Here is a 69317-nt window from a genome sequence, read left to right on the forward strand (position 1 = left end):
CTGAATACAGACATACATCTTGTCCCAGTACTACAAGAACACGGATGGCTGCTGACCCCCACCCAGAATATATTCTTTGCACAGGCCTCTGTTTAAGCGCTACTGCAGGCCCTTGGATGGTTCTTTCCCAGCCTCAATGGCCACCCCACAGGGCAGCTACCCCCACCTCTACCCCAGCGGCCCTCACCATAGACCACGAGCACATAGAGTGCCCTCGCATGGCCGTGCTTGTTGGACGCCTCACATGTGTAGGTGCCATTATCTGCAGACACCAGGCCTGGCAGTGTGAGCGTCTCCCCGACGGCCTCAGCCCGCTCTGGTAAAGACTCATTCCCACGGTTCCAGCGGATATGGTTTGGCCTAGGAAAGGGGTAAAGCACAGTGAGAGTCAAGGACTCAGGTCCAGCACCCAGTTGACTTTTGTTTGTTTTGGGGCCACACCCAGAAGTGCTCAGAAGTTACTCCGGGCTCTGCGCTCAAAAATCGCTCCTGTGGGGCCGGCGAGGTGGCACTAGAGGTAAGGTGTCTGCCTTGCAAGCGCTAGCCAAGGAAGGACCGCGGTTCGATCCCCCATGTCCCATATGGTCCCCCCAAGCCGGGGGCAATTTCTGAGTGCTTAGCCAGGAGTAACTCCTGAGCATCAAACGGGTGTGGTCTGAAAAACCAAAAAAAAAAAAAAAAAAAAAAAAAATCGCTCCTGGCAGGCTCAGGAGACCATATGGGATGCCGGCGATCAAACCTGGGTCTTCTATGTGCAAGGCAAAAGCCCTACCATGTGCTATCACTCAGACACTCCAGTTGACATTTTAAAAAATCCAGACTTGTAGCTTTCACCTCCCAGGGATTTCCAAATAAGAGGGTCCCTACCACCCCTTTTCTTTTTCCTTTTTTTGGGAGGTGGGGCACACCCTGCAGTACTCATGGCTATTCCTGACTCTGCATGCATAAATTGCTCCTGGCAAGCTGGGTGGGTGGGGGACCATATGGGATGCTGGGGATTGAACCAGGGTCTGCAACATGTAAGCAAATGCCGTGCCTGCTGTGCTATTGCTCCCTCCCCCACTAGCTCTTTTATTTTTCCTAGAAAAAAAATAACAGTCTTGGACTCAGCGTCCATCCATCGTCATGGGGAATTCCAGCATACTCCAGCCTCAGAATTCAGAAACTTGGAGCTTCACAGCTTCCTTTCCTGGATCTGGTTCTCCTTAAGACTCAGAAGTCAGGGGCCCAGAGAGATAGCACAGCGGCGTTTGCCTCGCAAGCAGCCGATCCAGGACCAAAGGTGGTTGGTTCAAATCCGGGTGTCCCATATGGTCCCCCGTGCCTGCCAGGAGCTATTTTTGAGCAGACAGCCAGGAGTAACCCCTGAGCACTGTCGGGTGTGGCCCAAAAACCAAAAAAAAAAAAAAAAAGACTCAGAAGTCAGGCTGGAGTGAAAGCACAGCGGGGAGAAAACTTGCTGCATATGTACACCTGGGTTTGATCCTCGGCACCCCATATGGTCCCCAGAACTTGCCATGGGTGATCCCTGAGTGCAGAATGGGAGTAAGTCTGGGCTGATGTGATAATACAGTGGGTAAGGTGCTTGCTTTGCACACAGCAGAACCAGATTCGATCCCACACATCCAAAATACCCTCCCCACCCCTGCACCCGAGTTCACAAGGAGTAAATCCTGAGTGCAGAGGCAGAAATAATCCCTGAGCACTGCAGGGTGTGGCACAAAAACCAACAAAATGATTCAGACGTCCAGACCCCAGTCCTTCTCTGTTCACACTTTCCCCTTGGGGGAGTCACAATTACCCTGGACCCCTGTGCTTAGGGCCTAGGAGACTTGAGGTCCCAACACTCACCTGGGGTTCCCTGTTACAGCACATGTCAGCACCAATGTGTCTCCTTCCCTGGCCACCGCTTGGGAGGCATGGATGCGGGCCGTGGGGGAGTCTGTAGGGAGACAAAAGGGACAACAGTGATTTTTCCCATAAGTGGGGTGGGTGGCCATAATTTTGGGGAGCCTTAGGGACCACCAGGGCCCAGCCCTCAGGGCACTTACACTGTACATCCAGAACATACTGCGTCTGCTTGCTGTGTCCGGAGGGCAGGGCCTGGTTCTGCGCCTCGCAGATGACAATGCCGCCGTCGTCCTTGCGGTCCACGCGAAACCTTACAGTGCTCGCCACGCTCCAGACTTTGCCATTTTCCTGGCCGCTGCTCATTCCTGCCCCGCCCACCCCACACGTTAGGCTCCGCCCACCCACCACCACAGCCAATCCCAAAGCAAGCTATCTGCCAAGCCCCGCCCCTTGCCCAAAGAGCCCGCCTCCTGTCACTAAAGCCCCGCCCTGCTCCAGCTCAGCCCTCTGGCCCTTTCTTTCCAAAGATTCTCCCTTTCCCCTTCTCCCGGTTTCACCCTTCTCTTTTTTTCCCTTTTTTCCTTTTTTTGGGGGGAGGGGGGTTTAGGGTCACATCCAGGAGCAGCACTCAGGGGTTACTCCTGGCTCTGCGCTCAGAAATTACTCCAAGCCTGCAGGGGTTCCTATAGGAAACCTGGGATAGTCCCTCCCGGGTCCATCCCTGGTCGGCTGCATGCAAGGCAAACTCTGTACCGCTGTGCTATTTATTGCCTCGGCCCTAAGTCATTCTTTATGATTTTCAGTTTTTAGTTTATTTGCGGCACTGTGATTTACAAATACTGTTAACGATAGGGTTGCATGCTTACCACATTCCAAACCCAAACCCTTCATCAGAACGGCCGTGGGCCTCTACTATTATCTCATTATCTCAGTCTCTCTCAGTTCCCTATTCTATAGCTCCACACTGATTGAGTAGGTTGCTGCAGACCAACCTTGGTTTTCAGTTTTCGAATGCAAGCTCTGCAGACATTAAAATCCCCCTTTCTAAGCCCTTCCCAGGATTTCAGGGGGCCTGCCTGACTCATTCCCTCCCTAGGCACATACCTTTGAGTTCCTTGCGGTCCCGGTACCATCGGAGAACGGCCGCAGGGCGGGACCGTGGGACCAGGCAGCTGAGTTCCACCTCACCACCCTCCACTGCCTGCTCTCGGACCTCCACCACGGGATTTTCCGGGGCCACTGCCGTAGGGAAAAGTGGGTCAGGGAGGATGCTCAAAGCAGCACTTGAGTGGGTTCCAAGTGATCCGGTGGCAGAGTCCCAGGGATCAAAGGGAATAAGGGTCCTGGGTGGCCAGAGCCGAGGTCTGGCCATAAGGTCTGGGATATTTTGTTGCTTTGTTTTGTTTTGTTTTGTTTTGTTTGGGGGCCTCATCCAGTGATGCTCAGGGGTTCCTCCAGGCTCTGTGCTCAGAAATGGCTCCTGGCAAGCTCAGGGACCTTTTGGGATGCTGAGTATAGAACCCAAGCCAATTGCTATGCTATCACTCCCAGGCCATAAGGTCTGACCATAAGAAAGATCAGGGGCAAGAAGTGAGAGCCAGACCTCGGGAGAAAAGCTGAGTAAGGGTGAAGAGGAGGGGATGTGGGTGTGTGTGTGGGGGGGGTGCAGTTACCCAGGACCGTGAGGGTGGCGATCTGGTGGTGGGTATCCTCCGTGTAGAGCTGGCAGAAGTAGCCTCCCTCGTCCTCCAGGCGGGCATCGGAGAGGCGGATCCGCACCCGGCGTGGGGAGAACTCCTCGAGCTGGAAGCGCTCATCTTTCAAGGCTAGAGGGAGTGAGGCAGTGGCTGTGAGAAGGATTGTGGCCCCTGGGGGCCTCAGGGATCCTCTAGGCCTCTGCCTCTGTCTCCTTTGAGCCGAAGGGGAGCTACCCAGAGAGGCCTTTGGGGACGCAAAGCAATCCCGACCTCATGCCCATGAGACCAGGAGTCCAACACTCCAGTTCCTTCCCTACTTGGGCCCTGGAACCTGGAAATCTCTCTTGGGGGATGCTCAAGTTGGGGCTCACCCGTAACCCCCAAACTCACCTCGAGTGCCATTGAAAAAAAGGGTCTGACGGGCAGGGTTCTGAATGACAACGATGGAGCCGTCATACTGGTGCAGTCGGCAGGTGATCTCGGCCACACCGCCCTCGGCCACTGTCACGTTCTCGGTCTGTACTTCCTGTCCTGCCCCTGGGCCAGCAGACAGAGGGACACTCACTCATGATGGCCTGCAGCGCCCTTTCTTCTTTCTCCCCTGCTTCTCTCATTTCCCCCCACTCCAACCCAGCTGCTCTTTCCAAATCTTGTCCCCTCGGTTCCACCCAGCATTTCTGGAGACTCAGATAGAGAAAAATCTGCTTCTGGACACACAGACCAGAGACAGAGAAGCAGGATAGTCGAGGAAAAAGGCTCTAGAAGAAAGCTCTAAGTCTTTCTCTTATTTTATCTTTATTATTATTATTATTATTATTATTCTTTTTTTTTTTTTTTTTTGGTTTTTGGGCCACACCCTGTGACGCTCAGGGGTTACTCCTGGCTATGTGCTCAGAAGTTGCTCCTGGCTTCTTGGGGAACCATATGGAACGCCGGGGGATCGAACCGCGGTCCGTCCTAGACTAGTGCAGGCAAGGCAAGCACCTTACCTCCAGCGCCACCGCCCGGCCCCTATTATTATTATTATTATTATTATTATTATTATTATTATTATTATTTTGGTTCTGGTTTGGGGTCACACCCAGTGGAACTCAAGGCTTACTCCTGCCTTTGTGCTGAGCAATTGCTTCTGGCGATGATCAGGGGACCCTATGTGGTGCCAGGGATCAAACGAGGGTCAGCCATGCTCAAGGTAGCACCTTAACTCTTGTACCAACTCTCTAGCCCACCCCCCAAACTGCGAGTTTGAAAGTGTGATTATGAGGCTGGAATGATAGCGCAGCAGTGGGGCGTTTGCCTTTCACGCAGCTGACCCAGGACGAACCTCGGCTCGATTCCCCGGTGTCCCATATGGTCCCCCAAGCCAGGAATGATTTCTTTTTTGTTAGATTTTGTTTGTTTGTTTGTTTTTTGGGTTTTTTTTGTTCTTGTTTGTTTGTTTTTGGGCCACACCCGGCGGTGCTCAGGGGTTACTCCTGGCTGTCTGCTCAGAAATAGCTCCTGGCAGGCACGGGGGACCATATGGGACACAGGAATTCGAACCAACCAGCTTTGGTCCTGAATCAGCTGCTTGCAAGGCAAACACCACTGTGCTATCTCTCCAGGCCCCAGGAATGATTTCTTTTTTATCTTTTTCTTTTTTTTTTTTTAGGAATGATTTCTTAGTGCAAAGCCAGGAGTAACCCCTGAGCGTCACCATGTGTGGCCCAAAAACCAAAAATGAAAAAAAAGTGTGATTGTGATCTCAGCAAGGAAAGAAAACAGGGCTAAGGTACAAACCATATCTTTCACATCTGGCCCATGTGGTGGCTTGTTTGCAAAGCTGCCCATCCCCGAGCATGCCCTGAATAAAATGTCCTGGCTTCTCCCATGAAGCATGCCCTGTTTAGTTTTGCTGGGGTGGGGGGGCACACCCAGCGATGCTCAGGGCTTGCTCCTGGTTCTGCGCTCAGGGAGACCATATGGGGTGTCAAGGATTAAACTTGGTTTCACCATATGCAAAGCAAACCTCTGTCCACTGTGCTCTCTCTTTGGCCCTGCAGGACTTTACCTGACAACCGTGAAGTCCCCCAATAAATCCATGAGGGAAAGGTAGGGATTATATTTATAGCCTAGAACTAAGCCCAAAGTCTTTGTAGACCAATCAGCCTCAGCATTATTTTCCTGCTGTCCTTGTTCAAATCCTAAAAAGAAAATTCACAATTTCCCTGCACAATTGTTATCAGCACATAATTATTGTGCCTGATTTTTCTTTCTCAGCACAGAAGTTAGTTTATGAGTGGTAGAAACTGTTATAAAGATTGAGGCTCTTATCTTTTTTTTTGGGGGGGGGGCACACCCAGCGGTGCTCAGGGGTTACTCCTGGCTGTCTGCTCAGAAATAGCTCCTGGCAGGCACGGGGGACCATATGGGACACCGGAATTCGAACCAACCACCTTAGGTCCTGGATCGGCTGCTTGCAAGGCAAACACCGCTGTGCTATCTCTCCGGGCCCGAGGCTCTTATCTTAAATGCAGCCAACTTCAGTTCGATCCCCAGCAACACATGGAGCACAGAGCCAGGAGTTACCCAAAGTATGCCAAATGTGACCCAAACACACACCTCTCCAATAACAAAAATTAATTAAAAGTATAAAAGGGGGGGGCCAGAGAGATGGCATGGAGGTAATGTGTTTGCCTTGCATGCAGAAGGTCAGTGGTTTAAATCCCGACATCCCATACGGTCCCCTGAGCCTGCCAGGAGCAATTTCTGAGCATAGAGCCAAGAGTAATCCCTGAGCACTGCCGGGTGTGACCCAAAAGCCAATATATATATAAAAGGGGGTGGAGAGATAGCACAGTGATAGGGCATTTTCCTTGCACACAGCTGACACGGAACAGACCGAGTTTCAATTCCCAGCATCCCATATGGTCCCTCGAGCCAGCCAGGAGCTATTTCTGAGTGCAGAGCCAAGAATAACCCCTGGGCGCTGCTGGTTATGGCCCAAAAACCAAAAACCCCAAAAAACACACACACACACACACACACAAAAAACAGGGCTCTGTGGGGCCGGAGCAGTGATGCAAGCGATAAGAGGTCTGCCTTGCCTGCACTAGCCTAGAAGGAACCACGATCCTCACATGCCATATGGTCCCCCAAGCCAGGAGTGCTTTCTGAGCACATAGCCAGGAGTAACCCCTGAGCACCAAAAACAAACAAAAATAAAACAGGGCTCTGGATCGATATGCTCCCTTGAGTACTACCAAGAATGACCAGTGAGGGCCCGGAGAGATAGCACAGTGGCGTTTGCCTTGCAAGCAGCCGATCCAGGACCTCAGGTGGTTGGTTCAAATCCCGGTGTCCCATATGTTCCCCCGTGCCTGCCAGGAGCTATTCCTGAGCAGACAGCCAGGAGAAACCCCTGAGCACTGCCAGGTGTGGTCCAAAAACCAAAAAAAAAAAAAAAAAAAATGACCAGTGACTGCAGAATCAGGAGTAAGTCCTAAGCATTGCTGGGTATGACCCTCAAACTATCTACACACACACACACACACACACACACACACATTTGCACACTATACCTATTATATATGTATACATATGTATGTATGTATACATATATATATATGCCTTGTACGCAGTCAACCTGGATTTGATCCCTGGCATCCCCTATGGTCCTGCTAGACTGCTGGGAATGATTCCTGGGTGCAGAGCCAGGTCATCCCTCAAAAAATAATAACACAGCTTTACACAGGCTCAAAGAGCTAGGCACATGCTTTGCATGTGGCAGGCCTGGGTTGGATCCTTGGCACCTCAGGCATGTTGTCTGAGCCCCAATGAAGATGACAAACACCTCCCCAAAAGTAAAAATTTAGGGGCCACCCCCCATAAAAGTGTTCAGGGTTTTCTACTGATTGTGCTTAAGGATCACTCCTGGCAGTCTCAGGGGACCATATATGGTGCTGGGGATCAAACCTGGTTGGCCACTTGTGACTAAAATACCTACGATATACTACTCTGAGCCCCCAATTATTTTCTTAATTTTGCATAATGGTCACACACAACACTTACTTTGCCAAAAATAATTTTTTTTCAAGCCATATCCATAGGCACTCAATAGTTACTCCTGGCTCTGCACTGGCAGACTCAGTGGACCATATGGGATGCCGGAGATCAAACCCTCAAACCCCGGGTTAGCAATGTGCAAGGCAAATGCCTTCCCCATTGTGCTATTGCTCCAGCCCTGCCAAAAATTTTTTTAATTGGTTTAATATTGATGTTGGAATAATGTGTATGGGAAACGACCAATAACAGTAATGTAAATCACAGAACCTCAATCAATAAAAGAAAGAAAGAAGGAAGAAAGAAAGAAAGAAAGAAAGAAAAAGAAAGAAAGAAAGAAAGAAAGAAAGAAAGAAAGAAAAGAAGAAAGAAAGAAAAAAGAAAGAAGAAAGAAAGAAAGAAAGAAAGAAAGAAAGAAAGAAAAAAGAAAAAGGAAGGAAGGAAAGACAGAAAGAAAGAAAGAAAGAAAGAAAGAAAGAAAGAAAGAAAGAAAAGAAAGAAATAAAGGAAGTAAAAAGGGAAGAAAGAAAGAAATGAAGGAAGGAAAGACAGAAAGAAAGAAAGAAAGAAAAAGAAAGAAGAAAGAAAGAAAGAAAGAAAGAAAGAAAGAAAGAGAAAGAAGAAAGAAAAGAAAGAAAGAAGGAAGGAAGGAAGGAAGGAAGGAAGGAAGGAAGGAAGGAGAAAGGAAGGAAGGAGAAAGGAAGGAAGAGAAAGAAGGAAGGAAGGAAGGAAGGAAAGAAAGAAAGAAAGAAAGAAAGAAAGAAAGAAAGAAAGAAAGAAAGAAAGAAAGAAAGAAAGAAAGAAAGAAAGAAAGAAAGAAAGAAAAAAGAAAGAAAGAAAGAAAGAAAGAAAGAAAGGAAGAAGAGAGAGAAAAGGAAGGAAGGAAAGACAGAAAGAAAGAAAGAAAGAAAGAAGAAAGAAAGAAAGAAAGAAAGAGAAAGAAAGAAAGAAAGAAAGAAAGAAAGAAAGAAAGAAAGAAAGAAAGAAAGAAAGAAAGGAAGGAAGGAAGGAAGGAAGGAGAAAGGAAGGAAGGAGAAAGGAAGGAAGAGAGAAGGAAGGAAGGAAAGAAAGAAAGAAAGAAAGAAAGAAAGAAAGAAAGAAAGAAAGAAAGAAAGAAAGAAAGAAAGAAAAGAAAGAAAGAGAAAGAAAGAAAGAAAGAGAGAGAGAGAGAGAGAGAAAGAAAGAAAGAAAGAAAGAAAGGAGAGAGAGAGAGAGAGAGAGAGAGAGAGAGAGAGAGAGAGAGAGAGAGAGAGAGAGAGAGAGAATGGAAAGGTGCCCTGACACAGCATGAAGTGGAAAACTGACCCAAAGTCATTCCCATCAAGACCACAAGCTGTGGGGCTGGAGCTATAGCACAGCAGGGTGGGCTCTTGTCTTGCTTACAGTCAACCTGGGTTTGCTGCCCGACATCCCATATGATCCCCAGAGCATTTCCAGGAGTTTTCTGAGTGCAGAGCCAGGAATAACCCCTGAGCATTGCTGGGTTTGGCCCAAAAACAAACACACAAACAAGCAAAAAACAAAACAAAACAAAACAAAAAACCAAAACAGGCTGTGGGCAAAGCCCTCTGTAACTCCCTGGCCAAAACCAGCCAACTAAGTTCACCACGTGACCCCCATCAATGCCATGGGGAGCAGAAGAATCACCAGCTAAATACAATTCCAGTTCCTGATTTTCAGATAATTATGAGATATCACTGAAAGGTTGCTGTTTACGACTAAAACAATAATTGAAATAAAAGGAGCTGGAGAAATAATACAGTGGGTAGGGTGATTGTATTGCAAACGACTAACCTAGGTTCAGTCCCTGGCATCCCAGAGGTCCCCACAGGCAGCCAGGAGTAATTCCTGAATGCAGAGCCAGGAGTTTCCCCCCTCCCCCCCCCAAAAAAAAAACCTGTGACAATTGTGTAACAAAATAGGTTATTAGGTAGGTGCTGAGCCAGAACCATGACAACTTTCATTTCACTATCACAGTATCTAAGTAAACACTGCAGAGGCCAGAGTGATTCAATTCTTGGTTCAATCCCCGGCATCCCATATGGTCCCCCAAGCCTGCCAGGAATAATTTCTGAGAGCAGAGTCTGGAGTAATATCTGAGTACTGCCAAGTGGGGCCCCATAGTCAAAAACCAAAAAACAAATAAATAATATATAAATAATATAATATAATAATAAAGGGTCAAAATAATAAAATGATAAAAGTAAAGCACTGTTATCAGCCTCCATTCCCCAAATTCCACTGTATAGATGAAAAAAATTGGTCCAAAGAAAGACAATGACTTGCACAAGGTCACAGTGTAAGAGTAGCATCCAGCCCTCTAATTTCATTTCTGGGAGAATGTAGGATGACTGTCAAAGGACCCCAAATGTCAAGCACATGGATTTGCTTACTGGGAGGCCCACACAGGTGGTGCTCAGACTCAAATCCAGGGTTCCTGGAAGCACTGTCACCAGGGCTCCCAGGATTCACTTTTGTTTGCTTTGTATTTCAGGGAGCAACACCCAGCTGTGTTCAAGGCTTGCTCTAGGCTTTGCACTCAGAGATCACTCTTAGCAGGCTCAGGGGACTCTATGGGATGCCAGGGGTTGAACCAGGGTCAGCTGCATGCAAGGCAACCACTCTCCTTCCTAGACTATTGCTCTGGCCCCAGGATTCACTTTTATCCTAAAGATCAGTTGAAGTTCCGGAACAGGAAAGGACCTCGAACAAAACTGGCTCTTTACCTTTAAATGCTGCAGAACTATCTTTTTGTGTCCCTTCCAACGTGCCTTCGAGTCTTAGGCATTCCTTTAAGTAGTTCCTGAATAGCAGATGGGTTTTCAGGGCCAGCGTGCTCGTGCCCGGAGATGAGTCAGAGAAGGTCCCTGCCCTGAAATCCTTTGGTATTGATGGGAAGAGAAACTAGCAGAAGCACTGTGTTCTCTGCACATGAACTAGGGAAGCTGATGTGAAGTATGAGGCCCGGCAAAGGCTAATTCTGGGGAATGACATCAGAGACAGTGATTTTTCTCACCCTCCTGACATGCACTTGTGCCTTTTTCCTTAGCAAATGAACCCTGATTGCATTTGAAGGTTGCCCAGTGATCCAGCAGAAAGAACCCCTTTCCAGAAACTCCCATGGAACTTAGTGATATCCTATTCCAAAGTTGTGTCTGGTTTGGTATAAATGCAGGTACATGAGGAGAACTTCCTAAAAGAAAGGTGCCAACTGCTTTTCATTAGATCACCTTTCTGTTTCCTGAAAATAGGATGTGATGATTGACTTCTGGCAGCCATCTTGGACCAAGGACATGAGCGAGTGAGGCTGGACCAAGAGCTGGCAGGTGCTTGAGTGTCTGTTAATGATGGAAAGCTGCCATAAAAGCCCTAGATATCTACTTCTGGACTCTTTTATGTCTGAAAAAAAAATTACTTTGTATACCTAAGCCACTATTAAGGGTTGACCTAACCCCTAATACCAAACCTCCTGGAGAAATTGCACACATTCAATCCAATAGATTCCTCCCTGTATTTTCTCAGTCTCGGTAAATGTCACATTCATCCGCCCAGTGGCTCTGACTCCAAATCTGGAAATTGTCCAAATTCCTCTCCTTTCCCTCATCTCCAGCTTCCATTCCCTCAGCAAGATCTAGCCATTCTGCATCCACAACAGAAACCAAAGCCATTCGCCCCTGTCTGCCTCCTTCACGCCCAATCCAACAGCACCCAGGACAAGGATCCTTTTAGAGTTTCCCCCATTTCCTTGCGGGCCATCAACACCTATTCCAGGTCACCCTCAACACAACAGCCTTGAAGGTTTTTTTTTTTTTTTCCAAAACAACGAAATCATGGGAGAGAAATAATACAGCAGTGAGAGTACCAGGTTTGATTCTTGTCACCACACAGTCCCCTGCACATCATGAGCACTATTGGGGTGACCCAAATCTCCCCAACTTCACCTTCATACCCTCAAGCTCCTGCACTGAACATGCTGGCCTGCTTGGGTAAAAATCATCAGTGAGCCCCCTCACCACTAATCTTAAACACTGCTTGGAAGCACCCCTTCAAAATAAGGCAAGACAGACCAAGTCCCCTACCAAAGGCTGCCTGTTCTGTTCTGAAAAATAACACCTGGACTGCTTCCCCTCACTATACCCCCCCACCCTCAGGCAGTTTTGGGATCCCTCTGAGCACAGCCCTGACCATGGACTCCATCCTAACTCACCTGCCTCCAGGTTCACTGGCCTTGGTGATAACACTCTGGGCCTCAGAACGGCCAGTACACCTACTCTTTCCTCTACCTGGAACATTGTCCCCCATAACCCCCATGATGGTCCCTGGCTCTCCTTTGGGAGATTTGGGGCCCAAAACGGCGGTGGCCCCTCACCTCCCCAGCACTTCCTGCTTCCTCACTGGTGTCTTCTGCCATGGAAATGTCACCAACATCATTTTATTAATCGGCTCTCTTGTTTGTTGTCTGCACACACACACACACACACACACACACACACACACACACACACACACACAAGCGCGCGCCAGGAAGTCAGGGCTGTGATTTCCCCCCCATGGTTACTGTCGCACCCCTGAAAGTGTCCTGATGCTCTGTCTCATTTCCATCTCATTTCCATCCTACCTCACAAAGTCCTTACACTCATTATTGTTTTTCAGTTGGAGAGGTGGAAGAAATGGTGATCTCGGGCCACACCAGGGGTTAAGGAGAGACCCCTGGAGGTGCTTGGGGACTCTCTGCGGTGCTGAAAACAGGGGTCAGCCACACGCCAGGCCAGCACTTCACTTCCTGTCCGTCCCATCTCTCCTGCGACTTCTCCTCCTCTCCCATACAGGGGCCTGACCCCATTCGGACCTTGGGCAGGAGCTATGCCTTTCAGAACCCCAGTGCCCTGGCTGTAAAGTGTGGGTGATGCCGGATTTGCTTCCTAGGGGTCAATCAACCTTAACACAAAACCCTGCTGCCTGCAGCTTCCCAAGACAGGTGCCCACCTGGGCACCTTTCAAGTCCCCCGGAAGCCTGTCCAGGGAAGGGGAGCTCAGGCCTACACCCCCCCCCCATTTTACAGATGTGGAGAATGAGGCCCAGAGGTCTCAGTCGGGCAAATCAGTGGCAAAAATTCCACATCTCTGGGCAATCATCTGGACCTCTGGATCTGTCCCTACACCCCGTGGATCCCCTGTTCCCTGCCCGAGGGTGCACATGGGGTGAGGGTGGGGGGCTTTTGTCTTGCTCCCTCCCCCTCCTGAGGAGTCAGTAACCAACCGTGGCTGTGCCTGGAATATTAATGTCCCATGAGCTTTTGTTTCGGGGACTGGGGGGGTGGTGAGGCGGGACTTTCTGGTCAGAGAGGGGCTGAGCTTTGGGGGACTGGGGCACTGGCCCTTTAAACGGTGTTGACAGTCTGCAGTCGTCATGGGGATGGTGCTGTGGAAGGGGCCAGGGCAGCATCTAGGAGCCAGAGAGGCTGAGCAGGTGATATGGAGAGACCCAGACCCTCCTACTCTCCCCCTCACACCAAGAATGCAAACCTTGAGGCCCACTCGACCTCAGCAGCCCAGATCCGGGGGTGCCCTGGCTCCCAGTACCCTCTTTCAGTGGGACCCAGGCATCTGGGCTCTCATCAGCCTCCTTCCTCGGACCCAGGAACCTGGGGTCCAAAGCACACAGCTGTTGGTTTCCACGGAAACCAAGCCAGGTGGGGGGCACTTCCTGGGTCCTAAAATCAGCGGGGACCCAAAGGAAGCTCAAGGTCACACTTCCGGGAAGGTCACAGCCACCCAGTGTGTGCCCGCTCCCCAGGGGTTCCAGGGTGGCTGCTGCCTCCTCTTACTGCCTCCCCTCGGGAGGTGGTACATCCCTGCATCCTGGTGGAACCCCCCCGCAGCCCCCCATCAATGGCGGAGTCCGAACATCCTCGCACAAAGCATCAATTCTTCCCCAGCACAGCCTTGTGAAGGAGCCTGTATTCCAGGACCTGGGCTTCGGGGTCTCGGCCCCCCTCCTCAGAAACCTGCAGTGGGACCCCCAGCCCCTTCCTCATAGGACTCAGGAGGTCCCTCCACTATGACCCTTCCCTCCTTCAAGACCTCAGGCTCAGGAGTCCAGACCCCCAGTCTCCCCACTCAGACTCCAAAGTCCCAAACGCTCTCCCTCAGGCCTAAGGGTCCAGACCCCCAGTCTCCCCCCTCAGACCTCAAAAATCCAAGTTATTAGCCTCTTCCCTCAGATCCTGAAGTCCAGGTTTCCACCTCCTCCCCCAGACCCTGAAGTCTAGGCTCTCAGCTTCCTCCCTTGGACCCTAAATAAAGTTCAGGACCCCACTTCCTCCCTTAGACCCTCAAATCCAGGTTCCCACCTCCTCCCTCAGACCCTGATGTCCAGGTTCGTGGCCTTCCTTTCCTGGAAAACTCTGGCTTCCAGTTCACAGCCGTGACCCCCATCCTGCCCTCTCTGTCCTCCTCCTACTGGGGCCCCAGGCATGGGATGGGGGCGCTGTGTGAGTCAGCAACCTCACATACAAAGTCCCCCCTGTGGCCCCCACATTCTTGGGATAATCAGAACTCCCCAGATTCTGGGCTTCAGGCCCAGCAAGTGGGGGGGCATGAGGACCTCTAGAGTTTCCCAGGGTGTGGGGTCAAGCTGGCACTGAGCACCACTGTCTTTCTGACACCCCCATGGTTCCAGGCAGCCGCTTCCAAGCAGGGTGCAGGCACTTGACCCCAGAAGTGCAAGCAAGGGATGCACAGGGTGGGGAGCTAGTGGGTGCTGGGGGCCTGGTGCAGCAGGCCTTTGGGCGCTGGCGAGTCTGCCTGTCTTCAGCCCCCCCCCACCGCACCCCGAGAGAAAGCTGCCTTTGTGCTCCCTGAGGGACGAGGGACGGCGACAGGCCAGGCTCGCACGCCATTAACCCACCCGGCCCCCCGGCCACCCTGTGTCCCCGTCTTGGAATCCACTCCTAGACTCCAGGACTCCAGGGTGGGTGAGGTGGGGGTCAGTGACAGCCCCCCCCCAAGAGCAGTCCTTGGGGTGACTCACAGTAGACTCACCCTCAGTTTCTTCAACCTGCCAGAACTTTAACCAGAGAAGTGAGTCTTGGGGGACAGGCAGGACCCTGATGCCCAAGACCAATGACCTCCACCAACACAGCCCCCCACTTCCAGTGCCTCCTTACTCCCAACAGCCCCCTCTCTTTTCCAGGTACAGATCTGCTTTCTCCTCCAGCCGAATCTCAGGTCCTGGGGCCACCATCTGCCCACCACCATACACATATGGACACACACACACACACACACACACACACACACACCCTGATTCTGGGATTCTTGGCAGGAGGGTGAACCCAGAAAGTGGGGATCCGTTTCTGAAAGGGCACAAAGAGATCGCATCCTTCCCTCTGTGCTGGTGGCTGTGCAGGAGAGAAGGGGTGACTCAGAATGAAATGGCAGGGTTCATCTATGGCCCCTAAAACCAGGGGAGGAGAGGCAGAGGGCAGTGCAGACATTCAGGAACCTCTTGTGGAGAGTGAGCCATCACCTGGGAGCTCAAGTGCCCCCATCCTACCATCAGAGGGGAGTGGGAGATGCAAGGAAATGACACCAGGGTAGCCAGTGTCCCAGCTCCCCTAGAAGACCCCTGCCCCAGACACCCAGCACCCTCTCCTGGCCATGTCACCCTGAGAAAATGCACAGGAGGAATGAAGGGGCCAGGAAGCAGTGGCTTTAAAATGAAACAAGAGGCCAGGTTGGACCCACACACACACCTTAGACTGGCACCAGGCAGGAGCACCCTTCGCACGGTGGTTCTAAGCTGCCCAGATCCCAGGCACCAAAGAGGCTTGATCTGGGAGTGTCCCAGGGGCCCTGCTGTCAGCACCTGCATAAAGCCACAAGGCCAGAGCACCAAGGTTCTAGAATTTGCAGGGGTCCGCTTCTAAGGTGGGAGAAGTGTGGACTCCACAGAGCAGTGTGCCTCCTAAAACTCGCTCTTTCTCTGAGCCTCAGGTGCATTGGTTCTAGAGGTTCACAGAGGAAACACCAAAATCTAATAATATGTGTTTTGGGGGGAAACACCAAAAAATAATAATGATGATAAAACTAAAAAAGGAAGAAGAGAAAAAAAGAAAGGAAAGAAGAAGAAAAGGAATAGAAATGTAGTGACAGGGGCCAAGATCCCATCTGGGAAAGGACAGGACAGTAAGTCGGCCTGGGGGAAAGATGGGGAGAATGCAAGTACCCCAGTGAGGTCAGTGGAAAAGGGCTACGGAGAAGGGTCAGTGTGTCTCAAGCCTGGGGTCCCCCTGTAGGCTCTCCCCACTCCCCCCAAAAATCTCTCTGGGCTCAGGGCTAGGAATCCTGCTGCGGGGTCTCTGAGTTTCACAGGGGACAGGCGCTTGGAGGTGATGGTGGCTCTGGCCTTTGCCCCCAAGTCGGGTGTGACTGGCAAGCGGGTAGGAGAGACAGTGGGTGTCAGAGTGACTGTGGGGGACATGTCCTGACCTTGTCCCCTATCTCAGGGTCACCGTCTCTAGGAGGGTGCCGACTTGGCACAGTAGACACCAGACGACTAGGGGTTGCTCCTTGGAGGGCCCCCCCCCCGGAAGTCAGAGCCTGGGTGTGTGCCCTGGAGGGGCAAGGTGCTGGTGTGCATCTGCAGGCCACGGTCCCCCCTATACTCCCACCACCCACATTCGCACGCTTGCATTCCTCCCTTTAGAGGCACCCAGGCAGGCTGCGCACCGGGGGTGCCTGAGATGGGGGTGGGGGGACTGTAAGGAAGGTGGGGAGGAAGAAGACAGAGGGGATGGTGAGACAAGGTGGGGAGGGGAGCCCGAAGACATGAGCGAGCGTGGCACAAAGACAGGACAGAGACAGACAAGGAGATGGGACAGATGGGGGGAACGGTGAAACGGTGGGTGACAGCAAGACGGGAGAAATGGGGGGCAGAAATGGAGGGCGGAGGGGGACAGGATGACCCAATCCAAAGGGACAGGGGAGAGCAAAGGGACAGAGATGGAGAGTGGGTGGGACAAAGACGGGACAGGGAGATGGGGGTCCAGGGAAGCAAGGAGAAAGAAACAGAGAGAGGAGAGGCAGGACTTGGAAGCTGGGGGACAGAGGACAAGGGTAGGGGGACACAGAGGGACATGGGGACAGAGGGGCAGGGGGACACCCTGCTTGGAGAAGAAGGCCTGGAGATGTGAGGGGTCGCTTGCAGGGGGGAGTGAGTGTCTCAGGCCCTTTGTCCCTGCGGGATCGGGGCCTGTGCGGGTATGGGGGGGATGCTGCGGCACGTCGGGCCTCGGGGCCCGCGCCCCCTTTCCTCCAGCCGCGCCGCGCTTTGTCCCCGGGAAGGGGCCCCCAACCCCGACCCACCCCACCCCAGCCCAGCCCGGCCCGGCCCCGCGCGCATTGTTCGGCCTCTGCGGCCCCGCGATCGCCGAGCTGTCACCGCGCCGCGCGCCCCCTCCCCGGCCCGACGCAGCCCCCGGGCCCCGATCCCCCCTACCTGGCCCCGCCGCGGCCGCCCACAGCAGCAGCAGCAGCGGCCCCTGGAAGCGCCGGGCCCGGCCCATGGTGGTGCCGCCGCCGCCGCCGCCGCCGCCGCCGCCGCCGCTCGCTCCGGGCTCGGCACCTGCACCGCCGGCCCCGCCCCCTGCCCGCCTGGGGGCGTGTCCGTGGGCGTGGCTTGCCGCTGGAGGGCGTGGCTTGGTGTGTGGGTGGGGTTTCTCTGGATTGGGGCGTGGCTTTGTCGCGGGGGCGTGGTCTGTCAGGGAGGCCCAGGGACCCGCAGGGCCAACACCGCCTGGTGCAAGAGGTCGCTGGGAAGGGGGAGGACCCCCAAGGGGAGGGGAAGATGGGGTGGTCCCAGGCGGGCTTCCCCTCTGCGATCGGGTCCCCCCACCAGCCCCTGGGAGGGAAAGGAAGGGAAGGGAAGGAAGGGAAAGTCACCTCCCCAGGGGCAGGGGCAGGGCAGGATAGGGCAGAGCAGGGCTGGGCAGGGCCTGGCTGGGCCAGGCCACCCCCACCCGCCCTCCTTCCTGCCCCAACCCGAAACTCCCAGTTTCTGTCATCCCCCTGGAGGGTGCGGCTTCCAGACACGCTCCCAGACGGCGTCGCCTGTCCTCCACCCACTTTCTCTCCCTGTCTCTGTGTCTCTGTCTCTCTCTGTCTTTCTCCCCCCCCCCCCTGTCTCTCTCTCTGGGTCTCTCCTCTGTTTCCCTCTCTCTTTCCCTCTCCCCTCCCTCTCTGTTTCTCTCCCTCTCCCTCTCGGTCTCTCCCCATCCCTCTCTCTTTCTCTGTCTCTCTCTCTATCTCTCTAGTTTATCAGCTGGCTATTCTGTGTGTCTCTGTCTGTCTCTTTCTCTCTCTTCCTCCCTCTCCCTCTCTCTCTCCCCCACCTCTGTCTATCCTCTCCTTCCCCTCTCTGTCCCATTCTCTCCTCCCTCTCTTTCCCTCTTTCTCTGTCCCTCTCTCCTCTTTCTCGGTTTCCTTCCCTCTCTCTGTCTTGCTCTCTATCTCGCTCTCCTCTTTCCTTCTCTCTCTCCCCATCCCTCTCCCTTTCTCTCTTCCCCTCATTCTCTGTCTCTCCTCTTTCCCTCTCACTGGCCCTCTCTTCTCTCTGTCTCCTCTCTGTTTCCCTCCCTCTCTCTCTGTCTCACTCTGTCTCTACCTGTCTTTTTCATCTTTTTTTCCTTCTCTCTCTCTTCCTCTCTCTTTAATTCATCAGCTGGCCACTCTGTGTCCAGGTATCTCTATGTCCTTCCCAATTCCCTTCAAGGGTGCTGACTCACCCCTGAGGCATTTGAGCCTTCTGGAATCTGGGGAGGGTCTGCAAACCTGAAAAGGCTGGAAGACCAACCTCCCTCTCCATATCTGTTTCACGGACAGGGATGTGACTAGCCAGCGATAAAAAACCTTCCGCTTCTTTCTTCCAGCTCTGTGCTCTGGGAATGAGGGGTGGGGGTGGGGGTGCCACACTTGCAGTGCTTGGAGGACGAGGCAGTGCTGGACTTTGAACCCTGACCTCCTGCACTGCTAAACACAAGCCCCCCCCCCCTCCCCGTGAGCTGTCCGTCTCTCCTGCCTCTGGGTCCTTGCTACCCTTGTCACCATCAGTACTCAACATTGTGGGCAGGTGACCCCAGCAAAGCGTTACCCTAATTCTTTTTATCCTCAGTCCCCATTTCCTAGCATCTTCCTGTCACCAGGCCCAAAGATCACAGCTCGGAATCAGTCTTGCCTTTCCACTCTCCACTAACCTTGCATTATCTCTCCTGACCCTTGGTGTATTTTGTCCTTTCCCCACCCGCCTCTCCCTCCCTTTCTTCTTTCTTTCTGTCTTTCTTTTTGGTTTTTGGGCCACACCAGTGGTACTCAGGGGTCACGCCTGGCTCTGTGCCAGAAATTACTCCAGGCAGGCTCAGGGGACCATATGGAATCCTGGGGATCAAACCCGGGTCGGCCACATGCAAGGCAAATGCCCTACCCACTGTGCTACAGCTCTGGTCTCTCTCTTTCTCTTTTTCCCTCCTTTCTTTTTTCTTTCTTTCTTATTCTTCTTTCTTCCATCCTTTCTTTCTTTCCTTCCTTCTTTCCTTTTTTTCTTGGCTTTGCTTATTTCCTTACTATGTCTTTTGATTCTGTTTTGTTTTGTGGACACACCTGGTGAAGCTCAGGGCTTACTCCTGACTTTGCTCTCAAGTATCACTCTGGCTGAACTCTTGGAACTACATGAGGTGCCAGGGCATGAAACCAGATCAACTGTGCCAGGCAAGCGCCCTCTCTGCTGTCCTATGACTCTGGCCCCCTTCATGAGATTTGCAATTTGTCCTCCCTCTTGACTTATTTCACTCAACATCATAGACGCTCCAGCTCCGTTCAAGTTTCAGCAAGATGCAAGATTTCCAAAGCAAACACTGTGTTCTCACTCTGGCTCCTCATCTTTTTGTTGCTATTGTTGTTGTGGGGTCACAGCTAGTCGTGTTCAGGGTTCACTCCTGACTCTGCACTCAGGAATCAAGCCAACCATATAGGGTGCTGGGATCAAACCTTATTGGCCACGTTCAAGGAAGCTGTACCGTCTCTCCAGCCCCCTCATCTTTTCTTATGGTTTCTCTTTCCATAAAAACATTTTTCTTCCAAAAATAAAATAAAACTGAAGTTTGAGAAGAATGTGGGGGACGCATATTCTACCAGAACATCTAGAAAACCAGCTGATTCAAATCATACCTGCAGCCTTTTTTATGTTGTTGGTTGTTTGTTTGTGAGCCACACTCAGAGATGCTCAAGTCTAGTTCCTGGCTGTGTACTCAGGAATCACTCTTTTTTTTTGTTTTGTTTTGTTTTTGTTTTTTTTGGGCCACACCCGTTTGATGCTCAGGGGTTACTCCTGGCTAAGCGCTCAGAAATTGCCCCTGGCTTGGGGGTACCATATGGGACGCCGGGGGATCGAACCGTGGTCCTTCCTTGGCTAGCGCTTGTAAGACAGACACCTTACCTCTAGTGCCACCTTGCCGGCCCCAGGAATCACTCTTGACAATGCCAGGGATCCAACCCAGGTTGGCTGCACACAAGGAAAGAGCCCACTCGCTAGACTTCACACCAGCCCAGGGTTAACCCTTTTTGATTGTTTGTTTTGTGTCACATCCAGTGGTACTTCTTGCTCTGTTCTCAGAAATCACTCCTGGCATGCGAGAGGAACAAGATGGGATGCTGGGGATCAAATGCAGGTCAGCTGTATGTAAGCAAGTGTAAGCTGTATGTAAGCCTGCTGTACTATCATCTCTCTGGCCTCAGTTAACCCTTTTTGACTTTTTGGAAACTATGAGATAGTGAATACCACAGACAGGAAGTTTGACCTGTGGTGAGTATGTGTGAGAACTGTGGTCAGTATAGGATTCCCACAACCTGTGTGTGACCACAGCCTGATAACTAGAGGTCACACAGCCATGCAAAGGGAAGAGGTGTGTGTAAAGAAATGAAGAAAGAGGGCCGGGAAGGTGGCGCTAGAGGTAAGGTGTCTGCCTTGCAAGTGTTACCGTAGGACGGACTGTGGTTCGATCCCCCGGCATCCCATATGGTCCCCCCAAGCCAGGGGCGATTTTTGAGTGCATAGCCAGGAGTAATCCCTGAGCATCAAACGGGTTTGGCCCAAAAGCAAAACAAAACAAAACAAAACAAAAAAAAATGAAGAAAGAAGCAAATAAGTAAAATGGAAGGGTAACTGGGGCTGGAGCAATATTACAGCAGGTAGGGTGCTTGCCTTGCATGCGGCAGAACTGGGTTCGATTCCAGGCACCACAAATGGTCCCCTGAGTACAGCTAGGAGTAACTCCTGAGTGCAGGAATAACTCCTGAGCATTGCTGGGTATAGCCCCCCAAACAAAAACTCATAAAATGGGAGAGTAAGTCAGCTCTCGAGTTTTGGGCTAAGATTTCATTATTTGGGGCAACTCTATTCCTGTGTTTCTGCTTCATAGCTAGTAGCTCATAATTTCTCTTTACTTTATAGGACTCTCTGTCTCCTTTTCTTCCTCTCATGCCTTGCATATTTACTAAATAAAACTGTTTACTTCACTTAAAAAAAAAAAAAAGCTTTGTTTTAAAAATAGACCCAAGAAGAGATGGGTCTTTGTAATCATCTCTGAATGTGGATGTGATGTCCGGATGGCAGCATCCATCTTGAAGCCATGAGGTGGACAAGCCTGAATGGATTCTTTCGGCCATGGTGGAAACAGTGACTGCGTCCATCCAGGAACTGCCCTCACTCACACCCTCTTCTTTTGTGAGATAATCAATGTCCTCTCTGTCTTCACCATTTGGCGTTGGGTGTCCCACAAGAATCTTACACCACCACCACCCCCTCCACCTCATAGTTCCCCATGATTTGCTTAGACTCCAGGGAAGCAGTCTCACTTGCAGAAGAAAACATCCTAAGTGATGTGTTTCCTTTTCATTTGCTCCCCCATTCTCGTGGGAGGACTTCTCTCCCAGAGATGTGTTCTTGACTCTGAGGGGGGTGTCAACTCAGGCTAGGGGCGGGTGTGAGCCAGTCAGAACTGCATAAGTGCTTTACAGCCTGAGCCACCATCTGTGGTGGCTTTCTTAAAACTTCCTAGGGCCACAGCACAAGGGGCCATAGAGGCAGAGCTCTGCCCTGGGTTGAACCCAGCAGTGCTGGTTGGCTAAACTCTTAGGCCCCAGATGTAATGGTTCTTGGGCATGTGCCATTACTAGGGCTTATGTAGATAGAGACTGTGCAAAGCAGAAGGTAGTCTGCGGAGAACCCGCACACTTAAGTAGAAGATGCGGAGGAAATGAAACCCCACATTCAGAGAAAGACAGAAATTTGGCAAGAGGGAGACATCCTTTATTTTATGGAGCTTTTCAATTCTGTTTCCTGTCCCTGGTGAGGCCCAGAGTCCTAGTTCTTGCTTAGACTCTAAACTCCCAATAATGCTGTCGCTTTTGCTTAAGTCAGCGTAAATAGATTTTATTTCCTGCCACCAGGATCCCTGAACCAGAACTAGAGAGCCAGTTGAGGAGGAAGAACTGATCCCTAGCCCTGGTGTAGAACTCCAGGAGAAATCTGTCTCCAGCCTGGAGAACTGAGGATCGCTTCTCGAGAGATGTTAGCCCTGGTATCTGACCTCTACCATGGGGTCTCCCCAGAGATAGTTGTGGCCTCAGTTGCTGCCTTAAGGCCTCCTGGGAAATGTAGTCCGAGACTCTGAGCTCTCCTGGAGGCTATCATAGTAGATAAAATTCTTGCCTACAATAGAGATTGTATAAGGAGATCTCTGAGAAGGCCCAAGCCTTGCCTGCCCCTAAATATTATGGAATATTTTCTCTTTTTTCCTTCATTTGTCAAAGGGCCTGAGGGGAATGTTATTTGGGGGGTTTGGGGCCACACTCAGCAGGGTTTGGGGTTTACTCATTTAGGGATCACTCCTGGTGGGGCTCTGGGGACCATATGGGGTTCAGGGATTGAATGCAGGTCAGCGGCGTTTAAAGCAAGAGCCCTATCTACTGTGCTATCCTTCTGGGCCCAGGAAATGTAATTTTTGTCTCCACATATTGCCTCAACCAACGATTGCGATAAGAGTCTTTCATGACCATGCTCCAAGTGCCATTCACATGACAGACAGATGTTTCCTTTCTTAGCTGGTCCTAGGCTACTTTGGGAAACCAAGCCTCGCCTCTGTCTTCTGTCCCCAAAGCATCAGAACCAATGTAGTCCTGTCTGTGTTGTAGTCACCTTGTCACCACAGTGCAGTGCATCAAGGCATTCTGGCTGAATTTGAGGATCACTATAGCGCCTATCTCAGAACCCCAGAGGAAGTGCACACACATCTCCTGAGTACAACAGTCACCTTGACATCTGGGGTTAGGGAGAAGCAATGGGAATGAAGTGTTTGAATGAGTGAGTTGTAAGATTGCAACTAGAATTCAGAAATCGATGCAGAGGGTCAGAGAGAGGGAGAAGAGTGGGCAGGGCACTTGCCTTGCATCCGGCTGACCTGGGTTCGACCCCCAGCATCCCATATAGTCCCCCAAGCCTGTAACTTCTTTTTTTTTTTTTTTTTTTGGTTTTTTTGGGCCACACCCGGTAACGCTCAGGGGTTACTCCTGGCTATGCGCTCAGAAGTTGCTCCTGGCTTGGGGGACCATATGGGATGCCGGGGGATCGAACCGCGGTCCGTCCAAGGCTAGTGCAGGCAAGGCAGGCACCTTACCTCTAGCGCCACCGCCCGGTCCCAGGAGTAACTTCTGAGTGCAGAGCCAGGAGTAACCTCTGAGTGCTGCCTGGTCTGTCCAAAACCAAAAAAGAAAAGAAAAATCTATGTAGAGGGACCTGAAAGAGCAGACAGGACATGGCCAACCTAGGATCAATTTCCAGAACCCCATACGGTCCCTTGAGCACCACCAGGAAGCCCTGAGCATAGCCGGATGTGACCCAAAGGCAAAAGACACACATACAAAAAAACCCCAAAACCAACCCCTTAAACCCAAACAGATGCCGTGAAGAAGGGACAGTTTCCTGATATAAAAAAACCTTTAATTATGTATAAAATATTAAATAATACAAATATTAATTAATAATAACAACAGCGACAGCAGCAACAATAATAAAGGCTCTCCTGCCTGCCTGCAACCGTTCTCCTGGCTTTCTGATTCTCAAACTTGGCAAAGTGATGGTTTTGATAACGGAAGTCCAGAGACAGTAGCACACTGGCTTGAGGTCACACAGCAAGCTCTGCTACTGCAGGAGAGGGAAGAGCAGAAGGGTCCTCTGGGTCCAGCCAGGGCAGGTGGCTGAGGGGCTCAGGTCCGTAAGGGAGTGTCTCCCCACAGGAACACAATCACAAGCAGGGTGACAGCAAGGCTGAGGTGGCAGGAAGTAAACCGAGGGGTCCCCCCAGTGCGGGGCTGGATGTCCCAGGCTAAGTTGTTGCAGGCGTTGCCCGTACAGCAAGAGACATTGACATGAGTCAGGCTGAAGACTTCAGCTACGTGGGAGCCTTGGCACCATGAGGAGGTCGCACACCCTCTGACCGTGTAGTTTGGCGTCCCCAGCTCTGAAGGGAGAGAAGACACCATGAAACTTCACACTCTCTGGTCCAGGCCTAAAATGCTTGCTCTAGTGACCTGCCACCTTATAGGAGGTGTCACTAGGAGAAAGTGACTGTCCTGAGTGTGATCCAGGGACCTCTGGAGTCCTTGAGTCCCTTCCAGGGAATCTGCAAAGTCAACACTAATATTCAGCTAATGCTAAAACCAGGGGCCAGAGAGATTCAGAATGGGTAGAGCTCTTGCCTTGCACGTGGCTGAGCAGTGTTTGATCCCCAGCATAAAGTCTTTCATAAAGTCCTTTCATAAACTTTCATAAAGTGCCCTGAGTCTTGCCAAGAGTAATTCCTGAGCACAGAGCCAGAAATAAGCCAAAAGCACCCCCTGGGTGTGGCCTAAAAACCCAAAAAGATAAAAGCTCACCCCTCATACAGCATTTTTCTGTTTTTGTTTTGTTTTGGAGGCCAGACCTAGTACCACTCAGGGATCACTCCTGGCTCAGTGCTCAGAAATCACTCCTGGCAGGCTCGGGGGACCATATGGATCAAATTCACGCCTGCAGCATGCAAGGCAAATACTCTATCCACTGTGCTTATCACTCCAGCCCTGGAATTTTTTCTCCCTTAAATCTACAGTGGAAATTTCCAGAACTCGCATGACACATGATGTTGCGACAGACCAAAAAAACAGAAACAGTTATAAAAAGAACCAACGAACTGTCTTCTATTAAGCTACACAGTAGAGAGATTTGCAAAATGGTAGAACAATGTCAGTCTTGTTAGATTTTTCATTTTGGAAAATATACTCTTTTCTTGGCTAAAATATTTTTTGGTGTTTGAACCACACACAGTAGTAACGCAATACTTTTCCGGGTGGTATTTGGGAATCATGTAATGCTGGGGGATCAAACCTAGGATTTCTGGAATCCACTTTGCTAGAATGCTCTGAGCCATCTATCCAGGCTCCAAATAGAGTCATCTTTCCATTAAAATGTTATGTTTAAGGATTGCAGAGATAATACAGGAGTTGGGACTCTTGCCTCACATGTAGCTGATGTGGGTTCAATCCCTCATACAGTCTCCTGAGTACTACCAGGGTGATCCCTGAGCACAGAATCAGGAATAACCCCTGAGCACAGCTGGATGTGGCTCAAACTCCCTCTGATCCTTACAAAAATAAAAAATAATGAGGGTCCTGATAGTTCAGCAGGAAAAGTGCTTGCCCTACACACGTTTGACCCTAAGTTGAATACTCAACATCCCAAACGGTCTCCCCAATATCTGTGATCCCTGAACAGAGAGCCAGGAGTCAGCCTTGAGTACTATGTGTGACCTCCCCCAAAACCAAAAATTATGTTCAGGTCTGAGATTATGCCTCATAGACTAATAAAGCACATAGCTTCCAGAATTGACGACAGCAGAGGCCTGCAGGCTTCCTCCACACTGACCCCAACACAAGAACACAAATATGTTTGCATGTAATGCAGGATTTTTTTATTTGTTTGTTTTGTTTGGGGGACACACCCAGCGATGCTCAGCAGTTAGTTACTCCTGGCTCTGCACCCAGGAATTACTCCTGGTAGTGTTCAGGGGACCCTATGGGATGCTGGGATTGAACCCCAAGCAGTAGAGAGCAAGGCAAGTGCCCTCATGGCTGTGCCATCACTCCATCTTCTTTAAGAGGGATTTTAATTTAATTTTAATTAATTAATTAATTAATTTATTTTGTGGTTTTTGGGTCACACCCGGCAGTGCTCAGGGGTTTTTCCTGGCTCCATGCTCAGAAATTGCTCCTGGCAGGCACGGGGGACCATATGGGATGCTGGGATTCGAACCGATGACCTTCTGCATGAAAGGTAAATGCCTTACCTCCATGCTATCTCTCCAGTCCCTATTTTATTTTATTTTATTTTATTTTTTGGTTTTTGGGCCACACCCAGCAGTGCTCAGGGGTTACTCCTGGCTGTCTGCTCAGAAATAGCTCCTGGCAGGCACGGGGGACCATATGGGACACCGGGATTCGAACCAACCACCTTTGGTCCTGGATCGGCTGCTTGCAAGGCAAACGCTGCTGTGCTATCTCTCCGGGCCCCAGTCCCTATTTTATTTTTAAAGATTTTTTTTTGGGGCCACACCCGGCAGTGCTCAGGGGTTACTCCTGGCTATCTGCTCAGAAATAGCTCCTGGCAGGCACAGGGGACCATATGGGACACCGGGATTTGAACCAACCACCTTTGCTCCTGGATCGGCTGCTTGCAAGGCAAACGCTGCTGTGCTATCTCTCTGGGCCCTATTCTTAAAGATTTTTAAAGAACCTTCCCAGGACATCACCAGAAGTCCCACCTCTCAGAAGGTCCATGACCAGAATAGCCCAAAATGTCAATTTGCTGCAGGGCAAGTTCTACTCACTTCTGACAGCTCATACCCTCCTCAGGACATTCCTCGGCTTCAGAATGAGGCCCCCTCTGTGGAAGTGAGTTCCCCAATAGCCCACAGCCCCTCTCCCTGCCTGCCCTGGGCCTTACCATGTGTGCCAGAAGCTTCCAGACACTGGTCCATGGGTCCCCGGCAGGTGATAAGGCTGGCCTGCTCCCGGGAGCACCCATCGCTGCTGTTACCCTCGCAGCTGTAGCACTTGATTTCATTCGGTGGCAGGTTCTGGAGCTCAGTGACTTGGGAGAAGACAAAACACACAGATCAGAACCATGATGAGCCCAGGGACCTCTTTGCCCCTTTCTCTGGAACCCCAAGTCATGGGTTGAAGAATCCATGGATCACCCTGGTGGCCATATTTTCCTCCACATATATTATTTTTGTCAGGTTCTTAGGGCTAGTGAAAAAAATTCCAACTTTGAGCTCTTCATCAAGTCTAGTCATCAGGCACTAGGGGAGGAACTGAGTAAAAGAAAACTGTGCCCACGATCACTGAACTTATAATTTATGACTGAATTAAATTTATTTATAGAGAAGCCACATCCGGTGGTACTTAGGGGCCCCAAGGATTTGGGGCATTTCAAAGTACTGACCAGATGAAAAAAGAGAAACAGAAAGGTGAGTCTAGCTTATAGTGCAGGGCTGGGTCAAGGGAAAAGGGCCTGAGGACCAGCCTTAAAAACAAAGACCAGGGGCTGGAGTCAAAGTATAGCAGCTAAGGAGATTGTCTTGCCATGGCCAACCCCAGTTCGATCCCCTGCACCCCATATGGTCCCTTAAGCACTGCCAGGAGTAATTCCTGAGTGCAGAGCAGATGTAAACCATGAGCATCACTAGGTCTGGTCCAAACACTAAAAAGAAAATTATTTTCAAAACTATTCAAACCCTTGAGGTACGAGAGTGACATGATTGGATTTACATTAAAACTAAAATCACTCTTGGGCCAGAGACATAGAATATTTGCCTTGCACACAGCTGAACTGAGTTCAAGTCCCTGCATCGTATAGGGTCCCCTGAGCCCTGCCAGGACCCCTGAGAACACAGAGTTAGGAGTAAACCCTAAAAGCCACCAGGTGTACACCCCCCTCAAAAAAAAATCACTTTTGCTTCTGGGCTGGACACAGACAGTTGAGCAGCAAGAAGGAGACCAGTGCGAATATGATTGCTGCCTGGCCCAGGGTGATGGCCGTGGATATGGGGGTATGGGAAGACGCAGAGAATAGCACCGAGCTCGGGCCATGCAGAGGGTTGGCTAGTCTTTTTTTTTTTTTTTTTTTTTTTGTGGTTTTTGGGTCACACCCGGCAGTGCTCAGGGGTTATTCCTGGCTCCACGCTCAGAAATTGCTCCTGGCAGGCACGGGGGACCATATGGGACGCCGGGATTCGAACCGATGACCTCCTGCATGAAAGGCAAATGCCTTACCTCCATGCTATCTCTCCGGCCCCGGGTTGGCTAGTCTTAACCCCCTTCATAATATAATTAACATTAAGGGGATCCCCTCAGTACATGGGCCGGAGAGATGGCTCTGTTGACTGAGCACAAGCTTTGCAAGAGATCTGGGTTCAATCTCCATCCAGAGCTGCTGAGGGCGACCAAGAGCACTGAACCAGGGGTCACCCCTAAGCTCTTTCTCCTCCACCCCTACCCCCTTCTCAGAGAAAGTTTTTTTTTTTGTCCCAGAAGCCTCTTACCTGGGCCCCCATTACAATTGGTGGTGTTGCAACAGCGCAGGAAGTGGAAGGTGTGGTTGTTATGGAAGCCAGTGGGGCCTGGGCAGCCAGACAGGTCCCCACAGCCACGGATGTGCTGCTCATCTCTCGGGTGCACTAGATTCAAAGACAGACCAGAGGGGCAAGGTTAGATTATGAGGGCTGTGGCGGATTCATTCTCCTGCGTCCACTCTCTCTGCCTCTTCTTTCATTCTAGAACCCTTCCGTTCTTTGGGGCCTCCAGGCATCTCCTCATGATTTTCAGCCTCCCTTGGCACATTCATGTGGCAAGAGGGAGAGCAATGTAGCATACAGGACTTCCAGAAAAAAAAGTTTTCTTAAAAGAAGGAAAGGTGCTCCTTTTTTTTTTCTTCCCTTTTTCCTGTTCTTTCCCTTCAACTATCCTAGATTTGGATAGGAAGCCTAGTGCTCTGTCAGCCAATTTGTACCATCATGCAATTTTTGTTGTTGTTTTTGGGGTTCACACCTGACAGCACTTCAAGGATTATTCCTGGCTCTGCACTTAGAAATTGTTCCTGGCAGGCACAGGGAACCATATGGGGATGCCAGGATTTGAACCAACGTCAGTCCTGGATCTGCTGCATATAAGGCAAACGCCCTACTATTGTGCAATCTCTCTGGCCCCCATAATGCAATTTTTTTTTGTTTTTTTTTTGGTTTTTCGAGCCACACCCGTTTGATGCTCAGGGGTTACTCCTGGCTAAGCGCTCAGAAGTTGCCCCTGGCTTGGGGGGACCATATGGAACTCGGGGGGATCAAACTGCGGTCCTTCCTTGGCTAGCGCTTGCAAGGCAGACACCTTACCTCTAGCGCCACCTCGCCAGCCCCATAATGCAATTTTTGTTGTTGTTGTTGTTGTTTACTTTTGGTCTACACCCAGCATTCCTCAGGAGACAGTATGGGATGCCGGGATTGAACTCACGTCGGCTGCGTGCAAGGCAAATATCCTATCCGCTGTGTTATTACTCTGGGCCCTCATAAAGGCAAATTTGAGAAGAATGGCAATGTTGTGTAAGAAAAGAGAAAACTGGGGGCTGAGAGATAGCATGGAGGTAAGACATTTGCCTTTCATGCAGAAGGTTGATGGTTCGAATCTCGCACCTCAAATGGTCCCTGAGTTGCCAGGAGCGATTTCTGAGCATAGAGCTTGGAGTAACCCTGAGTACTGCCTGAATGTGACCCAAAAACAAACAAACAAACAAAAAAAAAAACAAAACCAAAGAAAGAGAAATCTGGTATCTGGTAACTATCGATTTGTCCTAGTGACACTGAGCCTCTCCTAACACTAGGAGTGTGTGGTGTGTCTGTCTGTCTTGTCTGTCTAAGAGAGAGAACAAAACACACTGGGGTTGTCAGATGTACTGGCAGATGGGGTCTCACCTTCCAGATCCCAATGGGTCACCATATCCACACACTTTTCTTCTGGACTCCGGCACTGTAGACTCTGGTCTCGGCCCCTCTCACAGCTGAGGTCTGATGAGGCACAGGAGGAACATTCCAAGTATCGTGTTCGGGGAAAGAAGATTGGCCGGTCTGCGAGGAAGAGGTGACATTCCATGGATAGAGTCCCCAAGATCCAGCTCCTTTGGGGACTCGCCTCCACCTAGATTCCATCTTATCCCCTCCGTCAGCCCATCATAAGCCCTTCCCATCTCTTCCTCATCTTTTGAGAACCCCCTCCCTTCTTTCCAATCTCACACACCGTTCATTTCCGACCTTCGAGACCAACTTCCTCCCTGGCCTTCCTCAGAGGAACATCCCCAAAGTGTCCTAAGGCTATCACTAATACTCAGACTTGACCCTGTCAACCTTTTACTCAAATCTCTTCCAAAAGAACCAACTATCTTTAGAATTCCAGCCAGCATGGACTATACGAAGCCCAAAACATTAAGAACCTTTGGGAGGGGGGCGGAGAAGTGGCACAGGGCATAAGACCTTGCACACACTAGCCAAGAACAGACTGTGGTTTGATCCCCCATTGTCCCATATGGTCCCCCAAGCCAGGAGCGATTTCTGAGTGCATAGCCAGGAGTAATCCCTGAGCATCACCAAGTGGCCCAACCCCCCACCCCCCCCACCCCCCCGCAAAATAACCTTTTGGGGGCTGGAGTGATAGCACAGCAGGAGGGCTTTTGCCTTGCATGCAGCCAACCCAGGACAGACCCTGGTTCAATTTCCCGGCACCCCATATGATGGATTATCATATGGATACCATATGGGGGCATCCCAAATTGTATCCTGAGTCTGCCAGTAGCAATTTCTGAGCGCAGAGTCAGGAGTCACCCCTGAGCACTGCCGAGTGTGACAACTCCCCAACCCCTCTATGCTATAGCTTCAGCTCTATTCTATTTCTAGGTTACGTTTGCAGGCAATCTCTAATGGGGTGCACAGGTTCACGCCCTGTTTATTTCAGAGATCAAAGCCTCCCTGATTGATCTGTGATCACTTTGCCTCTCACACAGACCTTCCTATCTCTGCCAGCTGGAGCTGCTACATATTTTCCCCCTGGAAAGAGCCAGTATTCCTTGGCTCAGACTATCCACTAGGCCTGGCACTCGCTTCCCCTCCCTGACCCTGGATCTCTGGGTGGAGACAGGCCAAGTCTCTGAACCCATCTCTGCTACGGTGCTGAACTGGCAAGACAGCCACTGTCATTAGGTAAATCGGAGCCAAGCGAAGCCAAGCCTCACCCCACCCAAGAAGAAGAACAAAAAGGACAACAGTGCCTTTCAGCTCCCTGGGGCCTCCAAGGAATGAAAGGCATGGATTGGACTCAGCCAAACAGCCTCGGCCTCTTTTCCCTCCCGACATCCTTGGTGACACGGTTCTGCTAAAGGTGGCTGAGGGGCCAGAGTGATAGCACAGTGGGTAGGGCATTTATCTTGCACTCAGCCAACCCAAGTTGGATCTCCGCCATCCCATATGGTCCCCCAAGCCTGCCAAGAGTGATTTCTGAGCACAGAGCCAGGTATGACCCCCCACCCAAAATAAAACAAAATAAAATAAAGGTGGGTAAGCTTCCTGCGTGCTGTCTGACTCTCTTTTCTAGTCTTACATTCTCACTTCCCCATGCAGATGTCCCTCACTGATGTGGCTTCATTGGCACCTAACCTTGCCTGCCCAGACCTGTGCACCCACTACCTCCTGGAGGCCCCCCCCCACCGAGTATTGTCAGATTTCTCTGAGGGTAGGTGTCCATCTTCTCATCAGATCTACTTCTCCTTAACTCCACATACGTGGGGCCTCCATCCTGGACCCCCACAAATCCTGGCAAGTCCCCAATTATGAATAGTCAGGCATTAATCTGGATACTTCCGTGTCTTCTAATTCTTTAATCCTTTGCTGTTGTTGTTCCTATTCACTGTTATACACACTAAGTGGAGATCCCTGTGGGTGTGTTTGTGGAGATTTTCGTGGGTTTGGTTTTTTTTGGGGGGAGGAGGTCTGGGGTGCTTAGGGACTATACCCAGTTCTATGTTTGAGGTCATTCCTGGTACTGCTCAGGAGACTCCATGATGTCAGGGATAAAATCCATGTCTCATTCATGCAAAGTATGTGCCCAGCCCTTTGAGTCACTTATCTCTGGGCCCTGAGCTCTTGGCGGTGGGGGTGGGGGTGGCAGTGGGGAAAAGATTTCGGGAGGACTGGGTGCAAGGTCTCATACATACAAGGCATACACTCAGTCACGAGCTAAATCACTGGCCCTGTTGAGCTCTTGATTTTATCCATTGTTCTGTATTTCCTGTTTGGCTCTTTTTTTTTTTTTGTATTTGGTTTTTGAGCCATACCCGGCAGTATTCAGGGGTTACTCTTGGCTCTGCACTCAGAAATCACTCAAATTATTCCTAGCAGGCTCAGAGAACATGTGGGATGCTAAAGATTGAACCCAGGTCAGTCCAGTGACCCAGGTTTGTCCCCTGTGCTATCACAATGACCCCTCCTATTTGACTCTTAAAAAAATGCAGGGGGCTGGAGAGCAGTAGGGTAACTGCCTTGCACACAGCCGATCCAGGATTGATGGTGGTTTGAATCCCAGCATCCCATATGGTCCCCCAAATCTGCCAGGAGCGATTTCTGAGTGCAGAGCCAGGAGTAACCCCTGAGCGCTGCTGGATGTGACCCCCTAATAAATGCATTCCAGGGCTCAGAGAGATAGCACAGCAGGTAGAATATTTTCTCTGGATAAATTTGTCCCAGGATTGATCCTCAGCTCTGCATATGGTACCCTGAGCACAGAGCCAGGAGCAAACCCTGAACACTTCTGAATGGGCTCCAAACTAAACAATAAATGCATTTCCAATCTCTGCCCCAAACCCACCCTTTCCTCTGTTTTCCCAGCTGTATTGATTTCAACCTCTGACTCCTTCGGGAGGCAATTTCTATTGTTCTGTTTCCCTTTGGGTTTCTGCTCAATTGGTCCTCCTCATTTTCTCCAGGATTTCTTGGAAGTTTTGACGAGATCACTGATATTTCCCAGAACAATTTCCAAAGGCTCTAAATGATGTTATCTTCTCTGAGAGATTTTCTTCCATCTCACGTGGGACTTAGGCATCTCCAGAGCAGGTGGGTTTTTTTTTTTTCCCCTTTGCTCCTAGCTGTAGTCTCAGAGGAAAGCTTAAGTGGGGGGATTGCAGCCTTTCCAACCTGGCACCCTCAAACACCCCAGTCTTACAAGAAACTCTGCCCAGTGCTGGAACCTCCTAGCTACTATTTCTGCTGTGTTTCTTGGCATCTCCTGTCCTGTGCACTTATTGCTTGCCAGTAACTTGAGGGAAGTTTGTAGATTTGGGGACTCCCTGTTCTGTGGGTCTCTCCAATACAGGGTGTCACCTCTCTACTTCCAGACATCCTGGCAGGCTTCACAGAGCCGGCAGCCTCGGTTTTCCCGTCTAGCAACGATCTCTTTCTGACTGGGTTGTTTCCACCCCACGGATGGTGAATCCAACAAGAAACTCAAGGAGAAAAGCTCTCTGGTTTCCAAGATTCGAACATTCAGCTATCTCCCTGGTGACCTCAATGAGTTGTTTAACATTTGTCATAGCTGTCATTGGCAAGGGGTGCCATTTAATTCAAGTAACTCCATTATGAGGGGAATTAAAGGCTTCCCTCGGCCCCCCATAAAACCCATCGCTAAATCCTGCTCATCCACCTGCTACATCAGGGGGCCCCAAATATATCTGGCCAACTTCCCCCTTTCCAAAAACATTACTGAGCTCTCCAAAAACCTACTTTATATTTTTCCTTTTTTTTTTTTTATTTATGGGCTTTTTGGAAGATCACATCGGGGTATGCTCAGAGATTAGTCTTGACTCTATGCTTAGGGATCACTCATTGGGGTTCGAGGGTCCATATGGGTTGCGGATTAAGCCTGGATTAGGTAAATGCCCTACAGGCTGTACTATTTCTTTGGTTCCAAATTTCCTTCCTTACCTTTTTTTGGGGGGTTACCCACACCTAACAGTATTCAGGGCTTATTCCTCTCTCTGAGCTCAAGGGTTATTCCCAATATGCTTGGGGGGCCATATGGGGTACCAGGGATCAAATCCAGGTTTATTGCATGCAAGGCAAGTGTCCTACCTGCTATTTTTATGACCTCCAAATCTTCTTTAGGCAAACAAACAGAAAGTGCTCCCCAATAGTACACCTAGGTTATTTCTAGAACTGCCATGGTTCCAGTGTCCCCCAGGGGGCAGTATCACCCACTTGAGGAAACAGCTGTAATAGTTGCGTCTACCCATCTGGACACAGCTGCAGGATTGCCCTACTCATTTACCACCCCCCACCCCTTTCCTGTTTGGACAACTTCCTTCCTTTTCCCTGTTGGTCTCCTCTCACCTGCCTTCTCGGATCTACCACTCTGAGGTCTAAATTGTGCGATAGAAATCTGAGGGTGGGGGGCAGATCTATAGGACCGTGGGGATGGTTCTTATCTTGCAAGAGGCTGGCCATGGATTGATCCATGGCACCCCATAGAACCCCCCAAGCACAACCAGAACCTATGCATGCCAGATATGGACAGCACACCACCAACACCGCTACGACCCCGCAAAATGTAATGGTTATATCCTTTGTTTAAAAAAAAAAGTCTTTCGGGGCCAGAGCAATAGTACAGCAGGGTAGGGCACTTGCCTTGCACACAGCCAACCTGGGATAGATCTAGGTTTGATTGCTGGCATCCCTAGGACCCTGTTATTTTCATTATAACGTTATTCTGTAGATCTTTTTTGTTTGTTTGTTTTTGGGCCACATCTGTTTGATACTCAGGGGTTACTCCTGGCTAAGTGCTCAGAAATTGCCCCTGGCTTGGGGGGACCATATGGGACGCCGGGGGATCGAACCATGGTCCTTCCTTGGCTAGCGCTTGCAAGGCAAACACCTTACCTCTAGCGCCACTTCACCGGCCCTTATTCTGTAGATCTTAATGCACTTCCCTTAACAGCTAAGGGGTCTCAAACTCAATTTACCTGGGGGCCGCAGAAGGCAAAGTCGGGGTGATCCTTGAGTGCAAAGTCAGTAGTAAGCCTTGAACATTGGGGGTGTGTGACCCAAACTAAAACAAAAGAAAACAAAAAAAGATTCCTCTAGGGCAGGGCCACAAAAATGTTGTACGGAGGGCCGAGAACGGCACTCGGGCCGAGAGTTTGAGCTGTTACTTCTTCCAGGAAACCTCCCTGGCCTGACACAGGGGTCTTCTCCAGGATCCCTCCTCTTCACTCAACCTGAATCTCACTCCTCATCTGATGTTAGCTGGTGAGACACACCGAAAGTACTCAGCACTTAGTACTCCTGACTTTGTGCTCAGGGATCACTTCTGGCCATTTTCAGGGCTTCCTACCCAGTGTCAGGTCAGCTATGTACAAAATCACTCACTGCTCCATCTCTCTAGCCCACCACCTGTTTCCCCAGTCCTGACTCTGATCTGTCTGTGCCAGTACTGTCTGAGGAGGTCTGTCCCTGTACCCCTGGAATTGTGAGTCCTATGCTGGCTTGCTCCCTGGCTGTGTCCCAGTGTCAAGGAGACACAGGATGTGGTTACCCAGCTCTTCCGTCGGTGCAGCAGGGTAAGGGCATGAGGGCATTAGGATGGTGCTGATAGAGAGACCCAGCAGTAACCATACTTCAGTACTGAACTCTGCTGCCAGCTCCTTCAAACCTCATTCCAACTTTGCCACGGGCTCCCTCATGGCCCTGAGATCCAATAGCCAGCAGGGAGCTCCAGACCCCCCACACTGGGCTTCCTTTTCCCTGGGCTGATACCTTAAACTATTACAGACAATATCTCAATTAGAAAAGCCCGACTTAGACTTCTGTTTCCCCCTCAAGCACAGCTTTAGAGGAGGCTGGAATCCTTTCTGGGCTCACTTCCCTGAAAACAAACATCTAATTCAATCCCTTCCACTGGCAGAGAGAAAATCTGAGGTCAGGATGTAGCCCCAGAGCCTCCAAGCAGACATCAGGGAGGCCCAGGTTATCTCAGGTATCCCTTAGCTCCCACTGAACCCCCTGCTCCTGAGCACTTCCTAGAAGGCCTCCACCCAGCCCCCCAAATAAAGAACCTAGAGTCGCTGATCTCTCCAGTGTAGTCATGGCTCTTGGTCTCTTAGCATCTGTGGCTGCGCCCTTTCCAGTGCCAGGGTAAAATTAAATGGCAAACATTGGCAAGATACAGTATCTCTCCCTTGTCAGCAGCCGGATGTGGGCATGGCTTTGGCCCGTCAAGGCATATAGGGCCAAGTTAGGGGAGAGAGAGAGAGAGAGAGAGAGAGAGAGAGACAGACAGAGACAGAGACAGAGACAGAGACAGACAGACAGACAGAGACAGAGACAGAGACAGACAGACAGACAGACAGAGACAGAGACAGAGAGAGACAGACATAGAGATAGAGAGAGACAGAGAGACAGAGAGAGAGTGAGAGAGACAGAGAAGGAGAGAGAAGGAGACAGAGACAGACAGACAGACAGAGACAGAGACAGAGAGAGACAGACATAGAGATAGAGAGAGACAGAGAGACAGAGAGAGAGTGAGAGAGACAGAGAGAGAAGGAGAGAGAGGGAGATAGAGAGGAAGAGAGAGAGAAGGGGAGAGAGAGAGGGAGGAAGAGAGAGGGAGAGAGAGAGAGTTTGGGCCACACCAGGTGACGTTCAGGGATTGCTCCTGGCTCTGCACTCAGAAATCACTCCTGGCAGGCTTGGGGGACCTTATGGGATGCCGGGAATCAAACCCAGGTTGGGTTGGCCACGTGCAAGCAAACTCCCTACCACTGTGCTATTGCTTGGGCCCAGGAAAAAGGTTTTGAATTAGAGTGTGTTTGGCTGGCAGGGGTTCACAGAAACTGGGGATGGAACTGGAGGTGAGTTGAGTTGGGACTGGAGATGTTTGCAAGCAGGTAGGATTTTCCCTGGGGAAGACGGAGCTGGTGGTGGCTGAGGCATTGAGATGGAGAATGGGGATGGAAGGACCATGAGGTTGAGTCAGGGATGGTTTGAAGGTGCCTGAAGAGGACCCCCCTCTTACTCACCAGGACTGGGTCGGTTGCAGAGGTTGGACCCGCATACGACCTCTGTAAGGGTGATAATTTGCCTGCCGGTCCTGTAGCTCAATGTCTTGTTGGTCTTGTCAGAGTGGGTGCATCCTCTCTCCTCCACCTCATGCTCTTCCCCTCCTGTAAGCAACATGTCCTGTCAGAGCTAAGCCCAATTGACATCACAGGTTCCTGGTCTTTGTTGGGGGGGAGTTTGGGGATCATATCCAATGCTCAGGGTTCTTCTTGGCTCTATGCTTGGGGATACCCTCTGTGGTGCCAGGGATCAAACCAGGCTCAGTTATAGGCAAGGCCAAGTCCTACCCCACTGTTCTCTCTCTAAGACCCTTGACACTCCAGACCTGAAGATTGCCCACTTTTTTCTTCCCTTGGATTTTTGGGCCACACCTGGTGACACTCAGGGGTTACTCCTGGCTATGCGCTCAGATTTTTGCTTCTGGCTTGGGGGACCATATGGGATGCCGAGGGAACAAACCGTGGTCCATCCTAAGTCACAGGCATGGAAGGCAGTGTCTTTTTTTTTTTTTTTTTTTTTGGTTTTTGGGCCGTACCCGGTAACATTCAGGGGTTACTCCTGGTTATGTGCTCAGAAGTTGCTCCTGGCTTGGGGGACCATATGGGACACCGGGGGCTCGAACTGCGGTCCGTCCAAGGCTAGCACAGGCAAGGCAGGCACCTTACCTTTAGCGCCACCGCCCGGCCCCAGGAAGGCAATGTCTTACCGCCTTGCTGCTGCACCATCGCTCTGGCTCCCAAGGTTACTCATTCTTGGGCTGATTCTTGCTAGGTCCTCTCCCAACTTTGGATCCCAACTTTCTTCTAAGAGTTAGGTCTGGCCAAACCCCTACCCTGGGAAGTCATGCCCTCTTAGTGATGCCATGATCCCTGGAGTCTTCCATAAACACCACTGGGCTGGAGAGATCTCACAGAATGAAACCAGGCCTAGAATGCTGCTAGCCCTGGTACAATAGCAGATACGACATGCCAATAAGTGCAGAAGACTCCCAGGCTACACTGGGTGGCCCAGTTCACCCCTAGAATGAAGGGCTGGGCAATATTGCATCCTGGGGTTCTACCATCAACACCCCCAGTTGGCCAAGAATTGCCTGGAGAAACCAGAGCCATAGTACAGGATAAGGAGGGTGCTCACCCTATGAGTAGCCAACTCAGGTTTGATCCTCGGCACCTCATATGGTTCCCCCAAGTCTCTCTAGGAGTGATTCCTGAATGCAGAGATAGTAGGTACGTTCCCCCTACCAAATACAAATTTCTGGGAGCAGCCCTTGGACCTATGGGTGCCCCTAAGTCGCTAAAAATGAATGATATAGGCCAGGATGTGACTTAGTGACAAAGCGCCTGCCTTGCATGTGTGTAACCTGTGATCCTCTATGCCACAGACACACACTGGAAAAAATTAAATAAAATAAACAAAAATATTGGAATTGGGGCTGAGAGATAGTACAGCCATAGGGCATTTAATGCCTTGCAAACAGCAAACCCAGAACCAACGGTGGTTTGAAACCCAGCATCCCATATGGTCCCCCTTGCCTGCCAGAGATCCAGGAGTAACCCTGAGCGCCACTGAGTGTGGTCCAAAAACAAAACCAAAAAATATTGGAGTTGGACATATAGTTCAGTAGTCGAGTGCTTGTCTTGCATGTGTGGGGCTCAATATTATTATATATAATAATAATAATAATAATAAGTATGTTGTTTCCATTACCTAAATCTGAAAGGTATTAGCATTTTTTCTGTATTTGTTTCAAATATTAGGGAATAAAAGAAAGTAAGCTTGGGATTATAGCTCAGGAAACCCTGAGTCTCATCTTCGCCTCTGCATGAACTCCAAACAGCTCTAAGGGCCCTATTAAAAATTAATAATTGAAACTGGAGAAACAGTACAGTGGGTAAAAGCATTTGTCTTGCTCGTGGCTAACCAGAATTCAATTCCCAGCACCCCAAAGGATCCTGTGAGCCCCACCAGGAGTGATCCTTGACACAGACAGGAGTCACCGTACACATATCCAATGTGTTTGCCCTACTAAAACAATATAAAAGGTTAGTGCTTGTGGGCCTGAGAGATAGCAGAATGGTAGGGTGTTTGCCTTGCAAGCAGCTGATCCAGGACAAACGGTGGTTCGAATCCTGGCATCCCATATGGTCCCCTGAGCCTGCCAGAAGTGATTTCTGAGCGCAGAGCCAAGAGTAACCCCTGAACGTCTCGGTGTGTGACCCAAAAACAAAAAAAAAGCTTTTGCTTGTTTGGAGGCCACACCCAGCTGCTTTTCACACTGTACTATCCTTCAGTCCCCCAAAATAATAATTAATCTTAAAAGATAGTTAAAGGTTGGGGCCGGAGAGATAGCATGGAGACAAGAGTGTTTGCCTTGCATGCAGAAGGTCGGTGGTTCGAATCCCAGCATCCCATATGGTTCCCCGTGCCTGCCAGGAGTGATTTCTGAGTGTAGAGCCAGAAGTAACCCCTGAGCGCTTCTGGGTATGACCCCCCCCAAAAAAAATAGTTAAAGGTTCCTGCTTGTCCCCCTCCTCCTTGCAACTACTGATTAATTGTGACACTTTGTATGCATGACGCCATTTCCTTTTCTCCCTCCCCCATATTTGACATTTAGTGTCAAAAGTATTTTCCACAACAGGCCATTTTTTTTTTTCCCTCTCTTGTGTTCTGTGACCTCGCCCCTTTAGTGCTGGCAGCTTTTGATCCTTTATTGAAACTATTGCAGAACATTCCATCATGAGATCTGTTTTTTGTTTTTTTGTTTTGGAGCCACACCCAATGGAACTGAAGGGTAACTCCTGGCTCTGAGCTGAGAAATTATTCCTAGCAGGCTCAGGAGACCATATGGGATACCAAGGATGGAACCAGGATTGGCTGCATACATGGCAAACTCCCTACCCGCTGTGCTAGCCTGCTAGCCCCTCCACCATGAGATTCTACCCTGCTTCCCCTCCTCAGCAGACTATTTTTTTTTTTCCAAACAAACTGCCACAATTACAATCACACATGTGACTGGACACACAGGTCTGAAGTTCTTCAGGGTTTCTCTCTTCCCAGCTACCAGCACTGCTTCTTCAGACTACTGGGGTGGGGGTATACGGCTCCCTGCTGAGAAAACACCCTACACTCTGTGCTATCTCTCTGCCTCCCCCACCTTTAAACACCTGGCAATGCTCAGGGCTTACTCCTGGCTTCATGCTCAGGAATCATTTTTGGCAGTACTCAGGGGACCACATGGGATGCTGACGCTAGTACCTGGTTTGGCAGTGAGCAAGGCAAAATAAATGCCTTATATTTGTTATGTTCTCTCTCAGGATCCGGACTCCCATTTGTATTGTGCATCCCCATCCCCATGAGTGGTGAGATGCAGATCCTGGGGTCACAGCAGCCTGGCCCAGGGTGCTTACCTTTCCATATTTTCATGATCGTTGTTCTGCAGAGATCCTGGGCACCTGCACACTCCTCCACCTGACAGGGGCCATTCCTCTCACACTGCATGCACTGCAGGCCCCAGGAGGCTGGGGAAAGAGTGGAGAGGGAATAAGAACCTGGTACCAGGGGCTGGAGAGGTGGCGCAAGCAGTATGGCGTTTGCCTTGCTATGATGGACCTCGGTTTGATTCCCTGGCATCCCATATGATTCCCCAAGCCAGCAGCGATTTCTGAACGCATAGCCAGGAGTAACCCCTGAACATCAGCTGGTGTGGCCCAAAAACAAAACAAAACAAAACAAAAAAGAATCTGGTACCAGAAGTCCCTTGTGACCCCCAATACCAGAGCTGAGACTACAGGCCCCGTGCGCTTAGGTTCCCACTTCAACTCACAGATCCCCGAGTGCCAACTCTAAGCTCCAGATGGCTAAAGTTCACCTAATCTTCAGGTGGCACCAACCCCATCTATTCGCTTCCCCATGCAACCTGGACAATCTAGCCCCGGGCCCTGCTGAGTCCTGAAGGCAGCCCCAGGGCTAGTCAGGCCTTCTCATGATGCCTCCAAGAACCACTCTAGCCTAAACCCTATTCCTGGCCATCTCTGTTCCACCCTCATTCCACCCTGGGCAACTTTTCCGCTCCTGTCCTGTCTCTTTTTTCTTTTCTTTTTTTCTCTCTCTGATTTTTGGTTTTTGGGTCACACCGGCAGCGCTCAGGGGTCACTCCTTGGCTCTATGCTCAGAAATCGCTCCTAGCAGGCTCGGGGGACCACATGGGATTCAGGGATTCAAACCACCGTCCTTCTGCAGCAAGGCAAATGCCCTACCTCCATGCTACCTCTCCAGCCTCCCCCCACCCTTTTTTTTGCTTTTTTTTCTTTTTTGGTCATATCCAGCGATGCTCAGGAATTACTCCTGGCTCTGCACTCAGAAATCTCTTCTGGCAAGCTTGAGGGACCATAGGGGATGTTGGGAATCGAACCCGGGTCCAACCCGGGTCGGCTGCATGCAAGGCAAAAACGCCTTGCCACTTGACTATCTCTCCAGCCCCTCCTGTCCCGCTCTTTAATCCCCTTAGGCTCTCCCCAAAACGCACCAGATAATTCCCCCAACACCTCACTCCAACAAATAGCTGTCACTTTCCCTCCTAGTACGTTAGCTCCGCCCCAAACTATAGCCACGCCCTAACTCCGCCCCTAACCCACAACCACGCCCACCCAGTGCCCCTTTAGCTGGGCCGCGGTTCCGGAACAGCAGTGGCCACGCCCCTTGACCACGCCCCTATGACTTCCCCGCCCACCACTCCCCGCCCCCGTGGCCTTGGCCCCGTTCAAATCCAGGCGCGTTACTCATTCTCGGCCCCCCGCGGCCCGGACGGACGGCCGCTTCCCCATCCGCTCGCTTATTCATGGCCCGGGCATCCGTCCCCTGCCGAGCCCACCCTGACTCACTTCTCTCTTCTTCCCTCTCCTTTCACCCCCGTCCGAAAGTTCCCGGGGAATCGAAAGGGGAGAAAGTCACATTGGTTAAGGGGTCGGGTGAGGCCAAGCTCCCCCGGGGTACCCGTCGTGCAGGAGGGTCCGGAGCCCGGGTCCGAGACGCTCGCTCGGGCTCTGGATGGGGCTGAGCCGGCCGAGTGGAGGGAGGGTGCTGGGAGGGACAGACAGGACTGACAGATGGACAGACAGGCGGACGGACAGGCAGACAGTGGACAGACAGGTGGACAGATGGACGGACACAGGACAGACAGATGGACGAACAGACGGACGGGCAGGTGGATAGACAGAGGACAGAGAGACAGATGGATGAACAGATGGACGGACAGAGGACAGACAGATGGACAGACAGACGGACGGACAGATAGACGGATAGACAGATGGACAGAGAGACGGACGGACAGATAGAGGACAGACAGATGGACAGAGAGACAGATGGACGGACAGATAGAGGACAGATGGACGACCGGACAGGTGGACAGACGGACGGACGGACAAACAGACGGGCAGACAGGCAGATGGACAGGCAGGCAGATGGACAGACAGGCAGATGAACAGATGGACGGAAAGACAAGCATATGGACAGCTGGACGGACGGACAGACAGATACGGAGCCGGGCAATGCAACCTTCCGTTCCTGTCTTTCTCCCTTGCAAGAACTCCGCCCGAAAAAGCGCCCGGCAGCGAAAAGCACCCCAACAAAACTTGGGGAGGCCGCCCCAGCACCTTCCCTCCTGGGCTCTGCTGCAGCTCGCTGGGGAAAGCGGTGACCCAGACCGGACCGTTCGTTCTGGGCGGCGGCTGCTTGAGCCTGCCGCCTTCCTTCGCTCCCCGAACCCCGAAGACCCCCACCCCGGGGCCCAGCCCCGCAGCCCCCCAAGAGCCTACCTGGGATGCAGGTGTGGAGCAGCAGCAGCAGGAGGCACGGCAGCGACAGTGGCAGCGCGCGGCCCATGTCCCCCGGCGGCTCTGGCGGCTCCCTGGCTCGGCCCGGGGTGAAGACAGTTTTGTGGCCCCCGGGGGCTCCTCCCCGAGTTTCGCGAGTCAGCCGCAGATGAGTGGGTGCTTCCCCGACCCCCCCCACGTCACCTCCCCCGCCCGCACCAGAAAATCCTCCCAACTTCCTCTGCAGGGCGCGGCCAGCGGCCAGTACCCGGGACGGGAGGCCCTGGGCTGGATGACTCAGTGGCCATCGCTGTGTACCTGGCTTTTCCCGCTCCTCCGACCAGTTTTTCTTTTCCTGCTCAGAGTCCTGGGGATTGGGGGGTGGGGGGGTGACCTTTTACTTGCTCGGAGTAAAATGTGCCCTGATGGGAAATGGCAGACTGAGGAGGGCTGGGTGGCAGAGGACGGGAAGTGTCCTTATTTTTAACCATTGCGAGATGAACGTTGACATATGTCATATTTCATATTTCATATTCATATTTCACCACCGTTCCAGCCCCTCTTTTTTATTTTCACCCCTTAACATACGTCAGTTCCCTGGGGTCCATAGGGGAGGGTGCTTGCTTGCACAGGGCTGACCCAAGTTCCATCTCAGATATCCCATATGGTCCCCCAAGGGGCCCGGAGAGATAGCACAGCAGTAGGGCATTTGCTTTGCAAGCAGCCAAGCAGGTACAGACCCAGGTTGGATTCTTGGCATTCCATATGATTCCCCCCACTCCCACCCCCAGGCTGCCAGGAGAGATTTCTGAGCGCAGAGCCAGGAGTAATCCCTGAAAACCTCTCGGTGTGACCCCTCCAAAAAACCCCAAAAGTCATATGGTTCCCTAAACCCATCATGAGTTAGCCTAGAGTGCAAAGCTAGGAGTAACCCCTGCCTGAGCATCGAGGGGTAGCCCGGAAACCAAAACCAACAAAGAAAAAATGACTTGAGTTCTAAAGTAGAGATTGCTGATAGGGCAACATTCAGTGATTCTGTGATGGGGGAAATGGTTCTTTATTGGGGTTTGGGGACACATCCGGTGGTGCTCAGGAGTTACTCCTGGCTCTGTGCTCAGAAATTACTCCTGGAAGGCTCGGGGATAAGGGGATAAAGAATGCCAAGGATCGAACCCAGGTCCACCACATACAAGGCAAACGCCCTCCCTGCAGTCTTTTCTCTCTAGTTGCACTTTTTTTTATTTTTCTTTCTTTTTTTTTTTTTTTTTAGGGGGGCCACACCCAGTGACGCTCAGGGGTTACTCCTGACTATGTATGTGCTCAGAAATCGCTCCTGGCTTGGGGGACCACATGGAACGCCAGGGATCGAAACTCGGCCCATCCTAGGCTAGCACGAGCAAGGCAAGACGCCTTACCGCTTGCGCCACCGCTCCAGCCCCTCTTTCTTTTTATTTTTCCTGAAGATGCTCACTGAAATGTGTAGAAGTTTACTTTCAAATAATCTCACACAGGTGGAAGAGCTCAAAGGGCTGGAGCTCTTACAGTAAGTGTAGGAAACTCAAGTTCTTTCCCTGATACCATATGCTCCCCACCCCCGCCCCAGCTGGGGAGCAATTTTGGAGCACTGAGTCAAGAGCAGCTCTCGAGCACTGCTGGGAATGCCTGCAAACCAAATGTACATATTGCAGGGACATGGCAAAACAGCAGAATATTTGTATTAATTATCTCGAGGAAACATATGTCATTCTGTCTCCTTTACTGTGTGTTTGCTAAGGTTTTTTTTTTTCTTTTAGTAAAATAAAATTCAAAACCTGGAATATTCAGAAGCTTCCAACCAATCAGCAGCTGGACAGGGTGAAATCACCCACATGTTGGCCTCAGGCTCCTTCCAGCTGACCAAGGACCTACTTGGCCCTCCTCTGTGCTAGGCATGAGTCCAAGGTGATAGTGGGGAGTTATCTGTTAGTTACTGTGTTATCTAATCTTTGGCTGTCAGGTGGTGATATTTAAAACTGAGGGCAACAGAACCTGATTGAAGGATATAAATGGAGACGAGGGAGGAGTGCTCATGAGGTCTTAGGTGGGGTACAGTTACAGGAAGACTTTCGTTTTCCCCCAAATAGTTTCAGTAGGTGAGGAAGGAAGCCCTGAGCAGGTGATATTGGAGAGGATAACAAGTGTGGCCCCTGAAGACCACTGGGGCCAAGGTGCCCTCCAGGAGGAGGCAGCTTAAGAAATCTAGAACCAGGGGCTGGAGCGGTGGCACAAGCAGTAGGGAGTTTGCCTTGCATGCGCTAACCTAGGATGAACCAAGGTTCGATCCCCGACGTTCGATATGGTCCCCCAACCCAGGAGCAATTTCTGAATACATAGCCAGGAATACAACCCCTGAGGGTCACCAGGGAGTGATGTTTCCTCCCCCCCCCAAAAAAAAATCTAGAGCCAGGGGCCAGAGTAATAGCACATGTAGCTGATCCAGGACAAACCTGGGCTGGATCTTCAGCGTTGTCCCATATGGGAGGGAGGGAGGGAGGGAGAGAAAGAGAGAGAAGAAAGAAAGAAAGAAAGAAAGAAAGAAAGAAAGAAAGAAAGAAAGAAAGAAAGAAAGAAAGAAAGAAAGAAAGAAAGAAAGAAAGAAAGAAAGAAAGAAAGAAAGAAAGAAAGAAAGAAAGAAAGAGAGAAAGAAAGAGAGAGAGAAAGAGAGAAAGAGAAAGAAAGAAAGAGAAAGAAAGAAGAAAAGAAAGAAAGAAAGAAAGGAGGAAGAAAGGAAGGAAAGAAAGAAAGAAAGAAAAGAAAGAGAAAGAAAGAAAGAGAAGGAAGAAAGAAAGAGAGAGAGAAAAAGAAAGAAAGAAAGAAAGAAAGAAAGAAAGAAGAAAGAAGAAAGAAGAAAAGAAAGAAAGGAGGAAGGGAGGAAGGGAGGAAAGAAAGAGAAAGAAAGAAAGAGAAAGAAAGAGAAGAAAGAAAGAAAGAAAGAAAGAAGGAAGGAAGGAAGGAAAGAAAAAAGAAAAGAAAGAAAGAGAGAGAAAGAAAGAAGAAAGAAAGAAAGAAAGAAAGAAAAAGAAAGAAAGAAAGAAAAAAGGAGGAAGGAAGGAAGGAAGGAAAGAAAGAAAGAAAAGAAAGAAAGAGAAGAAAGAAAGAAAAAAGAAAGAAAGAAATAAAAAGAAAGAGAGAGAGAAAAAGAAAGAAAGAAAGAAAGAAAGAGAGAAAGAAAGAAGAAAGAAGAAAAGAAAGAAAGAAAGGAGGAAGGAAGGAAGGAAAGAAAGAAAAGAGAGAAGAAAGAAAGAGAGAGAAAGAAGGAGAGAGAGAGAAAAAGAAAGAAAGAAAGAAAGAAAGAAAGAAAGAAAGAAAGAAAGAAAGAAAGAAAGAAAGAAAGAAAGAAAGAAAGAAAGAAAGAAAGAAAGAAAGAAAGAAAGAAAGAAAGAAAGAAAAAAGAAAAGAGAGAACACAAAAGAGAAAAGAGCTGGAAGTTCCAGCTCACCTCAGGAAGCTCACCACAAAGAGTGATGAGTTTAGTTAGGGAAATAACTACATTTTGAACTGTCCTAATAATGAGAATGTATGAGGAAAATGAAGAGCCTGTCTAGAGTACAGGCGGGGGTTGGGTGGGGCGAAGGGAGACTTGGGACATTGGTGATGGGAATGTTGCACTGGTGATGGGTGGTGTTCTTTACATGACTGAAACCCAAACACAATCATGTATGTAATTAAGGTGTTTAAATAAATTAAAAAAAAAAGAATTAAAAAAAGAAAGAAAGAAAGAAAAAGAAAGAAAGAAAGAAAGAAAGAAAGAAAGAAAGAAAGAAAGAAAGAAAGAAAGAAAGAAAGAAAGAAAGAAAGAAAGAAAGAAAGAAAGAAAGAAAGAAAGAAAGAAAGAAGAAAAATCTAGAACCAGGGCCAGAGCAATAGTACAGCCTGTAGGGCATTTGCTTTGCACATAGCCAACCAGGGTTCTATCCCCAGCGTCCCATATGATCTCTTGAGCCTGCCAGGAGTAATTTTATTTATTTTTTGGTTTTGGGGCCATACCCAGTGAAGTTCAGGGGTTACTACTGGTTATGCGCTCAGAAATTGCTCCTGGCTTGGGGGACCATATGGGACACTGGGGGATCGAACCGTGGTCCGTCCTAGGTTAGCGCGTGCAAGGCAAATGCCCTACTGTTTGCGCCACTGCTCCGGCCCCAACCAGGAGTAATTTTAAGCACAGAGCCAGAAGTAATGCCTGAGTGCTGCTGGGTGTGGCCTCCCTTTCTCACCCCCCAATAAAAGAAATCTAGAACCAGCACTGGGGAGATAGGACAGTAGTAAGTACAGTGCTTACTTGCATGAATCTGGCCAGACTGCATATGGTTTCTTGAGCTTGCCAGGGTGATCCCTGAGGATAGAACAGGAATAAGCCCTGAGCATTGTTTGGGCTTGGAAAGAAGGGAAGGGAGCAAAGGGAAGGGGAAGGGAAAGGAGGGAGGCTTGGAGTGAAGGGGAGTAGAGAAGGGAAGGGAAGGGAATGAAAGTCCAGGTGAAGGGAAAGGAAGGAAGGAAGAAGGAAGGAAGGAAGGAAAGAAGGAAGGAAGGGGGGCCGGGCGGTGGCGCTGGAGGTAAGGTGCCTGCCTTACCTGCGCTAGCCTAGGAGACGGACCGCGGTTCGATCCCCCGGCGTCCCATATGGTCCCCCAAGCCAGGAGCGACTTCTGAGCGCATAGCCAGGAGTAACCCCTGAGCGTTACCGGGTGTGGCCCAAAAACCAAAAAAAAAAAAAAAAGAAGGAAGGAAGGAAGGAAGGAAGGAAGGAAGGAAGGAAGGAAGGAAGGAAGGAAGGAAGGAAGGAAGGAAGGAAGAAAAAAGCAAAGGCTGGAACCATAGTACAGCGAGTAAGAAACACTTGTCTTGCACACGGCCAACAAGGATTGGATCCCTAGCATCCCATATGGTCCCACAATAAGCACCACCAAGACTATTTCCTGAGTGCAGAGCCAGGAGTAACCCCTTACAGCTAGGTGTGGCCCGTTTAAAAAGGAAAAGACTTCAGGGACTTGCATGTAGCAGGACCCGGTGTGTCACAGTTGCAAATCCTTTCCCCCAAAAAGAGGATTTCTTAGGATTTTCTTATTTATTTGTTTGTTTGTTTGTTTATTTATTTATTGGGTTTTTGTTTTTTGGTCACACCCAGCAGTGCTCAGGAGTTACTCCTGGCTCTACGCTCAGAAATCGCTCCTGGCATTCTCGGGGGACCATATGGGATGCTGGGATTTGAACCACCGACCTTCTGCATGCAAGGCAAACACCTTACCTTCATGCTAATCTCTCCAGCCCCAGGATTTTCTTATTGCAAATTGATTAGTTTCAATGAATCAGTCAAAGCAATAGTAAGATTGTGATCTTACAAATCTTCCTGTAATCTTATTGGCTTACTCTAGTCTTTTTTCTTTCTAGGTTTTTGGGCCACAACCCCACCCAAAATGCTCATAGGCTATTCCTGGCTCTGTGCTCAGGAATTACTCTGGGGACGATATAGGGTACCTGGGGTGTCAGGGATCAAACCAGGCTTAGCTACATTCAAAGCAAACACTCTCTCCACTGCACCGTCACTTTGACACACACACACACACACACACACACACACACACACACACACACACACACACACACCCGTCCTTGTTCATTTTTTCTTTTCCTCATTTTCTTTGAGTCACTTCTAGGAGCCCTAGGAAGCACTCCAGGAGGTACTAGGTGATGGAAATGAGATGCCAAAGATGGAGCCTCATACAGTGCCCACACCCCAGCCCACTGAGACTCATTCCTGCCCTCAAATTCCACTTTCTAAGAGTCAGCACCGCCCTGTGTTGCGTCAGGACTGGGGCACGCGCTGAGCACTGTGTCCTTGGGCGATCCTGTCCCGTGAACGTCACAGAATGAGATGACACACACCGAGATGGCACTGCCAGCTGTAGCCCCGGGACTGGGTGGTGTGGCCTGCTGGGTTTCCACAGGCAAAATTGTTGGAGATAGACTGGACAACCTTAGCTTCTGAGTGAGATGAAATGGTTCAAATGAAAGAGTACAGCCAAGGTGTGTGGAGACCCAGAGTTGATGCCCCCTTGGGACCCCTTTATGATGCTGTTTCCAAATCCCCTGGTGAATGGAAACCTGTAGAGTAACTATTCCGAGGGACTCCTCAGAGCAATTGTTCTGGGGATTCTCCCTGAAAAAAGAAGCTTCAGAGAGACGCTGCTCCAGAGATGGAAGGAAAGCATCAAGAGGGATGCCAGCCCCCCATGATTAGTGGTTTCTAGTTGGTGCTGGAGGAGAGATTACCTATCAACACTGTGTTGCTCCTGAGACATTCCTAAACCCCAATGTTCATGCTTATCTTCTCTCTGCTGCCTCACTCCTCCCTGACTATACTTCTTTGTCCCTGGTCCTGCCACCCTGCACATATCGCAGTTCCTCTTGTCTTTATTTATTTATTTATTTATTTGAGTCACACCCAGTGGTGCTCAGGGGCTACTCCTGGCTTTGCACCCAGAAGTTGCTCCTGGAAGGCTCGGGGTACCATATGGAATGCCGGGGGGGGGGGGGGGTCTGTCCTGTGTTGATTGCGTGCAAGGTACATGCCTTACCACCCTCCGCTTATCTTATATAAGCATTGTTGGCAAGAAATAAAGGATGCTTTGGTCATCAGCCTGGGACCCTTTCTTTGTGGCATCAGCTGAGTGGGGAGAGGGACATTTTTGGTCCCAAACTCACCCAGAGGAGGAAGTTGACCCTTGCCACTGACCAGGTCAGTATTCTCCCATCTATCTCCTGAGTGTGGCCTGGGGGTCTTTTCCAAGAACCCTGGAGCTCCCTAAGCACCAGCGGGCCAAGGGTAGATCTTGATGGCCCCTGAATGCCCTCACAGCTGCTGGGTGTGGTCTGCTTTTAAGAGAATCTGGGGAATGACTCAGGGGGTTGGAGTGCAGGCTTCATACACCGGAGGCCCAGACTCCCCAGCATTGCATGCTCCTGAGTAGTACCAGGTGTACCCCCCTTAAGAGTGTGGTGGCTGGAGGCTTTGTGGCTAGACCCCACAGCAGGCCCCAAGGCCCTGACTTGGATCTTGGTGGTTCTGCTGTCTGCGTGACCCCCAGGACCACAGTCTCACTATACATCATGACCTACTGTGTGTGACTCCCGAAACCTTTTCTTTTCTGTTTTTTTTTGTGGGGGGGGGGAAGTCACACCCAGCAGTGCTCAGGGGTTATTCCTGGCTCCAGGCTCAGAAATCACACCTGGCAGGCTCAGGGGACCATATGGGATGCCGGGATTCGAACCACCGACCTTCTGCATGAAAGGCAAACGCCTTACCTCCATGCTATCTCTCTGGCCCCTGAAACCTTTTCTTTTCTTTTCTTTTTTTTTTTTTTTTTAATATGGAATGCTTCACGAATTTGCATGTCATCTTTGTGCAGGGGCCATGCTAATCTTCTCTGTATCGTTCCAATTTTAGTATATGTGCTGCCGAAGCGAGTACCCGAAACCTTTTCTTAAAGAGTTGCTTGGGATGGGGCCAGAGCCGTAGCATAGCAGGTAGGGCATTTGCCTTGCACTAGGTCCATTTCTGAGCACAGAGCCAGGAGTAACTCCTGAGAGCTGCCTGGGGTGGCCCAAAATTCCCCCCACAAAAAAAAAAAAAAAAGAGTTTCTAGAGGGGTCTCACTCAGCAGTGCTCAGGGCTTAGTCCTGGCTCTGTACTCAGGGATCACTTGGCAGTACTCAGAGAATACTATAATGGGCTGGAGCAATAGCACAGTGGTAGGGCATTGGCCTTGTACCATGCAGCCAACTCCAGACAGACCCCGGTTGATCCCCAGCATCCCATATGGCACCCCCAAGCTTGCCAGGAGCGACTTCTGAGCGCAGAGCCAGTAGTAACCCCTGAGTGTTGTCGGGTGTGACCAAAAACTGAGAGAGAGAGAGAGAGAGAGAGAGAGAGAGACCACTATAAGGTATCAGGGATCTAACAAGTATACCTTACTTGCTATATATGTAATATCTCTTGTGAGCCACTCAATATTCCTTTTTTTTTTTTTTTTTTTTTTTTTTTTTGGCTTTCGGGCCACACCTAGTGGCACTCAGGGATAATTCCTGACTCTGTAGTTACTCAGAAATAACTCCTGGCAGGCTCGGGGGACCATGTGGGATGCCAGGGATCAAACCCAGGTCAGTCACATGCAAGGCAAACGCCCTACCTGCTGTGCTATCCCTCCAGCCCTAACCTCTCAGTATTTTAATATCAGCCAAAATTGTGGGGGATGAAGGGAAGAAAGAGGCTGATCTCCACACTCTGAGGATTCATGGATCCATATTCCAACTACTTACTAGAGGTTTGGTCTTAGGCAGGTCACTTAACCTCACTGGGCCACTGGGCAACCTGCCCTAGGGCTGGGAGCAAATCTGCCCAGGGCCTCACCCCTAACTGGAGTCAGAGCTGAGGGGACACACCCATGGTGCCTGCCCAGCCCCGCAAGGTCAATACTTGAAGCAAGTCCCTGCCCTTACTTGAATGGCTGTTTCCTCTGGGGATGGAGGGGGTCTGGGCTGGGACTGAGGTCAGTACTTCCCAGGTTGCAGCTGCTGCTCTGGGACCAGCTGTGTGGAACCAGTTAAGGTGGCCTCAGCTGTGTTGGGGCCATCTGTGGTGACCCTGGCCTTGGTGGATAGGCTGGGGTAGGTGAGAACAGCTATGTTGGCCTTAGCTATGGTGTCTCGTTGTTCCCTGGCAGGCCTGAGGGAGAAAGTTGGGGTGTGGGCCCTGCTGGGCTTGTGATCAGCTCAGCCCGCTGCTAAGTGGCCCCATCCTTGCTTTTCTCAGCTGTGAAATGGGTTTGGAAGTGGTGTAGGCCTCTCATGGGAAAGAAAAGCTAGGGTGCTTCTGTGGGGCAGTGACTGAGAGCCATGTAGTCGGAGCACCTGCCAACACCACCTGACCTCAGTTTCCTCCTTTATTTTTAGAATGAGGGAGACAGCCTCAAGGCTGCACCGCCCCCACCTTAGCAGGGCCCAAGTCACAGTCTCTCTCCTCCTCTGTGTGACTCTCTCTTTCTCTTCCTCTGGGCCTTTCTCAAGTGACACATACCTGAGGCGCAGTGAGTGACGTGAGGGGAAGAGACATGCAGGAAAAGGGCCTCGGGCTCAGCCCAGGGGCAGGAATGCCCCGTGACTCACCTGGGCTCACCTGCCAGCTCTGCTGCTGAGTCTGGGCAAAGGTTTCGGGGCTTCTGAGAAAGATAGGCAGAGACTCACAGAGACAGAGATGGGAGAGAAGTGGGGAGGAGAAAGAAAAGTGGGGTAAATGGGAGGAGACGGTAGAGAGTGCTCGAGGGAACAGCAACTGGGGGTCAGTGAGAAATAGAGGGACATGTGGTGGGGAGTCATAAGGGAGATTGGAGGGGAACAAAGAGGGGACAGGAAGGGGTGGGGAGGGCAGATCAGGTAAGGGCCAAAAGATTGACAGAGAAATTTATTGAGAGAGAGAGAGAGAGAGAGAGAGAGAGAGAGAGAGAGAGAGAGAGAGATCACAGAGGCAGGGTGTGTGTGACTATGTGTGTGGTTGTTTACATGTTGGGGTGCCCACATGGGGGGTTAGCTATGAATAGGGTACCCATCACATGTGTGGGGTACCCATGTGTGTTAATACCCACATATAGGGGTACCTACATGTGGGATTGTTCACATATTGGGGTACCCATTTATAGGAGTGTTCATTCACATGTTGGGATACTCTCAGCCTGGGCTCCCCCAGGATGCCCCCTCAGCTCCTGGACACCCAGCAGACTGGACCCATGGCACCTTCCTAGCCTCCCACCCCCTCTGTGCTGATGTTTCCTCACTGACTTTGGGGGGGATCCCTCGAGATGAGTCTGGGCTCAATCTGAGGGGCAGAGCACAGGCCTCTGAGCTTTGTCCATGTTCCCATGTGGCCCCAGGGTTGATCCTACACTTTCAGCACCCCAGAATGTCAGCCACAGAGTCGGGAGAGATAACACAGCAGTAGGGTGTTTGCCTTGCGCACAGCCGATCCAGGATCAACTGTAGTTCGAATCCCGGCATTCCATATGGTCCCCCGAGCCTACCAGGAGCAATTTCTTTTTTTTTTTCTCTCTTTCTTTTTTTTTTGGTTTTTGAGCCACACCCGGCAGTGCTCAGGGGTTACTCCTGGCTGTCTGCTCAGAAATAGCTCTTGGCAGGCACGGGGGACCATGTGGAACACCGGGATTCGAACCAACCACCTTTGGTCCTGGATGGGCTGCTTGCAAGGCAAACACCGCTGTGCTATCTCTCCGGGCCCAGGAGCAATTTCTAAGTGCAGAGCCAGGAGTAACCCCTGAGCACCACTGAGTGTGACCTAAAACCACACACACACACACACACACACACACACACACACACGCACACACACACACACACACACACACAATGTCAGACACAGAGGATGGGAGGCCAGGGGCAGGACTGAGATATTGGTGGCAGGAAATATTCCCTGGTGAAGGGAAAGTTGTTGGACATTGTGTGACTGAAACTCAATCATGAACAAGTGTGTAAGTGTAGAAAAGAACCACTGTATTATGAACAAGCTTTCAAACCAGAGTTTAAAGCAATTTTTAAAAATCTAAAAATAAGGGCCCGGAGAGATAGCACAGTGGTGTTTGCCTTGCAAGCAGCCGATCCAGGACCAAAGGTGGTTGGTTCGAATCCCGGTGTCCCATATGGTCCCCCGTGCCTGCCAGGAGCTATTTCTGAGCAGAGGGCCAGGAGTAACCCCTGAGCACTGCTGGGTGTGGCCCAAAAACAAAACAAAACAAAACAAAACAAACAAAAATCTAAAAATAAAAAAAAATATATAAAAATATCTAAAAATAAACCAACAAAAACCTTCTGCTGGATACACAGGAGTACAATGACAGACTTATGATAACTGGGTACAGGAAATAAGTCAAGATAACTCGGGTTTGTTTTTCGTTTGCTTATTTGGGGGGGCCATACCTAGTGGCACTCAGGGGTCATCCTGGCTCTGTGCTCAGAAATCACTCCTGGCAGGCTCCAGGGACCATATGGGATACCAGGGGCAAGTGTCTTACCTGCTGTACTATCACTCTGAACCCAAACTCTGTTTTTTAAGGGCCACATCTAGCAGTACTCAGGGCCTACACCTGGCTCTACACTCAGGAATTAGTCCTGGGACTGCTGAGGTGGGGGGAATCATATGGGATGCCAGAAATTGAACCCAGGTCAGCCACATGCAAGGTAAACACCTTACTGGTGATGTTATCACTCTGGCCCCATTTTTTTTTTATCAATTAATGGGGCCAGAGAGATAGCTTAGAGGTAGGGCGTTTGCCTTGCAAGCGGCTGACCCAGGACCAATGGTGGTTCAAAACTCAGCATCCTGTATAGTCCCTCGTGCCTGCCAGGGGGAATTTCAGAGCAGAGAGCCAACAGTAATCCCTGAGCGCTGCTGGTTGTGGCCCCTCAACCCCCCCCAAAAATCAACTAATAAAAGAACTGTGAGGACAAAAAGGGGCTCCTTCCATTCTCCTGTGGAGCAACTGGGTCCTAGAGGGATGATGGCAATACAGATGCCTATGTAGACAAAGCAGGGGGAATGAGAAAGTATTAGAGGAGGGACTTTGCTATTACCCTGATGACAGGCAGAGAAAATTAACCAGGAATGGGGCTGGAGCAATAGCACAGTGGGAAGGGCATTTGACTCGCATGCAACCAACCTGGGTTTGATCCCAGCATCCCATATGGTCTCCAGAGTCTGCCAGGAGTGATTTTTGAGTGCAGAGCCAGGAGTAACCCTTGAGGGCTGGCTGCTGAGTATGCCACCCCCCCCAGCAAGGAGGGTCCTGGTCTTGCATGCAGCCAGCCCTAGTTCCATCTGCAGCACCCTAGTGGATCCCCTGAGCCCCACCACGAGTGAATCCTGAGTGCTAGCCAAGTACAAGTCCTGAGCACCAACAGCTGTGGAAGAAAAAAAAAAAAAAAAGCAAAACCACATTTCAGTTCTTTGAGCTCTGAAGTGAAATTGCTGAAGTGAAATTGCTGTCATTTGTTGCAGCAATGAAAGGAAACTGGGTGGGGTGTGGGGGGGGGCTGTCTATGATGATGAGAGTCAGGATTTGGGTCTGGCTCCATCCCCAAAGGGATGTTCTTGTGGTGTGGGCGATGAGGAAACAGACGCCTCCTGCCCCCTTTCCACACTGTTTTTCTCTCCCCCAGGTCCTCCACCTGCCTCTGTCTCTTGCCTTGGGGGAGCAGCGGGGTATGTCAAGAGATGAAAACCAGGAGCAGCCATTCTTATGCAGAAATGGACTCTCCAAGAGTTCAAGGTTAAGTTCCTGCTACCACTGCCACGGCAGAAATAAATAGCAATGGGTGGGGGGCCTCAGGGGGTTGCTGATAGATGGAATGATTCCCTTTAAAAGTGGGTTCTGGGGGCCCTCCCCAGAACAGGGAGAAGGAAAAGCGTGGATGAATGAGCCCCAGAACTGCAGAGCAAGCGCCGCCTTATTTGGAGACAGGCTGTGGCCAGTTCCTGCGAATGAGCTCACCCAGGCGGGAAGCAGGGGAGGCGAGGAGCTGGGTGGCCTCCGGCTTAGGCGACAGTGGCTTCGTCCTTTGAAGAAACCACTTCAGGGGTGACACTGGTGGCCCTAACAGGCGGCAGGTCCCCTCAACCCTGGAAGAGCGGGGTGCGTGTGGTTGGGGGTGCAGAAAGACTTTCCCAATGAGATCTGCAAGCCTCTGTCCCTGGGTGGGTAAATTCCAGCCCCCGGGGTTGCAAGACAACAGGCTTCTAGTACTTTCAAGCCACCCAGTTGGGGGCACTTTGTTGGGACCGGAAAGTACCAGTTTCTGAAAATCAATAGGAAAGACAAACAAAGGCCAAAAGGAGAAACACCAGACTTTTTCTTTTTGCTTTCCCCTCACCTTTAGTGGTGCTGGAGTCTGTCTGGCTGCCTTCAACCCCGCATCCCCGCCCAGGCATGTGTCCATGGGGCCGGAGAGATAGCATGGAGGTAGGGCGTTTGCCTTGCACAAGGACGGTGGTTAGGATCTCAGCATCCCATATGGTCCCCTGAGTCTGCCAGGAGCGATTTCTGAGTGTTGAGCCAGGAGTAACCCCTGAGCGCTGCCGGGTGTGACTCCCCCGCCCCAAAAAAGATAGTGCCCTAGAACCAAGCCATAGGACAGTGGGGGAGGGCGCTTGCTTTGAACGTGGCCAACCCAGGTTCAATCTCCGGCACCCCAGATGGTCCACTGAGCACCACCAGGTGTAATTCCCGAGCATAGAATCAGGAATATGCCCTGAGCAGCACTCAAACACCAAAAGTAAATATATAAAATAACCCACAAAAAAATAAAACAAAGTGTCAGGACCAGAACATAGCAGATAGCACAGCAGGGAGACCATTTGCCTTGCACACAGCCAACGGGGTTCCATCCCTCGCAGACCATATGGTCCCCTGAGCCTGCCAGGAGCAATTTCTGAATGTAGAACCAGAAAAAACCTCTGGGTGCTGGCCCCAAAACAAAAAACCTCAAAGTATCATTTAGTCCACATTGCAACAGCAACCCAGAAAGGCAGTGGTTGGAAAGAAGATATATTTGGTTTGTTCTTTTTTGTTTTGTTTTGTTTTTGGTTTTTGGGTCAGGGGTTACTCCTGGCTCTATGCTCAGAAATCACTCCTGGCAGGCGGGGGGTGGGGGGCCCTATGGGGGGATTCGAACTACAGTCCTTCTGCATGCAAGTCACATGCCTTACCTCCATGCTATCTCTCAGGCCCCTGGTTTGTTCTTTAGTTAGTTTGTTTGGGGTCCATGTAGGACCACACAATACTAGGGTTTAGATCAGGCCGAATTCGATGCCAAACAAGTGCCTTATCCCCTGTACTATCTATCTGGGCCAAAGAGGCCCCACATCTTTATTTCTTCTATTTTTAGTTTTAGAGGCCACAGCCAACAGTGCTCAGGGCTAATCAGGAATCACTCCTGCAGGATTTCAGGGAACCATATGGGATGCCGGGGATCGAACTCAGGTTCACTGCATGCAAGGCAAATGCCCTCCCCACTGTCCTACTGCTCCGACCCCGAGACACACACACACCCACATTTTAGGGGGAGATCTTGTCTTGGATGCTGGACTCTTAGTTCCCCGTCCACATGCCACCCACTTTTCACCTTTATATGGGCACAAATCAAACCATTGGCTCTTACAGGCAGGGGTGAGGGACAGACACTCCCGCCACCACTATGCATGTGGGCCAGAGAGAATTTTCACAAGTGCTGTCGCAATGACCTGGGCAGAGAAACCTTTTGACACAGCAAAAACAGCTTTTGTGGCTTCCTCATTCCGTGTTGAGATGGGGAGGAAGGTCTATTGGGAAAGTTGGTGAAAGGGATGTTGTGGGGAACACGAGGCTCCTTGAAGCAGCTGCAAAGAGAGGAAACTGGTGAAGTCAAGGGACTAGTGGCAAAGTTTGAGGCCAGGAGCTGGCTGCCCGGAGCATGCAAAAAGGGTGTATGTCCGTGTTTGTTTAAATTTGTTTTAGATAGCTCCTCTGACTGTGTCGGCAACTGGGTTTCTCGTTGAGGGCAGGCAAATGACCTTCCCAGTCCCGGGGACCAGCCTCTTTAACTACTGCAGGGCGGGCGCCTGTTGGCTTGTTTACCCAACCCCTTTATCAGCAAACCTTTGGGGTTCTGGCTCCTTGCAATCACAAAGCAGAGAAGGCACTCCCTCCTCTGCTTCCAGGGTTTGGGGGAGGTCTGGAGAACTGGGGACCTCCCCCAATTTCTCCCTACAGCAGAAGAAATCCTCCACCTCTTCTAGCTTCCACCTTTGGGGGGCAGCTTCTGGAAGCCTGTGCTGATTGGGGAGGTCTCTGGGAGTCTGGGAATCTAGGGAACCTAGTTCCAAGTGATCGGGTACGGGGTGAGCAAGGGAGCAGCTCCGAGTAGCCCCCACAGTTCTAGGCCTGTCTTAGGAGCCTTGAACACAACTGTGCCTCTCAGCCTCCCCGGCTTTTTTTTTTTTTTTTTTTTGCTTAGATTTTGGGTCACACCCAGCAAAGCTCAGGGGTTACTCCTGGCTCTGGGCTCAGGGATCAATTCTGGTGGGGCTCAGGGGACCATGTGGGGTGGCTGGAGATCAAACCTGAGCTGGTCATTTGCAAGGCAAGGGCCCGTCCCTTTAGCACAATTGTTCTAAGCCTTCACAGCCCAGTTTGACTCTGGGGGATTGCAGAGACAAGAGCCATTCTAGGTGGTCCCCAGCCTGAAGTGGCAGAACTTGAACTTGTCCCAAGCCATCTGTCCCTACTAGCTGGCATGTCATCCCTGGGCTTCTTTTTTTTTTTTTCTTTCTTTCTTTCTTTCTTCTTCTTTTTTTTTTTTTTTTTTTGGTTTTTGGGACACACTCATTTGACGCTCAGGGGTTACTCCTGGCTATGCACTCAGAAGTCGCTCCTGGCTTGGGGGACCATATGGGACGCCGGGGGATCGAACCGTGGTCCGTCCTAGGCTAGCGCAGGCAAGGCAGGCACCTTACCTCCAGCGCCACCGCCCGGCCCCCTTTCTTTCTTTCTTTCTTTCTTTCTTTCTTTCTTTCTTTCTTTCTTTCTTTCTTTCTTTCTTTCTTTCTTTCTTTCTTTCTTTCTTTCTTTCTTTCTTTCTTTCTTTCTTTCTTTCTTTCTTTCTTTCTTTCTTTCTTTCTTTCTTTCCTTTCTTTCTTTCTTTCTTTCTTTCTTTCTTTCTTTCTTTCTTTCTTTCTTTCTTTCTTTCTTTCTTTCTTTCTTTTTCTCTCTCTCTCTCTTTCTTTCTTTCTTTCTTTCTTTCTTTCTTTCTTTCTTTCTTTCTTTCTTTCTTTCTTTCTTTCTTTCTTTCTTTCTTTCTTTCTTTCGTCTTTCTTCCTTCCTTCCTTTCTTTCTTTCTTTCTTTCTTTCTTTCTTTCTTTCTTTCTTTCTTTCTTTCTTTCTTTCTTTCTTTCTTTCTTTCTTTCTTTCTTTCTTTCTTTCCTTTCTTTCTTTCTTTCTTTCTCTCTCTTTCTCTCTCTTTCTTCTTTCTTTCTTCTCTCTCTTTCTCTCTCTTTTCTTTCTTTCCTTCCTTCCTTTCTCCTTCCTTCCTTCCTTCCTTCTTTCTTTCTTTTTCTTTCTTTCTTTCTTTCTTTCTTTCTTTCTTTCTTTCTTTCTTTCTTTCTTTCTGTCTTTCTTCCTTCCTTCCTTCCTTTCTTTCTTTCTTTCTTTCTTTCTTCCTTCCTTTCTCCTTCCTTCCTTCCTTCCTTCCTTCCTTGTTTGGTTCTTTTTCTTTCTTTCTTTCTTTCTTTCTTTCTTTCTTTCTTTCTTTCTTTCTTTCTTTCTTTCTTTCTTTCTTTCTTTCTTTCTTTCTTTCTTTCTTTCTGTCTTTCTCTCTCTCTTTCTTTCTTTCTTTCTTTCTTTCTCTCTCTCTCTCTCTTTCTTTCTTTCTTTCTTTCTTTCTCTCTCTCTCTCTCTCTCTTTCTTTCTTTCTTTCTTTCTTTCTTTCTGTCTTTCTTCCTTCCTTCCTTCCTTTCTTTCTTTCTTTCTTTCTTTCTTTCTTTCTTTCTCTCTCTTTCTCTCTCTTTCTTCTTTCTTTCTTCTCTCTCTTTCTCTCTCTTTTCTTTCTTTCCTTCCTTCCTTTCTCCTTCCTTCCTTCCTTCCTTCCTTCTTTCTTTCTTTTTCTTTCTTTCTTTCTTTCTTTCTTTCTTTCTTTCTTTCTTTCTTTCTTTCTTTCTTTCTTTCTTTCTTTCTTTCTTTCTTTCTTTCTTTCTTTCTTTCTTTCTTTCTTTCTCTCTCTCTCTCTCTCTCTCTCTTTCTTTCTTTCTTTCTTTCTTTCTTTATTTCTTTCTTTCTTTCTTCCTTCCTTTCTCCTTCCTTCCTTCCTTCCTTCCTTCCTTCTTTCTTTCTTTTTCTTTCTTTCTTTCTTTCTTTCTTTCTTTCTTTCTTTCTTTCTTTCTTTCTTTCTTTCTTTCTTTCTTTCTTTCTTTCTTTCTTTCTTTCTTTCTTTCTTTCTTTCTTTCTTTCTCTCTCTCTCTCTCTCTCTCTCTCTCTCTCTCTCTTTCTTTCTTTCTTTCTTTCTTTCTTTCTTTCTTTCTTTCTTTCTTTCTTTCTTTCTTTCTTTCTTTCTTTCTTTCTTTCTTTCTTTCTTTCTTTCTTTCTTTCTTTCTTTCTTCCTTCCTTCCCTCCTTCCCTCCTTCCTTCCTTCCTTCCTCCCTCCCTCCCTCCCTCCCTCCTTCCCTCCTTCCCTCCTTCCCTCCTTCCTTCCTTCCTTCCTTCCTTCCTTCCTTCCTTCCTTCCTTCCTTCCTTCCTTCCTTCCTTCCTTCCTTCCTTCCTTCCTTCCTTCCTTCCTTCCTTCCTTCCTTCCTTCCTTCCTTCCTTCCTTCCTTCCTTCCTTCCACCACACCCGGTGGGACTCAGGGATTACTCCTGGCTTTGCATTCAGAAATTGCTCCTGGCAGGCTTGGGGACCATATGGGATGCCAGGGATTGAACCCAGATTCATCCCAGGTCGGCTGCATGCAAGTGCAAGGCAAATGCCCTCCACTGTGCTATCATTTCAGCCCTGTTCCTGGGCTTTTCTTGAAGCCATAGGAGTCTCCCCCACACCCCGCATACACACTTAAACTCAGCCCCCCTATTTCTGACTCTAAATGATGCTAATTTAGTGGATGAACTTGCTGGTCTTCCAAACAGCAGAAAGGACATTCCTAGAACAGACATCTCAATGGAGGGGTTGCTGGAGAAGACACCTCACAAGTCAGGTTAAAGGATGTTTATATGAGCCTTCTGGGTAGGAGAACTTCCATATTTAGGGGTCCTGACTCTGATTTTTTTGGGGGGGCAAAGTAGAGTGGTGAAACCTGAGAGATTGGGGTTCAAATCCTGGTGCATCAACTTCCTTTGTGCTCATGACTAGTGCACGGTGGCTCCAAGCCTCAGTTTCCCTCTTTTACAATGTAAACTCAGGCCAGAGAGACAATGCAGAGACCCTGGGTGCCTCTCTCAGCATATCTGTGTCCTCCCAGATGCTTCCTGGGATGCTGTCAACTGAGTTCACTTCCCTGTATCCCATGAGGTCCTCCAAGCCAGGAGTCATCCCTGAGCATTGCCAGTTGTGTGGCCCAACCTCTGCAATAAAAATAAAGATGAGCAAACTCAGAGCTAGTTTCACCAGTCATTTTTGGGGGCACACAGGTGGTGCCCAGGACTTACTCCTGCACTCAGGGACCACTCCTAGTGAGGCTTGAGGGACCCTATGAGATGCCAAAGATTAAACCCAGTATGTCACATTCAAGGCAAACTTCTTTTTTTTTTTTTTTTTTTGGTTTTTGGGTCTCACCCAGCAGTGCTCAGGGGTTACTCCTGGCTTCATGCTCAGAAATTGCTCCTGGCAAGCATGGGGGTCCATATGGAACTGATGACCTTTTGCATGAAAGGCAAACGCCTTACCTCCATGCTATCTCTCCGGCCCCTCAAGGCAAACTTCTTACCCATTGAACTATCTTCCAGGTTCTTGCTTGTTTTTGTTTTGTTTTATTTTGTTTTATTTAGACATCGTGAACAACAGTCACAGTTGCCAACATACAGAGATACTTTCAGATGTGTTTGATAAAAATATGCTACTCTGGGACCGGAGAGATAGCATGAAGGTAAGGCATTTGCCTTTCATGCAGAAGGACTGTGGTTCGAATCCCAGCATCCCATATGGTCCCCTGTGCCTGCCAGGGGTGATTTCTGAGCATTTCTGCCGGGTATGACCTAAAAAAAAAGTGCTACTCTAAGGCTCTTGGTGCCCCCCAATCACACATCTGTGTCCTCCCAGGTATCCCCATGTTCTAATGAGGAGAGGAAGAGCTGGACAGAGGGACCGCAGTACGATGTTATTAAATCAAGTTGCATAACTTGACCTATATTGAGGTATTCAGGATTAATGAAAACAGCTCATGGGAGTATTGGAAGGTTTTAGAGACTCAATATCTCTATCAGCTAACCATGATATGGATGTCATCATACTAATATAATAATGGGAAGGGTGATACAAATGAGATTAAAACTATTTGTGAAGGGCCCGGAGAGATAGCACAGTGGCGTTTGCCTTGCAAGCAGCCGATCCAGGACCAAAGGTGGTTGGTTCGAATCCCGGTGTCCCATATGGTCCCCCGTGCCTGCCAGGAGCTATTTCTGAGCAGACAGCCAGGAGTAACCCCTGAGCACCACTGGGTGTGCCCCCCCCCCCAAAAAAAAAACTATTTGTGAAAAGAAGGATCTATAACAATAGGGCCGGAGTTACAGCACACGTTGTTTTGGATCCATTATCTGGTATAGGAGGTCCCCCAAGAATGTCCATATGTGGCTCCAAACAAAAGACAAAAAAAGAGGGGGGGGGACAAAGAGAGAGAAGTCAGAGATTAAGGTACTTGCTTTGCACATACATGGTCAACCTTGTTTCTATCCCTGCCACCACATAAGATCTTTGAGGGAGGTTGGGTATAACACAGACGACAACAACCCAATAAACAAGAGCCAGTGACATAGGACCATGTGTGCACTTGCCTTGAATGTGGCTGACCCAGGTTCGATCTTCACCATCCCGTATGGTCCCCTGGGTACCAACAGGAGTGATTTTTTTCTTGTTATTTTTTTTGGGTCACATCCAGCAGCACTCAGGGTTTCCTCCTGGCTCTGTGCTCAGAAATCCCTCCTGGCAGGCTCAGGGGAATATGGGATGCCGGGGATTCGAACCACCATTTGTCCTGGATCGGCCACGTGTAAGGCAAACACCCTACCGCTGTGCTATCTCTCTGGCCCCCCAGGAGTGATTCCTGAGTGCAGAGCCAGGACTAAATCCTGTGTATCACTGGATGTGGCCAAAAATTAAAAAAGAAAAAAGAGAAGAAAACAAACGAACCAAAAAATCCCAATAAGGGCTGGAGAGATAGCATGGAGGTAGGGTGTTTGCCTTGCATGCAGAAGGAAGGGGGTTCAAATCCCGGCATCCCATATGGTCCCCGAGCCTGGCAGGAGCGATTTCTGAGTGTAGAACCAGGAGTAACCCCTGATCGCTGCCGGGTGTGATCCAAAAACAAAAACAAACAAACAAACAAACAAAAAAGTGAAAAATCCCAATAAGTAAATAACAGCAACATTGTGCCCTTGCGTTCATCCCTGGCTTCCTCCATTGCCTTTCAGGCCTCAGTTTCCCCACCTATATTTCCTGATCTGCCAGGTGCCTGGGACTCATGGCAGGTGGGGCCACTATCTCAGGGCCTGTTTACTCAGCTTCTCGTTGGGCTGTAGCCCTGCCTCAGCCCTGGAATAAAAGCCTGTGGTGGCACCTCTGACCTGCTTCCTGCTCCCCTGCACGAACCGTGATGGGGTTTCTCCCTGCTCTGCTGCTCCTGGGAGCACTGTCTGGTTCAGCAGGTAAGCTCTGCCCATGTGGGACCCCCTGAGAGGCAGCCGTTCGGGCTCACCGCACCACTGTAGGGATGGTGGGACTGTTGCTTTCTGTCTGGCTGTGGGTGCTGAAGGGGACCTGAAAGCCAGGCCTGCATCAGTTGCTTCTTTTTAGCTGTGTGCTCAGGGGAGTCCGTCCCTTACCCTCTCTGTGTCTCTGTTTTCTGCTCTCTAAAATGAGGGTGATGGGATCGGAGAGATAGCACAGAGGTAGGGCGTTTGCCTTGCAAACAGCGACCCAGGACTAATAGTGGTTCAAATCCTGGCATCCCATATCGTCCCCCCTGCCTGCCAGGAGCGACTTCTGAGTGCAGAGCCAGGAGGAACCCCTGAGTGTCACCGGTTGTGTGACCCAAAAACCAATAAATAAATAAATAAATAAAATGAGGGTGACAATTATCCAGCCCCAAGCTGTATTTTATTTATCTAATTTTAGTTTGGGGACACACCAGATATTGCCCAAAGAAATTCTCCCCGCTCTGTGCTGGATCATTCTCAATAGTGCTATGGGAATCCCACTGCTCTTTTTTTTTGGTTTGTTTTGGGGCCAGACTTGGTAGTGCTCAGGGCTCCCTCTGGTGCACTCAGGGGATCATATGAGATGCTGGGGATTGAATCTGGATCAGACACAGTCAAGGCAAGCTCCCTACCAGCTGTACTATTATTCCTTCTACCCCTCCTTTTATTATTATTATTATTATTATTAATATTGTTAGTTTTAGTTGTTTTTTTTTTTTTTTGTTTTGTTTTTTGGGCCACACCCGGTGACGCTCAGGGGTTATTCCTGGCTATGTGCACAGAAGTCGCTCCTGGCCTGGGGGACCATATGGGAAACCAGGGGATCGAACCGCTGTCCATCCAAGGCTAGCGCAGGCAAGGCAGGCACCTTACCTCTAGCGCCACCGCCCGGCCCTAGTTTTAGTTTTTGTGCCAAACCTGGAGGTACTCAGGGTTACTCCTAGCTCTGGCAGGCTCATGGAATCATATTGGGATGCCAGGGATCAAATCTTCATGCAAGACAAATGCCCTCTCTTCATTACTATAGCTCCAGTCCCCAACCCCATTTTGTTGTTTTAAAGGAAACACCTCAGTGGTGCTTAGAGGTTAAGAAGAGCTACAGCATAAGGCTGGAGCAATAGTCCAGCAGTAGGGCATTTGCCTTGGGTGCAGCTAACCCAGGACGGACCTGAGTTCGATCCCCAGCGTCCCATATGATCCCCCAAGCCAGAGCAATTTCTTAGCACAGAGCCTGGAGTAACCCCCGAGTGTCACTGGGTGTGGTCCAAAAATCAAAAGAAAAGTGGGGGAAGCTCACAGCAGTGTCAGGGCCTTGTACATTCTAGGCCTGTGCTCAGGCATTAGAGCCCTCAGATGCCATCTCAGATGGCATCATATACTCAGTCATTTGAGCCTCCGTGCTCTGCCCCTGATGGGTTTTCTTATGTGCGGATAGTAGGAAGTGGCCTGAATGAAGGGGGCCTTACTGACATGAAGGGGGCCCTCTACTTGCACGGCCTAGCCCTGCCAACCCCTACAGGCTGGGAAGTCGGTGAGCAGGAACCAGGTCAGGGTCTCACTGTGCCGAATTGGATCAGACTCCGGGGGTGGGGGGGCTAGGAGGCCATGTCAGGACTTATCTGAGCATTGAGGTTTCTTTTTTCTGGGGGGGGGGCACACCCAGTGACACTCAGAAGTTATTCTTTTTTTTTGTTTGTTTGTTTTTGTTTTGGGGCCACACCCGGCATTGCTCAGGAGTTACTCCTGGCTGTCTGCTCAGAAATAGCTCCTGGCAGGCACAGGGGGCCATATGGGACACGGGGATTTGAACCAACCACCTTTGGTTCTGGATCGGCTGCTTGCAAGGCAAACACCGCTGTGCTATCTCTCTGGGCCCCAGAAGTTATTCTTGGCTATGCACTCAGAAGTTGCTCCTGGCTTGGGGGACCACATGGAACACCAGAGAATTGAACCGCGGTCCTTCCTGGGTCAGCTGCGTGCAAGGCAAAAACACCCTACTGCATGTCCCATGGCTCCGGCCCCGCACTGAGGTTTCTTGGAAAGAGCCAGAGACCCTTTTTGGAAGTCAAGAAAAATATTAGGGGTCTGGAGTGATAGTGCCCTGAGTTCCACCAATAAATCTTTTTTATTTTTTCCCTTTGGGCCACATCCAGCAGTGCTCTAGGGTTACTCCTGGCCCTGCACTCAGAAATTATAACAGATAAGGCTCAGAAGACTATATGGGATGCCGGAGATTGAACCTGGGTCCACCGCATACAAGGCAAACACCCGACCTGATGTGCATTTCTCCAGTCCCCACCACCAATAAATCTTTTTCTAGAAAAGGGACCGGATGCGGCCAGAGTGATAGCGCAGCGGTAGGGTGTTTGCCTTGCATGCGGCTGACCCAGGACAGACCTCAGTTCTATCCCTGACATCCCATATGGTCCCCTAAGCTAGGAGTGATTTCTGAGCACAGAGGCAGGAGTAACCCCTGAGTGTCACCCATGTGGCCCCAAAACAAAACAATCAAACAAAAAGGGCCAGAGTGATAGCACAGTGGGGAAGGTGCTTGACTTCACGTAGCTGAACTGGGTTCAGTTTTTGACATCCCAGATGGTTCCCTAAGCACCGTGAGATGTGATTCCTAAGTGCAGAGCCAGAAGTAAGCCTTGAGCATTGTTGGGTGTGACTCAAAAAACAAAACCAAAAAAAGAAAAATATATATATACAGGGCTCAGTGGGAGGATGACTCAGTAATAGGAAGGGCACCTGCTTTATAGGCTCCAGACCTGTGAGTTCATTCCTGACACCACCCCATATGCTGAATGTGATCCCCAAGGCGCAATGAGTGTGTAGCTCTCAGATACCACCACAGTGGCTGAAGTGACAAGCAGAGGAAGAGGCTGGGGTTGCATCCAAGGTGGCCGAGCATGGTGGCCTGAAGCCAGGCCCACAAGGGAACACCTGCCTTTCTCTGTTTTGTGTTTTGTTTTGTTTATTTGTTTTTGGGGGGAGGGGAACTGTTCAGACAGGAACCACACACATTCCTCCGAGGATGCCAGCTTGGCTCAGAAATACTGAGATGGGGCCGGGCGGTGGCGCTAGAGGTAAGGTGCCTGCCTTGCCTGCGCTAGCCTTGGACGGACCGAGGTTCGATCCCCCCGTGTCCCATATGGTCCCCCAAGCCAGGAGCGACTTCTGAGCGCATAGCCAGGAGTAACCCATGAGCGTCACCGGGTGTGGCCCAAAAACCAAAAAAAAAAAAAAAAAAAAAAAAGAAATACTGAGACCCCAAATTTGTTCTGCTTTCTTTCTGCCGCTCATTTTCCTCCCAACTGGACTCCAGTCTTTGCTCCTTCTGGAATCCTGTGTGTGTGTGTGTGTGTGTGTGTGTGTGTGTGTGTGTGTGTGTGTGTATGGTTTGTGTGTGGGCTCTCCTGCCTCATGTGTATGACTGAGGGCCTTTCCTGCCTTTTTACCTTTTTCAAACTAGGGGCCATTACTAGTGGTACTGTGGAATGTGGGGCCACTTTGAGGGGTGCAGATCTGTACTGACTATTTCTTTTGTTTGTTTGTTTTTGGGCCACACTCGGTGACACTCAGGGGTTACTCCTGGCTATGCGCTTCGAAATTGTTCCTGGCTTGGGGGACCATATGGGATGCTGGGGATTGAACCCAGATCTATCCTAGGCAGCTGCATGCAAGGCAAATGCCCTACCGCTGCACTATTGCGCTGGCCCTTGAGCTGTCTATTTTTTTTTCTTGTTTGTTTGTTTTTTGGGGGTCACACCCGGCGGTGCTCAGGGGTTACTCCTGGCTGTCTGCTTAGAAATAGCTCCTGGCAGGCACGGGGGACCATATGGGACACCGGGATTCGAACCAATCACCTTTGGTCCTGGATCGGCTGCTTGCAAGGCAAACGCCACTGTGCTATCTTTCCGGGCCTGAGCTGTCTATTTCTATTCCATCTAACTTCAGGCCCAACAGCGCAGCGCTCGTTGATGCTTCGGATAAAAGTGGTATGAAAGAGACACCGGGGATCAAACTCAGGGCATGCACTCTGCGGTCTTTCACTCTTTGTCCCTCCCTAGACTGCAGGATCTGATTGCCCTTTTCTCCCACAGGCACCACCACGAAGTGTCCAGTCTGCTCTGTGCCGGGACAGTGCAAGTGGCTGTCGTGTCCTCCGGAGCAGGGCTCCTGCTTGCTGATCCACACGCAGCTGGGTGGGAGACCAGGTGGGGACTGGGCAGAGAGGTTTTGGGGAGCCACCCAGGGAAAGGAGGAATTCCCCAACTTTGCCTCAGAGCTCATGGTGGGCTGGGGGCATCACAGTGCCAGCTGGGGTCCTAGGTAAGCTCCAGTGTCCTGCTGCTGAGCGGACTGGGGACTGGGAGGGCTTGGGGGCCTCTCATCTCTTTTTCTCAACCCATATTCCAGAAAAAGGCACGCTCATCAAGAATGGGACGTGTGTAGGACCTCAGGACTGTCCTCCACATTCCTACTCACTGACTTTCGGCCCCCAATCCCGGCTCATCTTTTCCTGCTGCAAAAATAACTGTCAGGAGGCTGCCTTGACAGGTGAGTTCTTGGCGCGGGGGTGGGGTGGTGGTGGGGTGGAGTGGGGTGGGGTGGTGTCACATCTGACCGGAGTGTCATGGCTGGTTGCTGGGGAAGGAGAACCTCATCTTTCTCATCCAGATAATGGGTATAAAGTCAGTTTTTCAGGGGGTACATCCAGTGCACAGACTGGTGTATAGTACAAGTTTCTGTAAATTATAGCTTAGTGGGGCCAGAGAGATAGCACAGTGGTAGGTTATTTGCCTTACATGCAGCAGACCCAGGACCGGGCGCAGTTGGAATCCCGGGATCCTATATGTTCCCCTGTGTTTGCCAGGAGTGACTTCTGAGCACAGAGCCAGGAGTAACCCCCAAGCGCTGCTGGGTGTGACCCAAAAACCAAAGAAAGAAAGATTTATAGCTTAGCTCTCGGGGGAGGGCTAGAAAGAAGCCCCTTTTGAGATGTATTACCAAAAGAACAACCAACAACTAAAAAGGGAAAAAGAAAACAGAGGCTGGAGAGATAGCATGGAGGTAAGGCAGTTGCCTTGCATGCAGAAGGATGGCGGTTCGAATCTTGGCATCCCATATGGTCCCCCGAGCCTGCCAGGAGTGATTTCTGAGCATAGAGCCAGGAGTAACCCCTGAGCACTGCTGAGTGTGACCCAAAAACAAACAAACAAAAAAGAAAACAGAGCCAGAGAGATTGTACATGCATCGATCCAGATTTATCTCCAGAACCCCATGTGGTCCCCCTAAACCAGGTGTGGCCCTGAAAGAAAAATCAAAATCAACCAACCAAGCACAAATAAACCAAAAAGGCATACATATAGTGAAATGAGCAAAATACACTTCAATAATGTATTTTATTTCAGGGAATATCTATAAAACATAATCAACACATGATAGCTGAGACTGTGTGTGTGTGTGTGTGTGTGTGTGTGTGTGTGTGTGGTTTTTGGGTCACACCCGGCAGTGCTCAGGGGTTACTCTTGGCTCCATGCTCAGAAATTGCTCCTGGCAGGCATGGGGGACCATAAAGGATGCCAGGATTTGAACCGATGACCTTCTGCATGAAAGGCAAACGCCTTACCTCCATGCTATCTCTCTGGCCCCAGAAACCTTTTATTTTTTTTAAATAATTTTTATTGTGACCAAAGTGACTTACGGATTTTTCACAGTAATATTTAAGGAACCTAGTGATAATGAATTAGGGCCATTCCCATAGCTAAAATCTTTTTATTTTTTGGTTTTTTGGTTTTGGGTCACACCCGGCAGCGTTCAGGGGTTACTCCTGGCTCTGCACTCACAAATCACTCCTGACAGGCTTGGGGAACCATATGGGATGCTAGGGATTCAACTCCAGGTTAGTCCTGGCTCGGCCGTGTGCAAGGCAAACACCCTACTGCTGTGCTATCAGTTGGCTCTGTTTTTTCTTATCTTTTATCTCTCACTTTTTTTGTTTGTTTTGGGGCAACACCGGCTTACTCTAGATAGATCTAGATAGATCTGTGACCTGGGATCATTCCTGGAAGGGCTCAGGGAATCAGATAGAGAGC

At 50.0% G+C, this 69317-nt stretch overlaps 2 protein-coding genes and 1 non-coding gene across 3 annotated transcripts in view; all 3 read right to left on the minus strand.

Moving 5' to 3' along the window:
* CADM4 (cell adhesion molecule 4) overlaps positions 1–17205 on the minus strand; it is a 20286-nt gene extending 3081 nt beyond the window's left edge. The window contains exons 1-7 of the mRNA XM_049787288.1: positions 17092–17205; positions 3939–4085; positions 3525–3677; positions 2956–3090; positions 2052–2216; positions 1852–1942; positions 188–360 (exon numbers count right to left, since the gene is read on the minus strand). Of these exons, the coding sequence (XP_049643245.1) occupies positions 188–360; positions 1852–1942; positions 2052–2216; positions 2956–3090; positions 3525–3677; positions 3939–4085; positions 17092–17158 (931 nt within the window). The 5' untranslated portion in view covers positions 17159–17205. The remainder of the gene's footprint in view (positions 1–187; positions 361–1851; positions 1943–2051; positions 2217–2955; positions 3091–3524; positions 3678–3938; positions 4086–17091) is intronic.
* A 6572-nt stretch (positions 17206–23777) lies between these two features.
* Positions 23778–42757, minus strand: PLAUR (plasminogen activator, urokinase receptor). The gene is made up of 7 exons (XM_049787299.1): positions 42691–42757; positions 40285–40395; positions 36838–36981; positions 29681–29851; positions 28280–28414; positions 26680–26826; positions 23778–24163 (listed from the first exon to the last, which is right to left on the minus strand). Exons 1-7 carry the CDS (start codon positions 42755–42757, stop codon positions 23910–23912), a joined length of 1029 nt encoding a protein of 342 aa, XP_049643256.1. The 3' UTR covers positions 23778–23909.
* Positions 42758–50087: 7330 nt separating this feature from the next.
* On the minus strand, positions 50088–50194 carry LOC126029089 (U6 spliceosomal RNA). Its single transcript, XR_007502745.1, has one exon. It is a non-coding gene; the product is annotated as a U6 spliceosomal RNA (small nuclear RNA).
* Between the last annotated feature and the right edge of the window lie 19123 nt (positions 50195–69317).

This window comes from Suncus etruscus, chromosome 14 (genome assembly GCF_024139225.1).
Source record: "Suncus etruscus isolate mSunEtr1 chromosome 14, mSunEtr1.pri.cur, whole genome shotgun sequence".
Classification (NCBI taxonomy): Eukaryota; Metazoa; Chordata; class Mammalia; order Eulipotyphla; family Soricidae; genus Suncus; species Suncus etruscus.

Bases quoted from the DNA above. Each gene is read 5' to 3' on its own strand.
- PLAUR (XM_049787299.1), bottom strand. From the start codon at position 42,757: ATGGGCCGCGCGCTGCCACTGTCGCTGCCGTGCCTCCTGCTGCTGCTG. The intron at 40,396-42,690 runs GTAGGCTCTTGG...CTCTTTCCCCAG, and splicing joins GCTCCACACCTGCATCCCAG to CCTCCTGGGGCCTGCAGTGC. The intron at 24,164-26,679 runs GTAAGGCCCAGG...CTCTCCCTTCAG, and splicing joins GGAAGCTTCTGGCACACATG to AGCTGGGGACGCCAAACTAC.